General features: G+C 35.2%; 1 protein-coding gene, 4 long non-coding RNA genes and 1 other non-coding gene across 8 annotated transcripts; 3 read left to right on the forward strand and 3 right to left on the reverse strand.

Annotated features, from left to right (window-relative positions):
• Window positions 1-25,000: 25,000 nt before the first annotated feature.
• Window positions 25,001-30,273, reverse strand: LOC146946051 (uncharacterized). Its single transcript, XR_015026590.1, has 2 exons — window positions 28,008-30,273; window positions 25,001-25,244 (listed from the first exon to the last, which is right to left on the reverse strand). It is a non-coding gene; the product is annotated as an uncharacterized LOC146946051 (long non-coding RNA).
• A 5,131-nt stretch (window positions 30,274-35,404) lies between these two features.
• LOC146946052 (uncharacterized) lies at window positions 35,405-53,413 on the reverse strand. Of its 2 annotated transcripts, XR_015026591.1 has the most exons (7): window positions 53,096-53,413; window positions 52,779-52,945; window positions 52,270-52,437; window positions 38,001-38,128; window positions 37,684-37,850; window positions 37,175-37,342; window positions 35,405-35,566 (listed from the first exon to the last, which is right to left on the reverse strand). It is a non-coding gene; the product is annotated as an uncharacterized LOC146946052 (long non-coding RNA). The 2 variants fall into 2 exon arrangements; XR_015026592.1 differs by lacking the exons at window positions 35,405-35,566; window positions 37,175-37,342; window positions 37,684-37,850; window positions 38,001-38,128 and adding an exon at window positions 50,413-50,682.
• On the forward strand, window positions 45,660-45,765 carry LOC146946053 (small nucleolar RNA R71). The gene has a single exon (XR_015029550.1). It is a non-coding gene; the product is annotated as a small nucleolar RNA R71 (small nucleolar RNA).
• A 4,440-nt stretch (window positions 53,414-57,853) lies between the features above and the next one.
• LOC146946054 (V-type proton ATPase catalytic subunit A-like) lies at window positions 57,854-62,172 on the forward strand. The gene is made up of 6 exons (XM_085744284.1): window positions 57,854-58,408; window positions 58,659-59,188; window positions 59,407-59,601; window positions 60,784-60,888; window positions 60,979-61,068; window positions 61,870-62,172. The coding sequence occupies exons 2-5, from the start codon at window positions 59,105-59,107 to the stop codon at window positions 61,003-61,005; spliced, it is 411 nt and encodes a 136-aa protein (XP_085600410.1). The 5' UTR covers window positions 57,854-58,408; window positions 58,659-59,104; the 3' UTR covers window positions 61,006-61,068; window positions 61,870-62,172.
• A 417-nt stretch (window positions 62,173-62,589) lies between these two features.
• On the reverse strand, window positions 62,590-69,827 carry LOC146946055 (uncharacterized). 2 transcript variants are annotated; one of them, XR_015026594.1, is made up of 7 exons: window positions 69,507-69,827; window positions 69,058-69,255; window positions 68,657-68,836; window positions 63,529-63,623; window positions 63,321-63,413; window positions 63,117-63,225; window positions 62,590-63,039 (listed from the first exon to the last, which is right to left on the reverse strand). It is a non-coding gene; the product is annotated as an uncharacterized LOC146946055 (long non-coding RNA). The 2 variants fall into 2 exon arrangements; XR_015026593.1 differs by having other exon boundaries at window positions 68,657-68,978.
• On the forward strand, window positions 66,497-68,440 carry LOC146946056 (uncharacterized). The gene is made up of 2 exons (XR_015026595.1): window positions 66,497-66,605; window positions 68,264-68,440. It is a non-coding gene; the product is annotated as an uncharacterized LOC146946056 (long non-coding RNA).
• Window positions 69,828-72,089: the final 2,262 nt, after the last annotated feature.

Here is a 72,089-nt window from a genome sequence, read left to right on the forward strand (position 1 = left end):
AATAGCTGACATATCATAAAATATTTCCAATAACTTACTTTCCATGAATTTAATTCCCCTGACACGATCAACTGGTAATATACCGATACTGCCAGGCGGGATATTACATTCTACCCCCCTTAAAAAAAATTTCGTCCTCGAAATTTAGACATCGATTATCTATCATCATGACAAAATTTACCATCTTTGGTCTGAACCATACATATTCAAAACACAGATTCTGAAGAAGTTCGTCATTACTTGTGTTTCGATCTGTTTCTCAATCCATATACTTAAACATAAAGCTTTCTTGACCTTAATATCTCTTAACTTGAAGGCATTTAATACATCATGATTTAGAACTTTCCTTGCTACACATAGACTCATTGTCCTGAACTCGTATCTTACCCGCTTAACATAAACCTTTCATAAATGTATCTTATCATAAACATGAACAATCAGGATTTGCCTTTTAACTGGAGTCCTACCGGAAACCAGGTTTGCCCTGCAGTGCTTACTTGTAACTTTGAATCATTTTTCCATGCATACATAATCTTATCGGGTAATATTTCCTACATCAGTTTACTTACTATACTTCTAGACACATGCTTCTTACTTGTATTACTCATGTAAACGATTTCATGAATCTTTTATCTCTTTTCAGAACCTTAGAAAATCTTTCGACTCCATTGTAATCTCATTGCATTCTCATCGCATCCAAACTAATGGGTAACTCATATTGCCTGACCTGAAAAAGTGAAATCAACTAGCCACTTCATTTGACAATCTAATAACCAACGTTGCGGTTCACATGCTTTTGAAACTTTCTAACATATCCACTTGCACATACATCGTATACTCTTAATACACTTCCGTGTATCCTACATGATATTGACTTCATACGAATATTGTCGTTCCAATAGCATGGGCATTCTTTCAAGTGACGTCTCTTGTTAAATGATAACGATACGTGTTCTAAAATCTTTCTTAAAGAAACTTTTCTTAAACTTTGGTATTCGGGTTCTTGGAACGAATGTACACATGACTAAAAAGGTTTTATCATTTCCAAAACTGATTGTGTAATGGTACCACAGAACCACCAGACGAGTTTCTATATTTTGAAAAAAATTTAACAACTCGCCCCAAACTTGTCCACGACAAGTTGGTTCTGAAGCTTGTACGTCTTAAGTGATATTACTTACGACGTATCTTATCAGTTTTGAAAATGTAAAATTTCATGAGTTAAAAACAAGTATCGTTCCCAAGTTCCTAAATACCAATCTTAGCTTTAAAAGTTATAAAATCATGGCTTCAAATGTCTTAACAAGTATCATTTTCACTCAACAAGTATTTCATACAAGAGTATGAATCTCATTGCACATCACTTAAAAGTTGCTTCTCTCTCATGATAACTTGCTTACATATCCGTAGAAAATCCTTGAATCTCTTGACATTAACATTGTTCCTCTTCTTCGGAACACTAAACTTGATTCTTTACTTGAGTCGCAAGTTAAACTTTCTGAATCTTACAAGTTTTCCATATTTCATGATTACCGATTAACTTTCATGGCGCTACTCTGATTCCCTCCGGTTGGCTTAAACAAATACTATAATCCATTAAAGCAATTGAGACTTCAATTCATGCTTATCACTTGATTACTTACTTTTTGAGAACTTCCATGTTGCAACCAACATCACCACCTTACACTTGCCTTGTAAATTCAAAACTCGTGATAACTTATCTCATACTCATAATACATGACTTGGGGGTAATCCTTACGTTCTAGCTGGTTGCATTTATCATACATATCATACCTGAACTTATTTCCGAGTGAACTCGAATTCTTTGACAAACTCATCTTGCACTTGAACATATCTTTCTTGAACATCTAATCCTTGTACCTTCGCATTCTCGCATACTATATTTTGCTGAACCATATCATTGCTTGCTCGTTAATTTTTCCTTAAAGAAAACTTCATAAAATAGCGCAAGGGTCATTGCCGTTGGTGATTTTCTACTTTATAAATATATATCGAGTTTAGGCCCCAGCCATTGCTTCGGGAATCATAGAACGAGTTGATAACACATACGTGTCACAAAACCTAGACTCTAATGAGTCTAGCCCGCTCTACAAGTGTCGTAGCAACCCGATTCCTAGAAAATTTCCTATGAATTTTTCAAATGTCAACTTCAATTACCCATAGGCACAAATCTTTCTAAAATTATTTAAACTTTATATTTCAACATCATATCGAGCCTTAGCAAGTCAATTAAGCAAAACATAGATTCGAGAGATACGTCATAATTCTGAGAACCTTGTGTTTTCCATAACTTGCACCGCTTTAACTTCTTTCTTCATACCTTCACATCTATGACTTCCGTATCAATACCGGAACTTCCAATCTCTTGATCTGAGCTCTTTCTTGACTCTTGACACATTAACTTCCAAAGCTACCCTAAACCATATCGATTTCGTTGATCGTTGCCTATGCCTTTTTCCTTGAAAATCTTAGGAGATGATATGCATTCGTTACTTGATGTCATAAAAGATTATTGTGAGGACATCTCACCATTAGTCATTGCAAACCTTTGGAACGAACGGGTAATTTTCATAAAAACGGAAAATTTCGTTCCAAGTTCGCTATGGATGAGTTTCTCCCACTATATTATTTTTTTTTCCCAAGTAACCAATGCACATCATTCATTCCTAGCATCGTAAAACATTCTATAACATTTGCATGGCAACATCAACCTTTTCGATACAATTCTTGGCACGTCGGAAATCAATGCCTTAATCCTAATTACATAAAACTTTCTCTTGAATCCTTAATTTCCTCCACTACGAATAGCTTACTTCTTTACGTTGCCACTTACGCAACTTGACAAACCTTCATGTCCTTAACTTCATTTACATAGTGCTATTCTTGAGATCCTGCTGTCTCCGTCAACATATGTCGACCTCTTACTACCTTGTAGCCTTCTACTGACATTTCAAAATATCATAAACCCGTTCCAACAACAACTCTTACCGAAACTTCCGGTCATGGTTAGGTACATATATCCAACTTCTTCTCTTTCGGGTACATGGAGTATTACTATCATCTTACCCGACGTTGTCGGAACATCCCTTCTTAACATGCTTTAGATTCCCGGAGGATTCACCCTTCCACTTGATTAGTTCACCGGCCACCTTTTGGCACGATCAACTACTTCATCCCATACTTCGTTCCTCCTGGGTCCTATTCAGCTCTCAGGCATCCATTCTAATCGTTGAATGCTAATTTGAGTTGATCAAGCTCAACTAACAACAACAACTAGAACGTTTACCCGGAACCCAATGGTCCCACTACCTTAGTTGTAATTTAATGACCCAAGGCACGGTCTGAATCGACCTGCTCTGATACCAAATGTAACACCCATACTAGACGTATCTAGAAAGTCTAGCACGCGCGTTTAATTTAGTATTGGATACATTAAAATATACAACATAAAAACTTCGAATGAATTTATTTACAACAAAACACGTTCGTACAATAACAATACATCACATAATATCTTATCTAAAATAAATACATCCTTGAGATCCATATTCTTCACGCTTCAGGTACGAACGAACTCTTGCTGAAAATCCATTCGGCTACTAGCTTGCCATCCAACCTGATAATCTGAAACAAAAAAGGATTGGGATGAGACATAATGTCTCAGTGAGTTCCCCTAAATCCTAGGCTATAGGCAACCTCAAGGGGAAACCTACGGTCACCACGTGTCTACATTACAACCTGACGGTTGATTATACGTGTGTGGGGACTTGCATACTTAGACGGTAGTGCATACTAGAGTCGTCTTAGTTTTATCTTATCTTGTTATAGGCTTCACTTCCTATACGTGTCATGGCGGTCGAGGGGGAGTCTAAAACCGCATTGCCAAGAATACACTCTATGTATCAAGGCCTAAACATAACATAATCATGGCACGATTCTAGACTGGACGATTAGGGGAATCCTAAGATCGTCATCGGTATAACATTCTTATATTGCTCTATTCAATGCCTTAAACTTGTCATATAGCATCTAATGCTCTTGTCCTTAACATGGTCTTGCATGAATCACATTACATGCCATAACATAATCATATTCATATCATGCATAAACGTATTTAAGTTCATTCATTAGGTTAGCGTTGAACAACCAACCATTATCTTGATTCATTTTACGGATAGTCCCGGGTGGAGTAACCCCGAGTACAATCCCATACATGACCGATGTACGTACATCGGACTCCCTCAGTGACATGCGGGTCCCTTACGGCTTAAATCGTTCTCATAATGAGAACCCCTTGAATCCATACCTTCATGGATTGCAAGAGACATGCCACCTACATCTTAATTACTCAGTACCATGTGATCCCCTTACGGAGCCTTCCCCGTTCCCATCATGAGAACCCCTTGAATCCATACCTTCATGGATTGCAAGAGACATGGCACCTACATTACATAAATCATGGTCTTGTCGTGCATAAGTTAAATATAATCATACTTGCTTGCTTATTACCTCGGACCCTTGAGGCGATCCGATTTGCGGAAAATACATACTTGTTCATGTTCATACTTAAACGTGGTGGAGTGATTAACTAATCAAACCACATCTTATCATGCTTGCTATCCAATTCTTATCATATTTCTCTCGTATACCATGCCATACTAACATGTATAATACTTGCCTCTTTAACATAAGAATCTTGCTTTCCTTGATCATCATTTAGGACCTTGGTTTGAGGGGTTTACGTTCGTAAAAAGACGCCACGGAGAAAACCGCATCGCCAAGCCCCATGCCTGCCTAAAGCGAGCAAAACAATGGGATTTCTCCCTGTCTTACTCGCCTAGGCGAGTAGATTTGCTGGGGAGGCGAGTGGTAGCTCGCCATGGCGAGTTGGGGGCGAGCAGAACCCCCCATTCGCAGTTCTAGCTCGCCGTGGCGAGTTATAGCTCGCCGTGGCGAGTTAGGACAGTCCAGAACACTTAAAAATGGTATTTTTGACCCAAAAACCTCAAACCAAGTGTCTCTAAACATATTGGTACATATTTGATCATAGGAAACTTGTAAAACATTCATTTGGCAAGTATAAACATGTTTTGCATGCATGACATAAAAAGGGCAACTATGACAATACATAATCCTAGACTTTTCATAGTTTTCATAATAAACTAATCATGGCATAAACATGATCCCAAAGGGTAGGAGAACTAGCTATGGAACTCACCTAAACCAAGTTCTTGAAGCATCTCCAAGTTTCTAGCTCAAGTAAGCCAAAACTCTAGTTTTGATCCTTTTGCACAAACCAATCCACCTTGATATTCCTTCTTGAAAACTAAGGCATCATGATCCTTGTTGATCATCAATCCTTAAGCTATACCTCACTTCAAAGCTTCCCACCAAAACCCTATTCTCAAATAATCTCTAAGTGAAGAAGAATAAGGATATCATTTCATTCCAAGCTTCATGCCTCTTCCTTGATCAAGGTAAAACCATAAACCACTCAAACTCAAGCTTCCACTTACTAACAACAAACCCTAGTTTCATAAAGGAGAGGACAAATAGAGAAATCAAACTAAATCCACATTTCCTAAAGCTTAAGGAGTCATTGCAAGATCTTAGAGGGAAATCTTACCATGAGAGAATGAAGATTCAAGAAAGGTTGGTGAAGAGGAGAAGATGTAGTACAATCTCCCAAGTTCCTAGATGTTCTTGAAGGATGAGGAGAATGAAACCATGAAGTATGATCCATCACCAACTTAAGAATCCATGGGGAAGAAGATTTGCAAAGGATTGAAGGAGGGGAAGAGAGAAAGAGGGCGATGGGTTAGAGAGAAGGGAGAGCAAAATCTTTCTCTCAACCCTAGAGAGAGAAAGTAAAGGAAAAATGGATAGTTTTGGGGCCAATTCCAAATAAATATCTCTTTAACGTGCAATTACCAAAATACCCTTGTCTTGAACGTGTTAAAAACGTCTCTGATATTTTTCCCGTAAATAGCTGACATATCATAAAATATTTCCAATAACTTACTTTCCATGAATTTAATTCCTCTGACACGATCAACTGGTAATATACCGATACTGCCAGGCGGGATATTACAGGTAAATTGGTAATTTCTCATGGAGGGACTATTTAAGGATTTTTGGCCCAATATTTTCATAATTCTCACCACTTTCTCTCTCTAGGGTAAACAATCAAATTCTTCTCTCCCTTCTCTCTAGGAAATCGGTTCCCTCTTTCTCTCACTCTACACAATCTTGATTTCATCTTCCTTCTTGTGTTAATCAAACCAAGGATGGCTAGGGTTTATGGTTTTGGTTAGTGGCATGTTCAAACAATCTTCTCTTTTCTTCTCTACTCATCTTTCTACTCAAGATCTTCTTTCAATCTTCACTCAAACCTTCAAGAAGTTAGTTTCGAAGCAAGGCTAGGGTTTGGTACTTGTTGGTGACAAGTTGGAAGGAAGCTTCACCCACATCCCTCTTTCAAACTAGGGTTGAGCTTAGGGTTTGTTGTCAAGAGCTTGGAGTGGTGTACATATTCTCAGGTTATTTGAGGTGAGTTCTTAGGTAGTTCCATTCCATGGGATGAGTGTTAAGATTGTAAGAAAAACTATGAATATTTCTAGGGTTTTCTTATATAAATGTTACCCCTTTTTGGGTCATGCATAAATATACTAGTGAATACTTGTGTTAACGCTATTTTTACTTGTTCTATATGATCTTGAGCAACCTGCCATGCTTTTGGGTATTTGTATTGAGGTTTTTGGGTCAAAATCTCCATTTTGCAGGTGCTGGACTGTCAATACTCGCAACTGCGAGCAGGTAGCTCGCAACTGCGAGCAGAAGGGCCGAACTGGAGGTTTACTCGCCTCCTAGCTCGCCACTGCGAGTGGAAGCTCGCCACTGCGAGTTGTAACTCGCCATTGCGAGTGGAACAGTGCCTAGTGCATTGTTTTGCTCGTCTCGCCTCAGTCGACGTGTTTCGGTCCAGTTTGCTTGCATGCAATCTTTTTCAATGATAACCCCTCAATACATGACTCCAAGGCATGGACTTTAGAAAATGTTTCTTGAAATTTAAACAAGTATTCGTAATGTATATTTAAGCATGGCATTCAAGAGTTTGTTACATGAATTAAGTGGGTAGCAAGCATTAATTAAGGAAGGGAATGAAACTAGAGCCTCAACGTAGGTGTTGAGAATTAGGAAGTGGATCATGATTAATTATGTTAAGGGTAATGAATGTTTTCTATGTCTATGATATTGTATGTATTACCCTAAAGGATCGATTAAGGATCCGAGTTAAAGGAATTTAACTCAAATGGTTAAAGGTTAATCATTCATGTATGTATAAGACTGTGATTTAAATGAATGTGTAGGTGCCATGTCTCTTGTAATCCATGAAGGTATGGATTCAAGGGGTTCTCGTGATGGGAACGGGGAAGGCTCCGTAAGGGGATCGCATGGTACTGAGCAATTAAGATGTAGGTGTTCGTCCGTACGACACTGAGGGAGTCCGATGTACGTACATCGGTTATGATGGGAGTGTACTCGGGGTTACTCCACCCGGGACTCTCCGTAAAAATGAACCAAGATTATGTTTGATTGTTCAACCCTAACATAATGATATAATGAATGTATTTATGCATGAATATGAAATGATGTTGGATTTGAGCAAGATATAAAAGATTGCCAAGGACGATCGTAGGACACCCTATTCGTCCGGTATAGGTTGTGCCATGATTTATTCAAGTGTAGGCTTCGATACAAATAGTGTATCTTAGTAAAGCGGTTCTAGGAACCCTTAACCGCCATGGCACGTATGATGTTAGCAAGCCTATAACAAATAGAGAAGACCTAAGACGGGTTATAGTATGCACGCCCGTCAAAGGTACAAGTCCACACACGTATAATCAACCGCCAGGTTGTAAAGTAGACACGTGATAACCATAGGTTTTCCCCAAGGTTATCACTAGCCTAGGGCTAGAAAGAACTCACTGAGACATTATGTCTCACCCAACTCCTTATTTGTTCAGGTTCACAGGTGGTGCAAGGAAAAGGTAAAGAAAAAGTCTTGGATTGATCGTGACTTATGGAATCGCTTTGTTGTGAATTAGAGAAGCATATGTTATATTATAAGATGTATAATTATGGGTTTTGTAATTACCCTATGGAAGACAAACTTTGGTGTAATAATGTAATATAGAAGCTTTGGAATGATGTTGTAACCAAATTTCCGACCTAGAGTCATTTCATGTTTTTGTATAATTAATGTATCCAATATCAGTTTAACGCTTATTTGAATATTCTAGACACTTTCAAATTTAGGCGTTACAATATGGTTCTAATGTATGAATCAATATCTTAATCATGAAAAAGATATGTTTCTTATTGATATCATAGCTATTTATTTTGATGGGGTCGTTTTAGTTATATTCATTGTATTTGTTTTTGTTTTGATATATATTATTTTATATTCAAACTTAAAACATGAATAGTAATTTGATCAACTCTTCTCACATCCTTCTCTTTTACTTTTATTATTGCAGAATACGCATATAAGTCCACGATTCTGATTTCATTTTCATAAACCATTATAACTAATAATTGTTAAAGAAATAAATACATGAATAACATATCATGATGTTCTATTTCCGTTGTTTTTAAAAATGAATCAACCTATGTGTTTGACTTCTCTTGCTTGAAAGAGAAATATTATATTGTCAAATAAAACATATAATTAAATTAAAGAAACGATTAAATGACAATGAAAATTCATGAATGAATCTAAATTAAAAAAAAAAAAGCTGACTTATAAAGTACAATATAAAATTTCTTTTAATTAGTATTCAATTTAATATCAACAAGAGTGAATCTATGTTTTCATGTAAATAGTCTCCCATGTTAATTTCCTATAGGATAAAAAATTGTTATAGTTAAAAAAACCAAAAAATGGTCCATAAAAAAAAAAAATTAACTTAATACCTATCAAGGACTTATTTCGTAAAAAAGACCCGTTTGTTACAACATTTTTTGTAAGGACAAAATGTTTACAAGTTAGTTTTTGTTTGTTAGGTTTGAAAAAAGAAAATCTAAGAATAAATGACTTAAAATGTAAATGTGTGTATACAAAGGATAGGTGTAACATCCCGCTCATCAGCTTAAGGAACTTTATCAGACAAATGTATCAGAGGAATTAAATTTATGGAAAAGTAAGATAATGGAAATATTTTATGACATGTCAGCATATTACGGATAAAGTATCAGTGTCAGATTAAACACGCTTGAGGCAGGGGCATAATGGAAATTTCACACGAAAGGGGTATTTAAGTGGCTTTGGCCCAAAATATTCATTCTTCACTTGTCTTTCTCTCTCTAGGGTTGAGAGAAAGAGTTCTCTTCTCCCTCTCTCTCTAGGATCGCCCTCTCCCTCCATAATAATCATCCAAACTTTCTTAACATCATGATCAAGCATGGATTATGGTAGCTTTGCAATCAAGAATCAAGTGGGAGAATGGATTTAAGCATAGTTTGGTTGGGAAGCTTTGGATCATGGATGAAGCATGAGCTAGGGTTTGGGCTTGAAGCTCGAGGAATTGCAAGGAACACGTTAAGGTGAGTTCCATAGATAGATTACCCACCTTTGGGATTGATTAATCTTGTAGAAAAATCATGTTTTATGCTAAGTATAGTTTTTATGTAACTTTAGTACCCCAAGCCAATCCTAGGTGATTATAGGTTAAAATTGCCATGATATATGTTTAAATAAGTCTATATATGTTGTTGGATGTATTTGGTGCATTACAGGGTCGAATTGGACGAGTTTTGGGTCGAAAATGGCGAAAACCCGCGGCCGGAACACGCGAAAACGCAGAATTCGCAGCGCTGCGCCTGAACAAGGGCGCTAGGCGCCCACAAGTCAGGGAGCCAGCGCTAGGCGCCCTCCCTCTGGCGCCAGGCGCCCCAGACAGGACAACGTTCGCGTTGTTCTGCGCTCGGGTGCTTGGGGGCAGTCGCGTGGGGGTCCGTAGCGATCGTTTCGGTGTGTTCTTGTACTGTTTTCACTTGTTTTTCTACTGGAACAAATATGGTTTTATCAAATCTTAAGAACTTATAAACGGCTTGGAATTCGGGTTTTCGGCACGTCCGGTCTTTAGTAACTATTGGGAATTTGCACAACTCGTCAATTGATCCTTGCATCATTAATCATGGCAATGTTAGCATAAATTACAAGGATGGCTCAAGAGAGTTTAAGCTTGATGGGGTAGTAATGAACTAGGAAAGGGAATGTATGTAGAGCCTCGACTTAGCTAGTCGAGAACTAGAAAGATAGCAAGAATCCCTAGAAAGCTAAGACGCAAAGTTATTCTCTTCGCACATGATTAAGAATAAGATAGCAAGCAAGATAAGTTGTGGTTTGATTAGTTAATCTCTCCACTAAGTTTAAGCATGGACAAGTATAAGTTTACCGTCAATCGGATCGACTCAAGGGTCCGAGGTAATAAGCAAGTATGTATGTATGTATGTATAAGTTTATTTTATATGAACGACAAGACCATGACTAATATAAGTAGGTGGCATGTCTCTTGTTATCCACATCAGGGGGATACAAGAGGTTCTCGATCTAAGGGGAACGATTCAAGCCGTAAGGGACCCGCATGTCACCGAAATAAGCAAGACGTAGGTGCTCGTGTCTCTTGTTATCCACGCTAGGGGGATACGGGAGGTTCTCGACCTAAGGGGAACGGTTTAAGCCGCAAGGGACCCGAACGACACCGAGGGAGTCCGATGTACGTACATCGGTCATGTATGGGATTGATTTCGGGGTTACTCCACCCGGGACTATCCGTAAAATGAATCAAGATAATAACTGTTTGTTCAACGCTAACCCATGAATGAACTTAGACACGATTATGTTTATGATGAATATGATTATGTTATGTTTATGCTCATGATCGAGCCCATGTATGATATGTTTAAGAACAAGACTAAGAGCATGAAATGCTATTAGACGAGAGCAAGATATGTATAGGACAAGTAAAGAAAGCTATGGCCGTGACGACCCTAGGTTTCCCTAATCGTCCGGATTAGAATCATGTCATGAATATGCTATGTTATTTATGTTTAGGCCTTGTGACGTAGAGCGTACACTTGGTAATGCGGTTTAGGTTCCCTCAACCGCCATGACATGTATAGGTGAGAAGCCTATAACAAGTGAGATATGACTATGACGGCCCTAGTATGCACTACCGTCTAAGTATGCATGTCCCCACACACGTATAATCAACCGTCAGGTTGTAATGTAGACACGTGGTGACCGTAGGTTTTCCCTTGAGGTTGCCTATAGCCTAGGATTTAGGGGAACTCACTGAGACATTATGTCTCATCCCAATCCTTATTTGTTTCAGATAAGCAGGATGTTTATGCATGTTCGGAGCCGGATGGATATTACTTCAAGGGTTCGTTCGTGAAGCTGCAGGATGTTATGGACTTCAAGGATGTATTTTTACGTATGGATGAGTTATATTGTATTATTATTTACACGAACGGAACTTGATGTAAATATTATTTATTTGAAGTTTTTAATTGTTGTATATTTTAATGTATCCAGTACTAATATTAACGCACGTGCCAGACTTTCTAGATACGTCTGGTATGGGTGTTACAATTGGTATCAGAGCTGGTCGATTCAGACCGTGCCTTGGGTCATTAAATTACAACAAAGGAAGTGGGACCATTGGGTTCCAGGTAAATGTTCTAGTTGTTGATGTTAGTTGAGCCTGATCAACTCAATTTAACATTCGATGATTAGAATGGATGCCTGAGAGCTGAATAGGACCTAGGAGGAACGAAGTATGTGATGAAGAAGTTTTATCGTGCCAAAAGGTGGCCGGTGAACTAATCAGGTACAAGTGTGAATCCTCTGGGAATGTAAGGCATGTTAAGAAGGGACGTTTCGACAATGTCGGGTAAGATGTTGATGATACTTCATGAACCTGTAAGTGAAGAGATGTTGGAACGGATTTATGATATACTGGAATGATAGTACAAGGTTACAAGATAGGGAGAAGTCGACTTATGTTGACGGAGTCAGCGGGCTCTCAGGAACAGTAATATGTAAATGAAGTTAAGGATATGTAGGTTTGTCAAGTTCCGTAAGTGGCAACGTAAAGAGGCAAGTTAATCATAGTGGTGGAAGTTAAGGATTCAAGAGAAAGTTTTATGTTATCAGGAGTAAGACATTGATTTCCAACGTGCCAAGAATTGTATCGAAAAAGGTTGATGTTGCCATGCATATGTTATAGAATATTTTATGACGATAGGAATGAATGATGTGCATTTTATACTTGAGAATAAGAGTTTTACGCAACAAATGTTTTCTGAAAAAAATATTGTTGGAGAAGCTCACCAATAGTAAGCCTGGGACGAAAATTTTTCCGTTTTTTTTTTTGTGAAACCTACTAGTTCGATCCTATGGTTTGCAATGACTATTGGGGAGATGTCTTCACAATAAATTTCACGTGACGAAAATCTTTTAAGACATCAAGTAATGAATGCATATCACCTCCTACAATTTCTAAGGAAAAGGACGTGGACAACCATCAACGAAAACGATACGGTTTAAGGTATTTTTGGAAGTTAATGTGTTGATGTGTCAAGAACAAGCCAAGATCAAGAGTATAGAAGTTCCTGCATTTAGAAGGAAAGTCACCAATGTTTATGCATGAGGTATGATGTACGAATTAAAGCGGTGCAGAGTTATGAGAAAATCACAAGATTCATCGATTATGTGGAATTATGACGTATCGCTCGAACCTATGTTTTGCTTAATATACTTGCTAGGCTCGATATGATGTTGAAACATAAAGTAAATAATTTAGAAATATTTACGCGTATGGGTCGTTGAAGTTGATATTTTGAAAATTCACGAGATTTTCTAGGAACCGGTTTGCTATGATACTCGTAGAGCGAGCTAGACTTATTATAATCTAGAATTGATGACACGTATGTGCTATCAACTCGTTCTATGAATTTAGAGCAACGGTCGGGGCCAAAACTCAATATATTTATAAAGTAGAAAATTATCAACGTCAATGACTTGTGCGTTAGTTTACGAAGTTTTTTTTAAAAAAAAAATTTAATGAGCAAGCATTGGTTTGATTAAGCAAAATATAGTCCGCGAGAATGCGAAGGTACAAAGATTAAATGTTCAAGAAAGTTATGTTCAAGTGCTAGATGGGTTGTTAATGGAAATTGAGTTTACTCAAAAATAAGTTCAGATATGATATGTATGGTAAGTGCAACCAGCAAGAAAGTAAGGTTTACTCCCGAGTCAAGTATTATGAGCATAAGATAAACCATCATGAGTTTTGAATTCACAAGACAAGTGTAAGGTTGTGATGTTGGTTACAACATGGAAGATCTTGAGAATAATTCAAGAAGTAAATAATCAAGGGATAAGCATGAATTGAAGTCTCAATTGCTCTAACGGCTTAGAGTATTAGTTTGAGCCAACCAGTGGGAATTCAGAGTAGCGCTACGGAAGTTAATGGTAATCATGAAACGAGGAATTTTAGTATGTATGAATCTTCGTGAAGAATGTTCGGTTGGAAACACAAGTTTAACAAGAATGCATCATAAGACATGCAAGGAGTTCTCGATGTGATAGATAAGGATGAATTCTTATTCAAGCATTGTTGGCTAAGGTATAAGTTTAAGTATGTGTCGTTATCTAGGTAAGATAAAAAGGACAAGAATTGTCGTATGATAATTGGTCAAGATGCATGAATGATGATAATAGAAAACATGTAAGGACCAGAAGGATTCGTTCCGTGACTTAGGTAAAGAATCAAGTTTAATGTTTCGAAGAAGAGAAATAAGTTTATGTTAAGAGGTCCAAGGATTTCCTATGGATATGAAAGCGGTATGGCAAGTATGTATATCGGTTGATTAAGAAAAGAATTTATCTTCGAAGTTAAGTATGTTATCATGAAAGGAGGTGCAACTCTCGAGTTGTGCAATGAGAATCATACTCTCGTATGCAATACTTGTTGAGTGAAAACGATACTTGTTAAGACATGTTAAGTCATGATTTTAGAACTTTTAAAAGTTAAGACTGGTATTATGGAACTTGGGAACGATGCTTATTTTAAACTCATGGAATTATACATTTTCGAAACTGATGAGATACGTCGTAAGTGAACTCACTTAAGACGTACCAACTTCAGGACCAACTTGCCGTGGACAAGTTTAGGGCGAGTTGTTAAATCTTTTTCAAATATAGAAACTCGTCCGATGGTTCTGTGGTGCTATTACAAATTTAGTTTTGGGAATGATAAAATATTTAAGTCATGTATATATATATTCGTTCCAAGAACCTGAATACCAGAGCTTAAGGAAATTTCTTCAAGAAAGATTCTAGAACACGTATCGTTATCATTTAGCAAGAGATGGCACTTGAAAGTATGTACATGTTATGAAAACGACAATGTTCGTATGAAGCCAATATCATGTGGGATACACGGAATTGTGTTAAGAGTATACGATGTAAGTGCAAGTGGAATTACTAGTAAGTTTCACGAGTATGTGAACCATAATATTGGTTAATGGATTGTCAGATGAAGTGGTGAGTTGATTTCACTTTTTCATGTCAAGCTATATGAGTTACCCATTAATTCGGGTGTGATAAGATGCAATGGAATTGCGATGAAATCAGAAGATTTCCTAAGGCTCTGAAAAGAGATAAGAGATTCATGGAATCATTTACATGAGTAATACAAGTAAGAAGCATGTGCCTCAAGGTACAGTAAGATTATGTATTCATGATAAGATGTATGTATGAAATATGTTTTAAAGTTACAAGTAAGCACTGCAGGGCAAACCTGGTTTCCGTAGGATCCCAGTTAAAAGGCAAATCCTGAGTGTTCATGTTTATAAAAAGATACCTATATGAATGGTTTATGTTAAGTGGGTAAAATACGAGTCCGAGACAATAAGTCTGTGTGTAGCAAGGTAAGTTCTGAATCATGATATGATAAGAAAATTCTAAGTTTGGGTAATATTAAAATCAAGAAGGTTATGTTCAGTTGCATATGGGTTAAGAAACAAGATGAGGACATGATACAACGAACTCTATGAGTAAGTATGAATAGAGTATGTATGGCTCAGACCAAAGATGGTAAGTTTCTGTCATGATGATTGGTAGTCGATCTCTAAAATTTCGAGGACGAAATTTCTTTAAGGGGGGTAGAATGTAACATCCCGCTCATCAGCTTAAGGAACTTTATCAGACAAATGTATCAGAGGAATTAAATTTATGGAAAAGTAAGATAATGGAAATATTTTATGACATGTCAGCATATTACGGATAAAGTATCAGTGTCAGATTAAACACGCTTGAGGCAGGGGCATAATGGAAATTTCACACGAAAGGGGTATTTAAGTGGCTTTGGCCCAAAATATTCATTCTTCACTTGTCTTTCTCTCTCTAGGGTTGAGAGAAAGAGTTCTCTTCTCCCTCTCTCTCTAGGATCGCCCTCTCCCTCCATAATAATCATCCAAACTTTCTTAACATCATGATCAAGCATGGATTATGGTAGCTTTGCAATCAAGAATCAAGTGGGAGAATGGATTTAAGCATAGTTTGGTTGGGAAGCTTTGGATCATGGATGAAGCATGAGCTAGGGTTTGGGCTTGAAGCTCGAGGAATTGCAAGGAACACGTTAAGGTGAGTTCCATAGATAGATTACCCACCTTTGGGATTGATTAATCTTGTAGAAAAATCATGTTTTATGCTAAGTATAGTTTTTATGTAACTTTAGTACCCCAAGCCAATCCTAGGTGATTATAGGTTAAAATTGCCATGATATATGTTTAAATAAGTCTATATATGTTGTTGGATGTATTTGGTGCATTACAGGGTCGAATTGGACGAGTTTTGGGTCGAAAATGGCGAAAACCCGCGGCCGGAACACGCGAAAACGCAGAATTCGCAGCGCTGCGCCTGAACAAGGGCGCTAGGCGCCCACAAGTCAGGGAGCCAGCGCTAGGCGCCCTCCCTCTGGCGCCAGGCGCCCCAGACAGGACAACGTTCGCGTTGTTCTGCGCTCGGGTGCTTGGGGGCAGTCGCGTGGGGGTCCGTAGCGATCGTTTCGGTGTGTTCTTGTACTGTTTTCACTTGTTTTTCTACTGGAACAAATATGGTTTTATCAAATCTTAAGAACTTATAAACGGCTTGGAATTCGGGTTTTCGGCACGTCCGGTCTTTAGTAACTATTGGGAATTTGCACAACTCGTCAATTGATCCTTGCATCATTAATCATGGCAATGTTAGCATAAATTACAAGGATGGCTCAAGAGAGTTTAAGCTTGATGGGGTAGTAATGAACTAGGAAAGGGAATGTATGTAGAGCCTCGACTTAGCTAGTCGAGAACTAGAAAGATAGCAAGAATCCCTAGAAAGCTAAGACGCGAAGTTATTCTCTTCGCACACGATTAAGAATAAGATAGCAAGCAAGATAAGTTGTGGTTTGATTAGTTAATCTCTCCACTAAGTTTAAGCATGGACAAGTATAAGTTTACCGTCAATCGGATCGACTCAAGGGTCCGAGGTAATAAGCAAGTATGTATGTATGTATGTATAAGTTTATTTTATATGAACGACAAGACCATGACTAATATAAGTAGGTGGCATGTCTCTTGTTATCCACATCAGGGGGATACAAGAGGTTCTCGATCTAAGGGGAACGATTCAAGCCGTAAGGGACCCGCATGTCACCGAAATAAGCAAGACGTAGGTGCTCGTGTCTCTTGTTATCCACGCTAGGGGGATACGGGAGGTTCTCGACCTAAGGGGAACGGTTTAAGCCGCAAGGGACCCGAACGACACCGAGGGAGTCCGATGTACGTACATCGGTCATGTATGGGATTGATTTCGGGGTTACTCCACCCGGGACTATCCGTAAAATGAATCAAGATAATAACTGTTTGTTCAACGCTAACCCATGAATGAACTTAGACACGATTATGTTTATGATGAATATGATTATGTTATGTTTATGCTCATGATCGAGCCCATGTATGATATGTTTAAGAACAAGACTAAGAGCATGAAATGCTATTAGACGAGAGCAAGATATGTATAGGACAAGTAAAGAAAGCTATGGCCGTGACGACCCTAGGTTTCCCTAATCGTCCGGATTAGAATCATGTCATGAATATGCTATGTTATTTATGTTTAGGCCTTGTGACGTAGAGCGTACACTTGGTAATGCGGTTTAGGTTCCCTCAACCGCCATGACATGTATAGGTGAGAAGCCTATAACAAGTGAGATATGACTATGACGGCCCTAGTATGCACTACCGTCTAAGTATGCATGTCCCCACACACGTATAATCAACCGTCAGGTTGTAATGTAGACACGTGGTGACCGTAGGTTTTCCCTTGAGGTTGCCTATAGCCTAGGATTTAGGGGAACTCACTGAGACATTATGTCTCATCCCAATCCTTATTTGTTTCAGATAAGCAGGATGTTTATGCATGTTCGGAGCCGGATGGATATTACTTCAAGGGTTCGTTCGTGAAGCTGCAGGATGTTATGGACTTCAAGGATGTATTTTTACGTATGGATGAGTTATATTGTATTATTATTTACACGAACGGAACTTGATGTAAATATTATTTATTTGAAGTTTTTAATTGTTGTATATTTTAATGTATCCAGTACTAATATTAACGCACGTGCCCGACTTTCTAGATACGTCTGGTATGGGTGTTACAATAGGGGTGTCTAATATGGAACAAGTGTATAGGTGAGTCTTATTATTTTTAGCAAACTTTAATAAAATATTGCATTTTTCTTGAAAAATAAAATATTGCATTAGGGTTTCTTATTATTAAGGTTTCTTTTAGATCATTTTCTAGATGTTCATATTAGATTAATCCAAACAATTAACTCAAATAACAAATATTTTGTTAACCAAGTAAAAAAAAGGGGGCTTTTGATCATGAAAACATGACGTATAAGCTAAGAGTAAAAATTGAGTCCTATAAATTCTATTGGATTTGATTAAGTATATTCTCATTAATAATCACAACTTTTAGATCAATTCAAACATTTGATTTTGTCTTAACCACGTTCAAAGCCACAAACATGATTGATTTGATGAGATGATATTATAAAACTTTCTACACTAAAATTCAAAAGGGTTAATGGTGCTTTACCCCCTGTAATATCGGCCATTTCCAGGTTTACCCCCTGTAAAATATTTTTTTTGATTTACCCCCTGTAAAAGTTTTTTTTCCAGAATACCCACTAATAGACCATACAAAAACCATTTTTTTTGTAAAAAAATTAAAATTCGTTTTTGTATGGCCTATTAGGGGGGTATTCTGAAGAAAAAAAATATTTTACAGGGGGTAAATAAAAAAAAAATATTTTACAGGGGGTAAACCCGAAAATGACCTATATTACAGGGGGGTATAACACTATTAATCCAATTCAAAATAAACATGTTTACATTATATGCCCCCAAAATATGAAGTTGTTTTAAGTAGTTTATCTTAAAACTCTTTTTAGTATTATGCTGAATTCACTATAGTAAACAAATAAAGAATAACTAAAACAAAAACAAGTATCTTTAGTTTTTTCAATAATATCTCTAAATTAAATTATGAGTGTTTAATTTTTTTTTTTTAAACTTGGTATTCAGTTCAAGGACCGATTAATTGTACTGGATCAATTTCACTGTTCGCTAGATGAGAATTTCTATCTATGCATGGACTAACCCACAAAAATTTGCATCGAGATAATTTCAACCTGAAACATTAAGAGAAACACACTTCAAACTCGCAAGCATATATACTACCAGACCAACAAAAGTGTCTAAAAGGATATTTAGAAAGGAATATATATTCATTCAAAAAAAAAAGGAATATATTGAAACATGTCATTATTAGAAAAGTTAAAAATAAATAGAAAAATAAGAAGGTAAACAGCCCGCAGCTAACAATTACATAATGAATGTCATTAAATTTATACTTGATGAACATTAATAATCATTTCCGAGTCAAATAAATTTTCACATAGAAAAAACCTTCACATGTATGTGATGAACTTTCAAAACTATAATAATTAATAAATATTTCAACTGTATTGCAATTTTAATTATTAATTATATATCACAAATTATAAGTTTTTTTTTTGAAGAAAATCACAAATTATAAGTTATATACCATTCCTTAAAAAAAAAGTTATATACCATAAAATTTTCACACACAATCATTGTTCACGTGGTAGCACATTAAAAAAAAGTTATAAAATGACATTTGTTTGTGAAAGAAATTTAAATTTATTGATTAAAGAAAAACTTCAAGAGCGTTAAGCACTCAAATATATACAAAAAGTTAAGGGTGTCTAATATGGAACAAGTGTAAAGGTGACTCTTATTATTTTTAGCAAACTTTAATAAATATTGCATTTTCCGTAAAAGAAAAATATTGCATCAGGTTTTCTATTATTATGGTTTCTTTTAGATCATTTTCTAGATGTCCATATTAGATTGATCCAAACATATAACTCAAATAACAAATATTTTTCAATCAAGTAAAAAAGGGGGAGTTTTTCGACAATCAAGTAAAACATGACGTATAAGCTGAGAGTAAAAATGGAGTCATATAAATTCTATTGGATTTGATTAATTATATTCTCATTAATAATCACACCTTTTAGATCAATTCATGATCAAACATTTGATTTTATCTTAACCACATTCAAAGTCAGTAAGTCACAAACATGATTGATTGTGATGAGCTGAAACTATAAAACTTTCTACACTAACATTCAAAATAAACATGTTTACATTAAAATGATCTACACCTATCATTCACATTGATATAAGTTATTTCACGTCATTATGAATAAAGCACATCATAGCAAATTAGCCTAAAAACTGACGAGGATTAAACTTTGGAAAAAAAAGTACAACGAGGGGATAAATAAATGATTTTAAAAATAGATGGACTAAAAAATCATTTTCTTTTAAAAAAATGAGAGATTAAAAGTGGATTTAAGCCTAATTTTATTTTATTTTTAGTTGCATATCAAATAAATTCACGTAGTTTTAGTCCCTATTAAAATGAAATTTGTTTAATCATCCTTAAACTCTTTCACGTAGTTTTAGTCCCTATTAAAATGAAATTTGTTTAATCATCCTTAAACTCTTAAAATTTGATTTTTTTTTTTTGCATCAGAGCGAATGACATCAAAAAACTAAAAAAACAGTTCATCATAATGTTGGGCTTCTAGGAGGCCTAAACTGGGTTGGATAATCACATTAAACTAAAAGCAACTACTCAAGTGAGATTGACAATGTATGTTCATCCAAATACATAAGGAATTAGGTATGTGGGTCATACCACTTATATGTTTTTCAGCATCTACTCTTGCATCTAATGTAAAACTTTAACTCACATTGGACATATTAACATATCTCCCTGATATGTGAGACTTTATGCATTTGTGATCTGATAACATAGCCAAATAAGATCATAGAAGACATATCATGGTAAAAAGAAAAGGTGTTGGTCGTGGTTTTATTCCTTTATTTCATGAGAAGAGAAAAATAATTTGAAAAAGAAAGAATATAACAAAAATAAATTTCAGCATGAGAGAAATGATTAGGACAAAAAGGTGTGTATGCTTTGTCTGTGACTGTTTAGAGAATAAAGTGAGTTATTGGTAACTTTACGGGTTTATTGAAGGAGTTGAAATTTTTTGGGTAAATATTTTACCAAAAAATTAGAGTAAATTAAAAAATGCCACAATATTTTTGAAAATCTAATAATCATATATGTTTTCAACTCAACAGAACACATATGTAGTTTTCCATAAATCCCACCAAAGACAAAAAAAATGAAGGAATTTGAAATAATATAGGTTGTATAAAAAATATAGAATGAAATAAAATGACATCAAATAACTAAATTTTAAGATAAAAAAGTAAACAAATGACATTAAAAAACTATTAAAAAAACACTCTATCATAATGTTGGGACTTGCGAGCGAGCCTACACTGAGTTAGATCATCATATTAAGGCCAATATCGACCATATAAGTGAGATTGACACCACATCTTTACACAAAATCTAAAGACACTAGGTATATGAGTCATCACACTTATTCAATTCAATGTGGAATGTAAACTCACACTTGACACATTAACATCTCTTAATCAAGTGTGCGACTATCCACGTTCGTAATCATGTGATGTCGTCAAATAAGATCAAACAAAGGCACAAAGTGTTCATGAATGTGGGTTGGAAGTGGTTTGATTGAGGAAGATTTATGTTCCTTTCTTTCATGGACATAGAGAAAGGAAACTATAAAGAAAAAATGAATACAAAAAAGGGATTTGAGTAATTATACGAATTTGTTGAAGAAGTTGGAGATATTTGGGTAATTATTTTATCATAAAAATAAACTTAAAAAGAATGGCACATCATTTTAAAATGATTAAGAAACATGTATTTTGTCAATTAACACTTCTACATTTTTCATTGTCACATCTGACCAAAGACCAAATGTGATGGAATTTGAAATAATAGAGGTTGAATATTAAATAGCATGAAAGTGAATGACATCCAAAAATTAAATTTAAAATAAAAAAATTAAATAAATGACTTCTAAACACTAACAAAATAGTTCATCATAATGTTGGGACTGCAAATGGAGCCTACATTAGGTTGGATCATCATATTAAGTTAAGATAAATCACATAAGTGAGATTGACGCCGCATCTTCACTTAAAATGTCTAATAAGTATGCATTTTGTTGATTTAACGTTGCACATCTACAATTTTCTATTGTGAGATTCTACCAAAGACCAAAAGAGAAGTAATTTAAAAAAATAGATGTTGAGTAAAAAATAGAAACAAAGCGAATGACATCCAAAAACTAAAATTGATGAGTAAGAAAATTAAACAAATGATGTCTAAAACTAACAAAATAGATCATCATAATGTTGTGACTTCTACGGGAACCTAGATTAGGTTGAGTAATCACATTAGGTTAAGATCAACCACAAAAGTGAGATTGTCAACACATTTTCATTCAAAATCTTAAGGCATTAGGTATATGGATAAACTCACTTTTATTTTTCTCACCATCTACTCATGCATCTAATGTGTAACTTTGACTCATATATGACTCATTAACATCTCTCTCTCTCTCTCTCTCTCTCTCTCTCTCTCTCTCTCTCTCTCTCTCTCTTAAGTGTGAGACTCTAGGCACCTGTAATTAAATGACATAACCAAATAATGCAAGACCAAGTCACAACATGGTAAAAAAATTGGGTTGGTGGTGATTTCATAGAAAGAGATTTTTGTCCCTTTCTTTCACGAGAATAAGGAAAATAGAGTAGAAAAATAAAGAAATTGAAAAAAAGAATTAACATGAGAGAAATGGTAAAGGGAACTTAGTGAGTTGTTGTTTATTTTGTGAGTTTGTTGAAGGGTTTAGATATTTTGGGGTAATTATTTTACCAAAATTTTTGACTCAATTAAAAAAAGTGTCATATTATTCTAAAGTTTCTAACAAGAACATATTTTGTCAACTTAGTAGAACACGTATGCACTTTTCCATTATCTGATTCCACCGAAAATGAAAGTCAAGGAATTTGAAACAATGAAGGTTGAATAAAAAAGATAGCAAGACATATAATGAATTCCAGATAGCAAATGACATCCTAACACTTGCAAAAATGAATCATCGTAATTTTGGGACTTCCTTGGGATCATACTCTGAGTTTAATCACCACATTAAACCAAGAGAAACCACACAGATGAGATTGATAACAAATGTTCACCCAAAACCTGAAGGTATTAGGTATATGGGTCATCTCACTTATATGTTGTTTAAAATCTACTCTACCATCCAATATAGAACTCTAACTCACACTTTATACATTAACATCTCTTAATCAAGTGTGAATTCTCCACGTCTGCAATTATGTGACATAATAAAGCAAGGTCATATGGAGGCACAACATGTTCAAAAAGGTTAGATGGTGGTAGTTTCATGGAGGGAGGTTTATGTTCCTTTCTTTTATATGAAGAAAGAAAATATATTAGCAGAGAAACATATAAGAAAATGAATTTGTCGGTGTGAGTGTAGGAAAAGCATATAAGGGAAAAAAGTATTGTGTGTTTTGTCCGTGAGAGTGGAGGAAATAGTGTGATTTGCCGGTAATTCTATGGGTTTGTTGAACGACTTAAAGACTTTTGAGTCAAAATTTTACCAAAAAAATAGACTCAATTCAAAAAACGTCACAAAATTTTAATGTCTAATAAGCATGTATTTTGTCAACTCAGCATAACACATGTAGTTTTCCATTGTCACTTGCCACCAAAAGACCAAAAGTGAACGACTTTGAAATAATAAAGGTTGAATGAAAAAATTCACATGAAAGATAATGGCATCACAAAACTAAATTTAAAGATAAAAAATCAAACAAATGACGTCCAAAAGCTAAAAAAAATTGTGACTTTTGGGAGATCCTACGTTGAATTTTATCATCACTTTAGAGTACGAGAATCCGCACAAGTTGACGCTACATTTTCACCCTAATCCTTAAAACATTCAGTCTAGGAGTCTTATCACTTAATTGTTGCTCAACATTCACAATTGCATATAATGTAAAACTTTAACTCACAATTGACACATTAATATATTTCCTTCAATTGTGAGACTCTCTGCATCCGGGATCTGCCAGCGGGAACCACTTCTACTTCCCCAGAAAGTTGAACCAGACTATGATACCGTCGTTGAACCATATAGGGGAGCCAGCAGTGGATAGAGAACGACCACACCAAGGAAAATAATATCACATCTTCATCCAATATTAAACCTATTAGAAAATTCTAGCCCGTGCTTGGCACGGGTATCCATACTAGTTAGTATTATAATATTATTAAAGTATCTCTAATGGGCGATGATCTCTCTAATAACATGAAGATATTTTTTTTATTCCTTTAATAGAGAAAAACTAAGAGGAATTGTTGTGAAAATCAAAGGCTTCTACTCTCTCTCTCTCTCTCTCTCTCTCTCTCTCTATATATATATATATATATATATATATATATATATATATATATATATATATATATATATATCAAAAATGATGGTCCCATTGGATACTTTATGAATTAACAAATTAAGAATCGTTGAAATGGAATAATGTAAAGTTATTGATATAGTGCAGTTAATAATTTCTAAAGAGTTTTTTTTTCTGAAAGGAATAATTTCTAATGAGTTGTTGGATTGAAGTGAATGAGTACTTAATATTTATTAGCATTAAAAAATTATAAATTAAAAATGTATACGCGTAAGACTTACGTAGGGGCCACTCTAGCTATCTCTCGATAAATGCGTCATTGGATATTTCTTAGACTTATATAATTAGTGGAGAGACCAGCAACATTTTGTTTAATTATAAAAAAAAAAAGTGGTAGAGGCAAGATTTGATAATTGTAACAGATCTTATCTCAGTTCAATGTTTGATGATGAGACAACGTTATATGATAAGTTAATTTTGAAATTTATTTTATGTTGTTTCTCTAGTTAAAATTATTATCATGAATATTAGTTTAGTTGGAAACAAACATGATAGAATAAGAAAATCATTTAATGATTTACCAAAACAACATAATTTAAAATAGAAATTTAAATGTAATAAAGTGAAAATAAAAAATAATTTGATATTAAAGTATCAATGAGTATTATGAGTATGTAGAAGAAAAAAATTAAGCTCACGTGCTTAATGAGCTCCACCAAATGATGAATCATTCGGTAGAACCTGTAACACCCTAATTTCGTCGATAAATATTAAATAATAATAATATATTTGATAATAAGGATGTTACACAACTCGACTTTATATCACAAAGATAATATAATTTTCTTGCTAATTAATAATTTGAGCAGCGGAAACATATCACTATTCTCATTAATAAATCTTATCATTGTCATTCAAGATCATAAATTGAAATAACATTAGTTTCAAGATTCAAACTCAAAATCAAATTAATTTAAACGTCAACCCCAACCCATGGTGTTACATATCATAGCTCGTATTCAACTACATATCTAATCATTGCTAAAAATAGAATTGACGAAAGACAATTCCCGTCGTATCCTGCTAGGCGTCCCGCAACTAGATCTCTTCGTCCTAAGTATCTATACCCCACGGGTACAGACACCATAAATACAACAATAAGAAAGGGGTGAGAAATCCAGCCATAACATATTATTAGGAAAAGCATGCACATTAAATAAATATAAAAAGAATATAGTCTCCACTATCTCATCACTTTTGGCAGTTACTATGTATAATCTCTCCATATCATATATCACAGCAGCACATCATCTTCACACTCAAACACCCAATACAAAATCATCATATATATGCATATGGACTCTCCTAACGACCTATATGATTGTGGTGCCACTCCTACTCATCATTTTGCCGGAGTTATGTTACTGGACTTTTCTCATCATAGTTTTGCCAGAGATATGTTACTGGACTTCTCCATCAGTCATGCACTCCATCAGTCTTAAACTCTATATGAATGCATAAAAATAAATTCGACAAGTAACACAAGTATACACATATTCAAATAATTCACATATTAATGCAAGACTCTCACTAAAATGCACGACTCTAATGCAAGCACACAAATCATCAACATACTCATCATCATCATCATATATTACTCTCGTCATCATGATATATATATCACTCTCATCATCATTATATACATCACTCTCATCATCATCATCAAAGATAAGCATCATCACTCTCATCATCATAATGATATAGTTATTGTCATCCTCATCATCACTAAAATATAAACATTATCATCCTCATCTTCATCATAAATTAATCATTATCACTCTCATCGTATTTATTATATATATATATATATATATTTAATATTAATCATTGGACACTCTTTGTAATAGTTATAAGATTCCTCATCATTACTCTCTATCAACCATTTATATCACCACTTATTCTCTTCATTAATCCAACCTTTACACATGACTCATTTCTACATCAACATCCCTCTATTTTATTTTATTTTATTTTATTTTATTATTCCTCTTACAGACATACTCTATCCCATCATCTATTCTAGGCTCTCTATATACTTTACTTTTGATAGCATAACCTATTACTCATTCTTAGTCTCAAGATGTATTCTAATTCATTATCATTACATATAATGTTTCCCCTCTATACACCTAGGTTCTTCCCCACCATCGTCATTAACTCTTTCGTAATTATTCTTCTCATTTAAAACGACTTTATATCTTATTGCCTTGTTCTCACATTCGTCATCATCTATACATCGACTATTCTCCTAATCTTAACTTAATCCTAATTTAAATTTATTATCTCACTTTATCAATACTTTTGACTTCAGAAACTTTCCTCACTAAGGCTTCTTTATAATTCAAGATTTTATTCTCTCGATACCGGTTGTTATTATTATCGTCGAACATTATAACTATTACCGCTTATCCGCTTTCCTACTCATCTTGCTCTCTTCTAATTGTTTCCCGTCCTTTACATCACTATTATCATTCCTAGTGTCTTTCATTACCTAATTCACAACTCCCTACCTTTCTTTACATCTCGCCTACGATCATCTAACTCGACTACACTATAATTTTTAGTTGTTTTTACACTTTAAACGTTCCTATATAACATTCGCCATAAGTTATTTAATTACCTTGGCTCTCTCACTCTCCAATTATCAATACTCTTAAGATCATTATTTTTCACGTCCTATTGTCAAGTCATCTTTTAACATCATTAAATTCAATTGGATCACTATCACCAGTTTATGTCTTAGACTTGCTATTATCCTGAGGTAATCGCTTCTATTTATGCCTGATCACACTCCCTCATTTAGATGTAAAGCTTAAGGACCCTCACCTTTAATTTACACGCTAACAAATTTATTTAAATATCTAATACTATCGTGGATGGTTTAGAGTTCACTACAACGGAGGTGCTGAAACTTTATGAAAAACGCAGCATGATCCACGTGCGACATTTTAATCGTAACTCAGCTTAGGAATGTCTGAATGAGGTCAAACTAAAGCTAAGATATATATAACACACATATCTACAACTTTCATGAAGGAACCTAAATCCAATTCAATACAGAGAGGGGTGCAAAGGTTGGTTTTCCTAAACCTAGGCGGGGTGCACGATCATGCTGACCTTTGTGTAGTAGTTTGATCATAAATCAAGTTTTTGACGTCCTATTGGAGTTACTCTAAAGACAAATGGAAGGTAACATCTATATCTACAACTTTCATGTTTACATCGAAACCTAGTTCAGAAACATAAAAGAGTCGAAAGTTGGATTTCCTAAGCCTCAGAAGAGAGCACGACCCTGCTGACCTATGTGTAGTATTTTGATCATATCTTGAGTTATATATGTTGGAATGAGGTCAAACCAACGCCTAATTAAAGCTAACATTCATAGCTACAACTTTCATGAAGACACCGAAATCTAATTCTCAACATAAAAATGCCAGTTTTTATTTTATTTTTCGGTTACCGAAATCACAGATTTTTCTGCAATTTCGCATGTGCGATTTAGCCTTAAGGGACCTTTCCTAACTCCGTTTTCGACCCTAAACTCACCAAACTCAACCCTAATCTTCTCTCCATGAATACCCTATCATTCAAATACTAATCCTTCGTTAACCTACCTGATTATCCACTCTTTTTAAGACTAAAACTCAATTCAGAAACCTAAACTAGTTTTCCTCAATTGTCATCTTTCAATTTCATCTTTCAATTCGTTCATCATCATTCACTCATCAAAATTCACATTATAACAGCAACAATGTATTAAAATTTAAGACAACCCTCCCATCATAAATTAAGATACCCTAAAGTGCAAAGATTCTCCCCCTTACCTCGAATTCTCTGGAAACGCAGCTTTTGGTTCAATTCTCGCCTCCTTTCCTCTCTACTTCTCTCTGGTTCTCACGTTCAGCAATAATGTTTTTATGAATTTCTATTCCTCTATTTATACTAGGAAACTAGGTTAAATTCTTATTATTATTACTTTTCTCCCCTCCACCTATCATAATTTACTCCCTCCTCCCCCACTTATTTTATTACTTCTATTTCTCACCTCTTATCTTTATTATTTATTATATCATTCCTCTCTTTATAATTTAAATTCACATAAAATATTAATAACCACCAAAACTCTATTTTTCAACAATGGCACACTATTTTCTCCCTAAAAATTGTTTTTCTCGAATTATTCACTTGACTAGTTAACTCCTCCTTACTTCCTCATTATTCGTAACACCTATAACCACAAATAATTTACTCTAATAATATCAAGTCTCAATGATAATAATAACAATAATACTAATTTTACCCGATAATAATATTAATATTATCTATTAATAATACTGAAAATTAATATTAAAATTCGGGGTGTCACAACTCTCCCCCACTTAAAGAATTTTCGCCCTCGAAAATTAACTGAAGGTGACCGCTCTGGACAAAACCTCCTGCACTTTAACTTCCTATGTTTGTTTATCTAACACACATTCCTCCAATGAACATCATCCCGTCTCATAACTCACCTAGATCATGTCTATAATTAGAAACAATTCACCCACTCATAACTTAACTTAAAAGATCAAACTGAGAGTTCTTAACCCATATTATCATCCTGCCATGCTAAGTACCAAATACCAAGCTTTTACCTTTTAATTCCTCAGCTTATAACTAGCACCTATCTACTCCCGAGATTGTCACCATAACATTTAACTTCTTACACCGAGGACTAAGACTCCCTCACTCGTTCCTTTCCCACCCACAACCTCCTGTTGAAAGCTTGACTATATCTTATCAGTCGGAACCTCACAAGGTCCATTACGCTTTTGATTCTTACCCTCCTTATCCCTAGAAATCTTGTAGCGACTAGATCCTCGCTTACCTACTCTCTGTTAACCATCCTTTCATGCACCATCAGCAATCATATATCTATTACAGGAATCAGGTCTTGACAGTGTCTGCACACGTGCCACCTGTGGGGACTTAACAAAATTATAAAACCTAGGCCGGATGGACCGACCTGCTCTGATACCAACTATGTAACACCCTAATTTCGTCGATAAATATTAAATAATAATAATATATTTGATAATAAGGATGTTACACAACTCGACTTTATATCACAAAGATAATATAATTTTCTTGCTAATTAATAATTTGAGCAGCGGAAACATATCACTATTCTCATTAATAAATCTTATCATTGTCATTCAAGATCATAAATTGAAATAACATTAGTTTCAAGATTCAAACTCAAAATCAAATTAATTTAAACGTCAACCCCAACCCATGGTGTTACATATCATAGCTCGTATTCAACTACATATCTAATCATTGCTAAAAATAGAATTGACGAAAGACAATTCCCGTCGTATCCTGCTAGGCGTCCCGCAACTAGATCTCTTCGTCCTAAGTATCTATACCCCACGGGTACAGACACCATAAATACAACAATAAGAAAGGGGTGAGAAATCCAGCCATAACATATTATTAGGAAAAGCATGCACATTAAATAAATATAAAAAGAATATAGTCTCCACTATCTCATCACTTTTGGCAGTTACTATGTATAATCTCTCCATATCATATATCACAGCAGCACATCATCTTCACACTCAAACACCCAATACAAAATCATCATATATATGCATATGGACTCTCCTAACGACCTATATGATTGTGGTACCACTCCTACTCATCATTTTGCCGGAGTTATGTTACTGGACTTTTCTCATCATAGTTTTGCCAGAGATATGTTACTGGACTTCTCCATCAGTCATGCACTCCATCAGTCTTAAACTCTATATGAATGCATAAAAATAAATTCGACAAGTAACACAAGTATACACATATTCAAATAATTCACATATTAATGCAAGACTCTCACTAAAATGCACGACTCTAATGCAAGCACACAAATCATCAACATACTCATCATCATCATCATATATTACTCTCGTCATCATGATATATATATATCACTCTCATCATCATTATATACATCACTCTCATCATCATCATCAAAGATAAGCATCATCACTCTCATCATCATAATGATATAGTTATTGTCATCCTCATCATCACTAAAATATAAACATTATCATCCTCATCTTCATCATAAATTAATCATTATCACTCTCATCGTATTTATTATATATATATATATATTTAATATTAATCATTGGACACTCTTTGTAATAGTTATAAGATTCCTCATCATTACTCTCTATCAACCATTTATATCACCACTTATTCTCTTCATTAATCCAACCTTTACACATGACTCATTTCTACATCAACATCCCTCTATTTTATTTTATTTTATTTTATTTTATTATTCCTCTTACAGACATACTCTATCCCATCATCTATTCTAGGCTCTCTATATACTTTACTTCTGATAGCATAACCTATTACTCATTCTTAGTCTCAAGATGTATTCTAATTCATTATCATTACATATAATGTTTCCCCTCTATACACCTAGGTTCTTCCCCACCATCGTCATTAACTCTTTCGTAATTATTCTTCTCATTTAAAACGACTTTATATCTTATTGCCTTGTTCTCACATTCGTCATCATCTATACATCGACTATTCTCCTAATCTTAACTTAATCCTAATTTAAATTTATTATCTCACTTTATCAATACTTTTGACTTCAGAAACTTTCCTCACTAAGGCTTCTTTATAATTCAAGATTTTATTCTCTCGATACCGGTTGTTATTATTATCGTCGAACATTATAACTATTACCGCTTATCCGCTTTCCTACTCATCTTGCTCTCTTCTAATTGTTTCCCGTCCTTTACATCACTATTATCATTCCTAGTGTCTTTCATTACCTAATTCACAACTCCCTACCTTTCTTTACATCTCGCCTACGATCATCTAACTCGACTACACTATAATTTTTAGTTGTTTTTACACTTTAAACGTTCCTATATAACATTCGCCATAAGTTATTTAATTACCTTGGCTCTCTCACTCTCCAATTATCAATACTCTTAAGATCATTATTTTTCACGTCCTATTGTCAAGTCATCTTTTAACATCATTAAATTCAATTGGATCACTATCACCAGTTTATGTCTTAGACTTGCTATTATCCTGAGGTAATCGCTTCTATTTATGCCTGATCACACTCCCTCATTTAGATGTAAAGCTTAAGGACCCTCACCTTTAATTTACACGCTAACAAATTTATTTAAATATCTAATACTATCGTGGATGGTTTAGAGTTCACTACAACGGAGGTGCTGAAACTTTATGAAAAACGCAGCATGATCCACGTGCGACATTTTAATCGTAACTCAGCTTAGGAATGTCTGAATGAGGTCAAACTAAAGCTAAAATATATATAACACACATATCTACAACTTTCATGAAGGAACCTAAATCCAATTCAATACAGAGAGGGGTGCAAAGGTTGGTTTTCCTAAACCTAGGCGGGGTGCACGATCATGCTGACCTTTGTGTAGTAGTTTGATCATAAATCAAGTTTTTGACGTCCTATTGGAGTTACTCTAAAGACAAATGAAAGGTAACATCTATATCTACAACTTTCATGTTTACATCGAAACCTAGTTCAGAAACATAAAAGAGTCGAAAGTTGGATTTCCTAAGCCTCAGAAGAGAGCACGACCCTGCTGACCTATGTGTAGTATTTTGATCATATCTTGAGTTATATATGTTGGAATGAGGTCAAACCAACGCCTAATTAAAGCTAACATTCATAGCTACAACTTTCATGAAGACACCGAAATCTAATTCTCAACGGAAAAATGCCAGTTTTTATTTTATTTTTCGGTTACCGAAATCACAGATTTTTCTGCAATTTCGCATGTGCGATTTAGCCTTAAGGGACCTTTCCTAACTCCGTTTTCGACCCTAAACTCACCAAACTCAACCCTAATCTTCTCTCCATGAATACCCTATCATTCAAATACTAATCCTTCGTTAACCTACCTGATTATCCACTCTTTTTAAGACTAAAACTCAATTCAGAAACCTAAACTAGTTTTCCTCAATTGTCATCTTTCAATTTCATCTTTCAATTCGTTCATCATCATTCACTCATCAAAATTCACATTATAACAGCAACAATGTATTAAAATTTAAGACAACCCTCCCATCATAAATTAAGATACCCTAAAGTGCAAAGATTCTCCCCCTTACCTCGAATTCTCTGGAAAACGCAGCTTTTGGTTCAATTCTCGCCTCCTTTCCTCTCTACTTCTCTCTGGTTCTCACGTTCAGCAATAATGTTTTTATGAATTTCTATTCCTCTATTTATACTAGGAAACTAGGTTAAATTCTTATTATTATTACTTTTCTCCCCTCCACCTATCATAATTTACTCCCTCCTCCCCCACTTATTTTATTACTTCTATTTCTCACCTCTTATCTTTATTATTTATTATATCATTCCTCTCTTTATAATTTAAATTCACATAAAATATTAATAACCACCAAAACTCTATTTTTCAACAATGGCACACTATTTTCTCCCTAAAAATTGTTTTTCTCGAATTATTCACTTGACTAGTTAACTCCTCCTTACTTCCTCATTATTCGTAACACCTATAACCACAAATAATTTACTCTAATAATATCAAGTCTCAATGATAATAATAACAATAATACTAATTTTACCCGATAATAATATTAATATTATCTATTAATAATACTGACAATTAATATTAAAATTCGGGGTGTCACAGAACCCGAGTTCAATTATTGGGAGAAAAAAAATTCTTGTTCAAACTATACCTCCCTCACAATTGAACTTCGAATTACTAGGGTCTCATATTGATATTAATAAAGACAATTCAATTTTCCATTTATTGCAAAGCTGACAAAGGAAAGAAAAAAAAAGGGAAATACATGTTACAAAACTCCTCAATAACAACAAAAGTATATTTTGTAAAGAGAAAAAAAAAATAACAACAATAGATATCACAGAGATAAAAAGAGAAAAATAAGTCTATTCTCCGTTAAAAAAAATGAGTGTATTATATTATTAACTTGTAATTACTTTTCTGTCAAATGATGTGTCATACTTATATGAGAATACAAGGTACAAGTCAAAGGTATGGAAAAATAACTTATGGACATCCACACATATTATTCAAGCAACTCCTCATATTGTATGGGTTTCCTTCCCCTTGGTCCTTTAATATGTAATTGAACTCCCTTCAACATATTCTTCTTTTTTACATTAGAGGCTTCTTCTCTAGATGTTTTATCATTTAAAAAACAAAATTAAAATGTAATATAGAGTGAAAAAACACAATTCAAAAAACTCAACTTGATTGCTGAAAAAAATTCAAAATTACATATAATATGTTAGAAAATAAAACCGAGACAACTCAATTAGTCCATACTTGAACCACCATCACAAAAGAGACAATTAGTCCCTTAAAATAAGTCCCTACTGGACAAATTCAGAGTGATCGATACCATATTAAATCAGGCAAAAAAAAGTAATAAAAATCAACTTCCTTGTTATTGGTACAATAGTTAAGTAGGCAACCAAAAAAATGGTAATGAAAATAAATTTTTGAGTGATTGATTCCATATTTTCCTTGCCTTCCATGTTTACATGCATCTTGAATATTCTACAAATACCAAACATTTCTTTCACTAAATATATCCCTCTCTCCTTCAATCCTTCTCTCACTTTCAATTCATTTTCCGATCTAAAGGTATACAATTATGCTTGTGACGCTTTTCATTTTATTTATCCATGTGTGTTAATGTTGGCAAATTGTTTCTCAAAAGTAGCATATCACACAACCTTATCATGCAACACTCTAAAATGTTTTATTTTGAAATGATTTTCATTAATGCAAACAAATACGTGCTTTTGTTTTTCTAAAAAAATTCTAAAGTAATGTCATTTTATATAACTTGTAATAGACAACCATAAAATTCATTTTAGGGTAATATGTTGTTATTACTCTATAGGTATCAATTAACTAGCCATGTATGTAGTTTTGCATATATTTTTTTTACACGATATGTGGATTTTTAAGGTGTGAACTTCCTAGTTATTGGTACAATAGTTAAGTAGGCAACCAAAAAAATGGTAATGAAAATAAATTTTTGAGTGATTGATTCCATATTTTCCTTGCCTTCCATGTTTACATGCATCTTGAATATTCTATAAATACCAAACATTTCTTTCACTAAATATATCCCTCTCTCCTTCAATCCTTCTCTCACTTTCAATTCATTTTCCGATCTAAAGGTATACAGTTATGCTTGTGACGCTTTTCATTTTATTTATCCATGTGTGTTAATGTTGGCAAATTGTTTCCCAAAAGTAGCATATCACACAACCTTATCATGCAACACTCTAAAATGTTTTATTTTGAAATGATTTTCATTAATGCAAACAAACACATGCTTTTGTTTTTCTTAAAAAATTCTAAAGTAATGTCATTTTATATAACTTGTAATAGACAACCATAAAATTCATTTTAGGGTAATATGTTGTTATTACTCAATAGGTATCAATTAACTAGCCATGTATGTAGTTTTGCATATATTTTTTTTACACGATATGTGGATTTTTAAGGTGTGAAAATATACTTTAATGTCCATTTATTTCTATCTTCATCAATTGATAAGTTTTTTATTCAACTTTTACTGCGAAATAAAATTGAATAATGGCAGAAAAAACAAGATCTACAAAGAGAAGAGTTATGGCAAACTATGAGATGAAAAAGATAGCTTCAATATTGGTGATGATAATGTTCGTTGTTGCTCAAGCCGATGATTCTCGCCCTATGTCATCAACACCTGAACTTTCTTCAGTATCGGAGACAATCGGTTGTCTTGGCAGGTGTGCTTCTCGATGTAGAATAGCGAGAATATTTATGGGTGCTTATGCAGCTTGTACAGCAGGATGTGGAGTAGTAAAATGTAGTGGAGGGTCAACAACAGCTGATAATAAGGTGTCATTAATAGCTGCTTATGATTGTGCAACTAGTTGTGTTGTTTCTAAATCCAATAACATCGAAGGTATGCACGCTAAATTTTATCCCTTACATTATATGATAAATCTGTTAAATTATATTTTATAGATGCTCAAATGGTGTTTCTTACCATAATTTAAATTTTGACAGACGCTCTGTAACACCCATACTAGACGTATCTAGAAAGCCTAGCATGTGCGTTAAATTGATACTGGAAACATTAAAAAATATACAACAGAAAATTTTATCGAATGAATAATATTTACATCAAGTCACGTTCGTATAAATCATAATACAATACAACTCATCCATACATAAAAATACATTCTTGAAATCCATAATGTCCTGCAACGGTACGAACGAACCCTTGAAGTAATATCCATCCAGCTACGAACATGCATACTCATCCTGCTTATCTGAAAGAAATAAGGATTGGGATGAGACATAATGTCTCAGTGAGTTCCCCTAAATCCTAGGCTATAGGCAACCTCAAGGGAAACCTACGGTCACCACGTGTCTACATTACAACCTGACGGTTGATTATACGTGTGTGGGGACTTGCATACTTAGATGGTAGTGCATACTAGAGCCGTCATAATCATATCTTAACTTGTTATAGGCTTCACTTCCTATACGTGTCATGGCGGTTGAGGGGAACCTAGAACCGCGTTGCCAAGAATACACTCTATGTATCGAGGCCTAAACATAACATAATCATGACACGACTCTAAACCGGACGATTAGGGGAAACCTAAGATCGTCATCGGTATCATGTTCTTTACTTACTCTATTCCATGCCTTATACTTGTCATATAGCATCTAATGCTCTTGTTCTTAAACATAAACGTGCATGGATTCATTCTTGCTTGATCGTGAACATATCATAATCATATTCATGAGAAACATAATCATATTCATATTGTACATAAACGTATCTAAGTTCATTCATTAGGTTCGCGTTGAACAAACAATTATTATCTTGATTCATTTTACGGAAAGTCCCGGGTGGAGTAACCCCGAGTACAATCCCATACATGACCGATGTACGTACATCGGACTCCCTCGGTGTCGTGCGGGTCCCTTGCGGCTTGAACCGTTCCCCTTAGGTCGAGAACCTCCCGTATCCCCCTGGCGTGGATAACAAGAGACACGAGCACCTACGTCTTGTTTACTCAGTGACATGCGGGTCCCTTACGGCTTGAATCGTTCTCATCATGAGAACCCCTTGTATCCCTTTGATGTGGATAACAAGAGACATGTCACCTACACTTGTAATAGTCATGGTTTTGTCGTTCACGTAAGTTAAACATATACATACTTGATCATATGCGAAGAGAATACACTTTGCGTCTTATCATTCTAGGGATTCAAGTCCTATACTTGCCATACTTATCATTCATGCTATCTTTCTAGTTCTCAGCACTATGTCGAGGCTCTACATTCATTCCCTTACTTGAAGTATAATTTGCTACCCGATCATGAAACTAATATTTCTCTCATATGTCATGCTTTCCAATATAAATAAATACTTGTTTTGCTTTCGATAAAACATTTAAAAACCTAAGCCTTGGAGTCTTGTTTTGAGGGGTTTATATTTATAAAAGCTTACATGAGTGCAAGCCGAACCGGAGCACGACAAAAAGGCGAGACGAGCGAACAGGGCAGCAGCCATTGCTCACTCGCCTAGCACTCGCAGTGGCGAGCTAGTGGCGAGCAAGCACCACCTCCTGCTGCTCTTGCTCGCAGTGGCGAGCTCCTTGCTCGCCGTGGCGAGTTGATGCAGTTCAGCCCTGCATAATTGATGTTCTAATCCAAAAACCTCAAAACAAAGTATCCTAAGGCATGCCATGACTCTATGTGTCATTTAGAACCTGCAAAACATTCTTAGAACAAGTATTTACATGTATTGAGAGCACGACAAGAAAAGGGATAACAATTTATATGTATATCTCTAAATAATTATATATTTTCTTGCAAGCTTAAATCACATAATCCCAATGGTGGGAACTATCTAAGAAACTCACCATAAGAATTCTGGATTCTCTCAATATCTTTTGCCACAACTCAAAGCTCCTACCATTGCTTTCCCTTCAACCCTCTTCTCTTACTCTTAGAAGTCTTATATTCAGACCTCCGCTTCAGTCCTTGTCCATTCAATATGGCTCACTTATGCTAAACTCGTAGGGTCCACCCTGCAATATTCAGTATCAATGCCTTAACTTTAACAATTTAATTAAAATACCAAACGATATTGGTTTTGAGCAAACGACCACTCGTTGGAAAGCTTAGGGTGTCGTGATTCCAAATATAATTTTTGTTTTGAGGGTTAACCATCCAATTTGTACAGTTTATTAAAAGAGTGGGCATTGGTACAGAAACAAGACTGAAACTTTCCTCAAACTTGCAGGTAGCTTTTCTCCTACTATACTTAATAGAATTTAATAATTCTTGTGTCTAAACTGTAGGGAATTTCGTTAGCTATCCATAGCAATAACAACCACTCAATTCAGAGCTACAGGGAGAGAGTTCTTACCACTTTAGTGAAGCCCTGTTCCAAAATCCGTAGCCAGAATCCAGCAAAAAAATATCAATCTTTAAACATGTTTTTCGAACTCGTTTCAAATCCGAATCATACAAAGTTTGTGTCCGAATTGAAGGAAATTTAGTGTTGAATCTGAAAATCCAGTAGTTGCTTAGTTCCTGGTGACACAGCCAGAACCATGACAAATATACCAAAAATAGTCCATACGAATTTTTCATCCAAATTCCATAAAATTCAGTCATAAATAGCTTATCACTCACAATTAATTCCATAATCAGCATCAATTTCAAAATTAATGAAACACTCACCTTTAAATTCTAGAATCCCTTTAAGCCTTCAATCCAACTTTAGCCTTAGCTTATCAATCCAACTTTAAAAAGCTTCCTTAATCTTGTTGAGACCATAACTTGTACAAGCTCAAGCTTCCAAACATGACCTTCATTCAACACCCATCAAACCCTAACTTTGAATCCATTCTAGAAAGGAGAAGAATTGAAAAAAACAAGCTTAAACCAAGTTCCCAAACTCTTGAGCATAATCTTTGAGGAAGAAGAAATTTGATGAATTGGTGAGGAGGAAGGTGAGGGAGAGATCGATAGAGAGAAGAGGGAAGGAGGAGAAAGTCTTCCAACATAAGAGAGAGAAAGGATAAGGGAAAATAAGATATTTTGGTGCCTAAACCACATAAATATCCTTTTCCGTGAAATTACCAAATTGCCCTTGCTTCAAGCGCGTTAAATCCGACTCTGATACTTAACTCATAATAAGTTGACATTACTTAATAAATATTCTCCATACTTACTTTCCTTGAATTTATTCCTCTGGCACGATCGACTGATAATAATCCGATACTGACAGGCGGGATATTACATCCTACCCCCCTTAAAGAAATTTCGTCCTCGAAATTTAGAGATCACCTACCAATCCTCATAACAAATTCTGATTCGAAACCACTCTAAAGAGTTCGAAGTATACTTTCTTCATCAAAACACGTAACTTAACCTCTTTCTTTATCCGCATAAACGTATATAGTCCCAATCATATGAGTAACCTTCATTAACTAAAACACTCCAGATTTGCCTTTCAACTGGAGTCATACTGGAATCCAGGTTTGCCCTGGAGTGCTCGTTTGCATCATAAACATCTTATCGTGCACACATAATCTTTCTTACTGTACTTCGTGACACATGCCCATACTTATGTTACTTAAATTGATGATTATACAAACCCCTTGTCTCTTTTCAGAGTCTTAAAGAAAGCTTCCGATCTCATTGCACCCGAACTCATGGGTGATAGGCGTTTGGCAAGTGCACCAAATACTATCGAAGTAGTAAGAATATCGTTCCCATGAGGACTGTTTTTAACTTCAATAATTCAATTGCGTTATATAATTAGGATGTATAAAAGCGTATTTTGTTTTGCCACTAGGCAGTAGATTTGGTTTGATTTTAAGAAATCAAGTAAAGAAGTAAAGATTTGATTAAGAAAATAGGAGAGAAAGATGAGATCAGATCCGTCGAATCCTCTAAGTTCCCCTAATTGGTCTACTGCACCTATTTGTTATGAATCCTTTTCTAATTTACGATGATTAACAAAATAGCCCTAATCAATCCCTTGAGTTAGGACCCTCTTCTTAAACTACAGCCCCTAATTCCTTAGGTGGTCTAATAATTCTTGAAGGTTTTACCGAACGTTAACCTATTATCACTAGCAAACGATTATCTATTCCTAGACTAACCCTGTTTATTAGAACAATTCAATTAGGTCTAAGTTGAAAGCCATGGTCAGTGGTCATTCATTCTCACGAAATCAAGTTATATGTGATCAAGATATAAAAAGCATTAAGAACAATTGAATTGAATAAACTAGAATTGAATTCATAAACAAAATAGAGTTTCACAGCAACATGTGTCAATTAGGGTTACAAAGATTCATCTTGGATCTAATCTCTAAGAGATTTAGCTACTCATAATTGAGTTTACAAATAGCATAATCGATGAAAGAATTAAAACATACATAAACTGGGTTAGAGATGATGAAATCCTCTCCGCTGCAGCCTTCTGGGTGTTAAAATCGCACTTTCGTTCTCCAAAATCGTAACTCCTTTTCTTCTGGCTGAGTGCAGTATTTATAGAGTTTTTGGGCCTGACCTAGTCAAAATCGCGCCGCGCAGTTGTAATTGGCGCGCCACGATTTCCCTCAAACAGGGACATATGCAAATGTGTCTCAAAAATCGCGGCAAGGCTAGGTTTTGGCGTGGCGCGATTTGCTTCGAACAGGCTTCAATATTTCAGCTTTTTGCACTCCAGAACAGTATAAATTGCACGTGAACTCTATCAAAATGTCACAATAAGTCCTAAAAATTACGTAATGACAGCATGTCATCACAACCCCAAACTTAAATCATTCCTTGTCCTCAAGGAATTTGCTTGCAACAGTGACAAACGACAGTAAAATAACAGTTACCTGACAAAACGATAGTACCCAAAAGTTCATTCTCCTTCTAGCTAAAGATGAGCTAGTTTGACTTGTTCGCATCCACCAATTCACAACTCCTCGCATCAAATTGAAACAGGGTTCTACCAGTCGACATGCAGGTCTACATATTACCATACGCTTGAAAAGTTTCTAAATATCAATCAAAGTCAATATCATTACACACTTTTGAGGTCTTTAGGGTTATAACGGGGCTTAGGTGAAAGGTGGGATATATTTGGATAAGTAGGCTACACAAAATTTGAGTTAGGCATTCCTACGGAAATTAAAGCACAAAATTCAATCCTTCGATCATTCACCTTGTGGAAATACAATCAATGCAAAGGTACTAGAGAACATTTTTAACATTTAGGGACACTCGAGTTTGAAGTTACTCGGATTTTCAATGTTTTGTCCCTTTTTCATCATTCAATTTCTTTTTTTTTTTTGATACACCATTTTTGTGTATATTTTGCATGACAATTTCATAATTCTTTCATTTTTGTTCTCTAATTCTCTAGTACCCCCACCCCAAACTTAGTTGGTTGCAAATTCCAATAGCAACCCCAAACTTAATCTTTAGCAACATTTTACAATGCCTTAACTCAGAAATTCATTAAGGGACAAGTCCTAAAAGTCTCTAGGCTTGTAATGTAGTTTGTAACCGAACAAAAAGTTCTAATCCTACCGGCTCATAATTGGTTAAGAAAGGATAAATTCAACAAATTAAAACAGGGTAGGCTTCAAAAAGGCTCACAGGACCAAGCACTTTTGCCTCAGTGTGTAATTGACAAAGACCAATCAATAATAGAGAAACAATGCAAGTTCTAGAAATGTAGTTGCATGGAAAACTAATCTAAATATAAGTAAATTGAAAAACAAATTTGGCAATGAACCTTATGGCTGAGATTTCTGGGAGTATGTGACTACCTAGCAACGCCGTACACTTCGCCTTTGAATCAAGTCACCCCTCCTTTAGAACTTTTGGAATACCGTTTCATCAAACAACTGTTACTAAACTGGAATAGGTCACATGAAACAAAACAAATTCATTAATAAAACAAGTGCAGGAGCAATTACAATAGGGAAATAAGTTCAATGGACTTTGACATTAAAAGGAAAATAAAGAAAATACATCAAAAAGAAAATAACTGAAAAATAAAATACAAAGCAGAAAATGTTAATCCATCAGTAGATCAGCCCATGTCCTGATCATCATCCGAGTGTCCAACCCCAGGTGTCCTCAATCCTTCGAAGATGCCATCCCCTTGATCTTGCTCGGTGGTATTGAAATCATCAGTGATTTCCCTCCTCATGCGCAGCCCATACTCTTCTTGATGTGTAAAATATTGCTCCATGTGCTCACGGGAGCCTCCAAACCTCTCATAAGACCCACGAATCGGACCCATATGCAATTGAGCCTCCGCAGCAAACGCAGCTGAGAACCTAGGACGGTTCACCCACAGCTGGTCCGAAGTCTCATTCATCCAATTAGCTTGCACATGCATGAATTCCTCAAGCTTTGGATGAAGAGGAGCATAACCCCCTTGGCTACTACTCCCTCCTTGCTCCATTTGTTGTTGCCTTGCTGCCTCCCTCTCTCTCTCCTTCATATAGCCTTCATATTTCTTCACAAACCCATCCATGACCGAGTCGGTGATCGGCTTCATATTGCTTGTGTTGAGATCACTATCATAAGCCGGCACCAACTGTTGCTCACACAACCAATTAATTAAGCTTCCATGTCCCAATTGTGTGGTGTTCCCGGTTGCTAGATCATGAAGACTATTGGCCAAGAGGAGGCCAATATCTATAGGGTGCCCCTTGATGATGGCATAGGCAGCAAGCACCCTCTTGAGAGGAATTTCAGAAGTGCAAGATGCACTCTCAAGAGTCTGGACCACATATGATACCCACGCCTTGGGTACCGGCAGCATCTCCGCATAAGTAAGCATCCGGGACTTTTTCCAAGTCGACCCAGGCCTACACATGGTTGTGATGATCTCATCAAAGGTATCCTCCGTAATGGCAAATCTCTCCCTCCTCAATTTTTCTACCCAACACTCCTCCGGTGCTTGAACATTCAGCCATGCGTTGAGAGCATCCGGGCTGAAATCAATGTACTTTCCTCGAACAAAAGATTGAAAGGGTGTATCGGACACCCTTGCATTTGCAAAGAATTCGACGATCACCGTTTTGTTGTTTGCCTCGTCGATCATCTCATTCAATCTCGTCCACCCCCTCCTTCGTAATTCAGACTCAAAGAAAGGATATTTCACAAGCTTTGTGAAATCAAACTTCCTCTCCCCTATGACTTCAAAACTCTTCATAGATTGATGGAACTCTTGGGCTAGGTCATTGATGAAATGGATGGCGTTTTCTGGTGGTTCGGATGCGGCACGAGGGCGTTTGGATTTGCTTGTGGATGGTTTGGGGTTGGTGGCTTTCTTTGAGCGGGTGTTCCTTTGGTTGGAGGCCATTTGTGAGTGAAAGGAAGATGGTGAATGGGAAATTTGTGGAGTTTTGGAAAAATGGTGAATTGTGGAGGTTTAGGTTGATGAATGGATGATGAATTTACGGTTTGATGATGTTTAGGAAGTGATTAAGATGATGATAGTTAAGGAATTTCGTGGTTAGGTTTGTAGGGAAATTTTGACAGAGTAATGGTATGAAAATGGGAATGGGAAGGATGGTGAAAAAGGCTGGTTTTATAGGCCTGTTTGGTGAAAATCGCGGCACGCCCAAATGCAAGGCGCGGCGCGATTTTGTGTTGTAACGGCTAGTAACGGCTAGTTTTGCAACGGTTGGGAAGTGGTGGGTTGAGTAACAGTCAAATTTTTTAAAAAGTCTGGGCAGACACCATTCAAAATCGCGCTGCGGCCAAAGGATAGGCGCGGCGCGATTTTATTCAATCAGGGAGGCTGCCTTTCTGTTCCTCAAAATCGCAGCACGCCTAAATACACAGAGCGGCGCGATTTTGAGCAAACAGGGAGTGTGTTTTGCTTTCTCAGGCCAAAATTTTTTTTTTGTTTTCTTGAAAAATGCCTGAGTTCCTTTAAGTTCTGAAAATTTTTGAGGAGAGAATCATGCAAGACATCAGTACCTTGCATGATTTTCTTGGCAAGAGGTATATTTTGAACAAATTTTTAAACTTTCCTACCTTGTATTAAAAGAAACGAAAAATATTTTTGTGTTTTTATTTTTGAAAGCAATAAAATCATACTGGAAAAATAAATAGTGGGTTGCCTCCCACTCAGCGCTTCTTTACCGTCACTAGCTTGACTGATGACTATCCCTAAGGATCAGTGGATGTCTCTCCCTCTTCATTGTTTGGGAGTCCTCCTTTACTGTACCGTTTCAGCTTTTGTTCCTTACCCTTGAAAGTTCCTTGTGCACCAGACTTCCTTAGATCCACAGCTTCATCAACAGGCTTGTCACAGTACCTCCTAACTCTTTCTATTGTATCAGAGAAGGTAGAAAGCATACACCCTTGAAAAGTAACCGGTCCATTACGTATTCCAAAGGGGATCTTCTTATAAGCAAATACACCAAAAGGTTTAGTAAGAGTAGTCTTAGGCATATTGTTCCAAGTTCCCACTCCCCCATACTTGTTGTCAAGGATGTCTCTTGATGATTGTTGTTGCATAAGTTCTGTGCTTACTTCAAGTTGCTTGACACACTCTGTCACCCCAACATCTTCAACCACTTCCTTACTTTCAATAGACTTAACAATTTTTCCTTCCATAGGTTGAATAGTTTGAGATTCGAGGGAGTTTTCTTCGACTGTTTCTTCACTAACGTCAATCCGGTAACACTTGTGGTTATCATCTTGGTTCTTTATTACCTCAAAGATATTGAAAACTACCTGCTCCTTATGGAACCTCAACATTAACTCTCCACGTTCAACATCAATTAAAGCACGACCAGTTGCAAGGAAAGGTCTTCCTAGAATGAGTGGCATATCCTCATCTTCAGCCATATCTAGGACCACAAAATCTGCTGGGAACACCAAGTCATTAACCTTGACTAGTACATCTTCAATTATACCGAAAGGATAAGAGATTGACCGATCAGCTAAAGTAATGGTCATCCTTGTTGGTTTTGGTTCCCCACACTTAAGCTTCTTCATCATTGAAAGTGGCATCAGATTTATACTTGCTCCCAAGTCACATAAAGCTCTTCCAATGTCTACAGGTCCAATTGAACAAGGGATAGTAAAAGCACCAGGATCCTTCAGCTTAGGTGGCAGCTTCTTTTGAAGAATAGCACTACAATTTTCAGAAAGTGCAATATTCTCATCATCCTTAGGCTTCCTTCGTTTAGTTAACAAGTCTTTCATGAACTTAGCATACAACGGCATTTGATCAAGAGCTTCACCGAAAGGAATATTCACCTGAAGTTGTGAGAAAAGTTGCATGAACTTCTTGAATTGGCCTTCATCCTTTTCTTTCTTCTTCGAAAGGTGAGGGTATGGAAGCTTCACATATGATGGAATAACCTGTGGTTTGTCTCCATCTTTCAATATTTGACTCTTCGTCTTCCTCAAGATTGAATCTTCATCAATTAACTTCTCACTTTTTTCTCCCTCTATTTTTTCCTTCCTTTCTTTTTCAACTACTCCATGATCATTTTCTTTTTCAACTACACCCTCATCATTTTTTTCAACTACATCATTCTCCTCCACCTCAACTACTTCATCAACCTTCTTTGGAGCTTTTGGAACTAAAGGTGCCAAAACCTTTTTGCTCCTCAATTCAATAGCATTACAAGACTCATTCTTAGGGTTATCTTTAGTGTTACCTGAGAATCCGCCTTTGTTTTGTTCAGCCAACTGCTTAGCTAATTGCCCCAGTTGAGTTTCAAGCATCTTCCTAGAAGCTTCATTGTTCTTTCTTTCAGCTTCTTGACTTTTCTTCATCTCTTCAAAGTTGCCTTGAGTCATCTTCATGAAGTTCATCATAGTTTCCTCAAGAGCTGATGGCTTCCTTTGTTGTTGTTGAGGAGGAGTGAGCATCTGAGAGTTCAAAGCATTGTTATTTGAGTAGCTTAGATTTGGATGCTTATTAATGCCTGAATTGTAGTATTGATTCTGCCTTTGATAACCTCCCATGAAGTTAGCTTCTTCACTTGATCCTTCTGGAACACATTCACCATTGGGATGTTCTTCACCACATAAGTCACACTTGATTGCAGCCACTTGTTGTTGCTTATGAGCCAAAGTGAAGCCTTGAAACTCCTTAGTTAGAGCTTCGATTTGTTTGTTCATAGCTGCTTGGTTAGCAAGGATAGCAGTTTGTTCACTCACCCCAAACACTCCTCTTTCTTTCTTTTTAGCTTGATCACGATGCTCATTGCCAGCCATGTTTTCAATTAGAGCTTGAACTTCATGATCAGTTTTGCTCTTGAGACTACCTCCCGCGGAAGCATCTAAGAACATTCTAGTGTTTGGTGTTACCCCCTCAGTGAAGATTTGGAGGTATTGTTTCTCGGTGAACTCATGATTAGGGCATCTCTTAAGAAGCAAATTGAATCGCTCCCAAGCATCATACAATGATTCACCTTCTCCTTGCTTGAAGTTAGAGATCTCCATCTTCTTTTCCCAATATTTAGACATAGGGAAATATTTCTCCAAGAACTTCAGCTCCAACTCTTCCCATGTTTGGACAGTCCCGTTCGGTATTGTTAGCAACCAATCTTTTGCTCTTCCCGTCAAGGTGAAAGGAAATAGCCTTAGCTTCTTTTGTGCTTCAGTCACGGTGGCTGGTTGCACACAAAACTCGCAGGTTTCAGCAAAACGGCTCAAGTGTTCATGAGGACTCATAGCTTCAGTCCCATCGAATTGCTTGTCCCTCAAACCGTTGAGGACAGTTGTCTTGATGTCGAAAGCTACGGGGTTAGCTGGTTGAAAAGTGTGGGTCAGTTGACCGCGATGAGTGGCTAACCCGTAGTCTCCTAGCTTAGGTCTTGGTGGTACAACTCCTTCTCCTTCCATAGTTGCAGATTTAGGAGAAGAGACTGTTTCAGATTCGGTTGAGAGTGGCTCCGGTATTTGTTCTCGAATACCCGGTGGAACGGACTGAGCTAACCTTTGCGATCGGACAGCTTTCCGAAGTGCTCTAGCAGTCCTTTCAATTTCCGGATCGTACTCTAAGTCGTCTGAGCTCTGTTTACCTCGCATAAATAGCAAAATACCTTAGTAGCACTGCACAACGCAAAGTAATCAAGTGAATATGAAAACAGAAAAATAAAAATTAAAAACAGAAAATTAAATTGCAAAAACCCTAAATTATAACGTAATTGCCTTGTTGAAATAATTCAACAGTCCCCGGCAACGGCGCCAAAAACTTGATAGGCGTTTGGCAAGTGCACCAAATACTATCGAAGTAGTAAGAATATCGTTCCCATGAGGACTGTTTTTAACTTCAATAATTCAATTGCGTTATATAATTAGGATGTATAAAAGCGTATTTTGTTTTGCCACTAGGCAGTATATTTGGTTTGATTTTAAGAAATCAAGTAAAGAAGTAAAGATTTGATTAAGAAAATAGGAGAGAAAGATGAGATCAGATCCGTCGAATCCTCTAAGTTCCCCTAATTGGTCTACTGCACCTATTTGTTATGAATCCTTTTCTAATTTACGATGATTAACAAAATAGCCCTAATCAATCCCTTGAGTTAGGACCCTCTTCTTAAACTACAGCCCCTAATTCCTTAGGTGGTCTAATAATTCTTGAAGGTTTTACCGAACGTTAACCTATTATCACTAGCAAACGATTATCTATTCCAAGACTAACCCTGTTTATTAGAACAATTCAATTAGGTCTAAGTTGAAAGCCATGGTCAGTGGTCATTCATTCTCACGAAATCAAGTTATATGTGATCAAGATATAAAAAGCATTAAGAACAATTGAATTGAATAAACTAGAATTGAATTCATAAACAAAATAGAGTTTCACAGCAACATGTGTCAATTAGGGTTACAAAGATTCATCTTGGATCTAATCTCTAAGAGATTTAGCTACTCATAATTGAGTTTACAAATAGCATAATCAATGAAAGAATTAAAACATACATAAACTGGGTTAGAGATGATGAAATCCTCTCCGCTGCAGCCTTCTGGGTGTTAAAATCGCACTTTCGTTCTCCAAAATCGTAACTCCTTTTCTTCTGGCTGAGTGCAGTATTTATAGAGTTTTTGGGCCTGACCTAGTCAAAATCGCGCCGCGCAGTTGTAATTGGCGCGCCGCGATTTCCCTCAAACAGGGACATATGCAAATGTGTCTCAAAAATCGCGACAAGGCTAGGTTTTGGCGTGGCGCGATTTGCTTCGAACAGGCTTCAATATTTCAGCTTTTTGCACTCCAGAACAGTATAAATTGCACGTGAACTCTATCAAAATGTCACAATAAGTCCTAAAAATTACGTAATGACAGCATGTCATCAATGGGTAACTCAATAACTTGTCATGGAGAAGCGAAATTAATTACGCCGATTCGTCTGACAATCCAATAACCAGTCTGGTGGTTCACTTGCTCTCAAACTTCCTACTACGTCCATTTGCACAGACACTTGGACACTCTTAGAAAATTTCCGTACATTCCGCATACTATTGGCATTACACGAAAATTGTCGTTTCTTCATGGAACCTCATCTCCATAGCGTCTGCATGCTTTCTAATACCGCTCCTTGTTAGTTAATAACGGTACTTGCTCTAGTATTTTGCTTCTAGAAATTCTAAACATTGGTACATAGTTTCTTGGAACGAACAATTACTTGATTAAAAGAAAATCTCATTTTGAATCCGAGTATGTACTAGTACCGCAGAACCACAGGACGAGTCTTTATATTTTTTGAAAAAGTTTTACATCTCGCCCCAAACTTGACTATAGCAAGTTGGTCCTGAAGTCTGTACGTTTTAAATGAGCTTGTTCGCTTACGATGTATTTCATCGATTTCAACAAGTACGGTATAAGAGGGTATATACTTCATCATGCTTAGCTCATGAACCGTATTCCTTTACGGAATAAAACTCCTGAACTTTAGAAGCGAATGCTTCCCCAATTCTTTCTTATCATATCGAGGACTCCTTGCCCGTTTCTAAATGCTTCTCACTAGAGCTACATTACTATCTCGAATATTCTTCACGAAGATTCTTATTACCAAATCCATATTCCATAACTACCGATTGATTTCCGTTGCGCTACTCTGATTCCCACCGGTTGGCTTTAATCAAAACTCTATTCCATTGAGACGAGTGAAGCTTCACATTCCTGATTCCACATAATTTCTATCTTCTTAAACTATTCTCAGGATCTTCCATATTGCAACCAACGTTACAACCTTTCTCTAATTATTTCCACTGGTTTGGTAAGACCAAACTCACGATACACTTATCGTATACTCTTAACACTTTACTTAGGGATAGACCTTATGTTCTTACTGGTCGGGTTTACCTCCCGGTATATACACGTCATTCTAAAACTTGTTTCCGAGCAGTCTTGACTCAAAGAGCCCATCTTGATCCATGGTGCACATCCTTGTTACTACATACTTGCTATTCCCATGGGTTGTCCTCACGACTTCTCATGGTAAACTCCTCTTGCTCTCGGGCATATCTTCCTTAAACATCTAACCTTGTATCTTCGTATTCTCGCACCATTATGCTTTGCTTAATCTTACCTATGCTTGCTGGTTACTTTCTCTTCTTGAATAAAACTTCATGAATTAGCACACGGATCATTGGTGTTGATGTTCCTTTATTATATATATTTATATATATATATATATATAAAATATCGAATCTAAGTCCCAGTCGTTACCATAAAAATTCATGGAACGAGTCGATAACACAACAGTGTCATCATATCTTGCTCCAAGTGTTCAAATTATTTTTCATGTGTTGTAACCGACCGGTACCTACAGAAGTCCATTTAAAATTTATGAACACCAATTCCAATCACCATATGCGTATATCTTTTCTAAAATCTTGTAAACTTTGCAAAAATTTAAATTCGTCATGATAACGAGCCTTAGTAAGTTAATTAAGCAAATCATAGATTCGAGGGGTAATTAATACTCTACATAATCTGAGAATCCTGTGCTCTAACATAACTCTTCACCACCTTAACTTCTTACTTTTTGTCTTCACGTCCATATCGTCCGTTTCATATACCAGAACCTTTAATCTCTTTGCTTAGACTACTTTCTAAATACTTTAATCTCCGAAGTTACCTTAAACTGAGTCGATTCCATTAATGGTTGTCCATGCCTTTTTCCTTTGAAAACTTTAGGATGTAAGGTGCATTCATTACTTGATGTTATAAAAAGTGTTTATTGCAAAAAGGTTGTGAAGACAACTCTCCAATAGTCACCGCGGACCCTAGAGACGAACTGACAGTTTTTCGGAAAAACTAAAAATTTCGCCCCATATTCGCTATCAGCGAAATCATCTAAACTAATTTCGCTATTAGCAAAAATTTCGCTATTGGCGAGTTTCTTCATCTCAGTTCTTCAAAATATATATATATATATATATATATATATATATATATATATATATATATATTTTGTACAAAATCTTATTTCTCAAGCAATCCAATGCACATTATCCATTCTTAACATCATTAAAACATTCATATCATATGCACGGCAAACATCAACATCACTCGATTCAATTATCGGCACATCAGAAATTATTGCCTTAATCCTGATATCATAAAAAAAAACCCCATAAAATCTTAACTTAATTTGCTGTGAACGGTTTGAGTTGTTTCTCTGTCGACTCGCTCGACATTCCAACATTAGAGCCTTATCCTATCTGGCATTCAAATCTTTGGCTTCATTCACATACCTTTAACCCTGAGAACTTCCAAATTTCTTCACTCTCGGGTATACAAAATATCTTAAACAACTTCCCCAACGTTGTTGGATCAATCCATCTTAACTTTACCTTGCATTCCCGGAGAAATTAAACTTAAACGGATTAGCGCACCAGCCACCATTTGGCATGATTAGACTCTTACTATTCTTACTCCGAGTTTCTACCTTCTCAAATCATCTTCATCACATACTTCATTTCTCCTGGTCCTATTCAGCTCTCAGGCATCCGTTCTAACTATCGAATGCTAAATTGAGTTGATCAGGCTCAACTAACAACAACAATTAGAACATTTACCTGGAACCCAATGGTCTCACTACCTTAGTTGTAATTTAATGACCCAAGGCACGGTCTGAATCGACCTGCTCTGATACCAATTGTAACACCCATACTAGACGTATCTAGAAAGCCTAGCATGTGCGTTAAATTGATACTGGAAACATTAAAAAATATACAACAGAAAATTTTATCGAATGAATAATATTTACATCAAGTCACGTTCGTATAAATCATAATACAATACAACTCATCCATACATAAAAATACATTCTTGAAATCCATAATGTCCTGCAGCGGTACGAACGAACCCTTGAAGTAATATCCATCCAGCTACGAACATGCATACTCATCCTGCTTATCTGAAACAAATAAGGATTGGGATGAGACATAATGTCTCAGTGAGTTCCCCTAAATCCTAGGCTATAGGCAACCTCAAGGGAAACCTACGGTCACCACGTGTCTACATTACAACCTGACGGTTGATTATACGTGTGTGGGGACTTGCATACTTAGACGGTAGTGCATACTAGAGCCGTCATAATCATATCTTAACTTGTTATAGGCTTCACTTCCTATACGTGTCATGGCGGTTGAGGGGAACCTAGAACCGCGTTGCCAAGAATACACTCTATGTATCGAGGCCTAAACATAACATAATCATGACACGACTCTAAACCGGACGATTAGGGGAAACCTAAGATCGTCATCGGTATCATGTTCTTTACTTACTCTATTCCATGCCTTATACTTGTCATATAGCATCTAATGCTCTTGTTCTTAAACATAAACGTGCATGGATTCATTCTTGCTTGATCGTGAACATATCATAATCATATTCATGAGAAACATAATCATATTCATATTGTACATAAACGTATCTAAGTTCATTCATTAGGTTAGCGTTGAACAAACAATTATTATCTTGATTCATTTTACGGAAAGTCCCGGGTGGAGTAACCCCGAGTACAATCCCATACATGACCGATGTACGTACATCGGACTCCCTCGGTGTCGTGCGGGTCCCTTGCGGCTTGAACCGTTCCCCTTAGGTCGAGAACCTCCCGTATCCCCCTGGCGTGGATAACAAGAGACACGAGCACCTACGTCTTGTTTACTCAGTGACATGCGGGTCCCTTACGGCTTGAATCGTTCTCATCATGAGAACCCCTTGTATCTCTTTGATGTGGATAACAAGAGACATGTCACCTACACTTGTAATAGTCATGGTTTTGTCGTTCACGTAAGTTAAACATATACATACTTGATCATATGCGAAGAGAATACACTTCGCGTCTTATCATTCTAGGGATTCATGTCCTATACTTGCCATACTTATCATTCATGCTATCTTTCTAGTTCTCAACACTATGTCGAGGCTCTACATTCATTCCCTTACTTGAAGTATAATTTGCTACCCGATCATGAAACTAATATTTCTCTCATATGTCATGCTTTCCAATATAAATAAATACTTGTTTTGCTTTCGATAAAACATTTAAAAACCTAAGCCTTGGAGTCTTGTTTTGAGGGGTTTATATTTATAAAAGCTTACATGAGTGCAAGCCGAACCGGAGCACGACAAAAAGGCGAGACGAGCGAACAGGGCAGCAGCCATTGCTCACTCGCCTAGCACTCGCAGTGGCGAGCTAGTGGCGAGCAAGCACCACCTCCTGCTGCTCTTGCTCGCAGTGGCGAGTTGATGCAGTTCAGCCCTGCATAATTGATGTTCTAATCCAAAAACCTCAAAACAAAGTATCCTAAGGCATGCCATGACTCTATGTGTCATTTAGAACCTGCAAAACATTCTTAGAACAAGTATTTACATGTATTGAGAGCACGACAAGAAAAGGGATAACAATTTATATGTATATCTCTAAATAATTATATATTTTCTTGCAAGCTTAAATCACATAATCCCAATGGTGGGAACTATCTAAGAAACTCACCATAAGAATTCTGGATTCTCTCAATATCTTTTGCCACAACTCAAAGCTCCTACCATTGCTTTCCCTTCAACCCTCTTCTCTTACTCTTAGAAGTCTTATATTCAGACCTCCGCTTCAGTCCTTGTCCATTCAATATGGCTCACTTATGCTAAACTCGTAGGGTCCACCCTGCAATATCCAGCATCAATGCCTTAACTTTAACAATTTAATTAAAATACCAAACGATATTGGTTTTGAGCAAACGACCACTCGTTGGAAAGCTTAGGGTGTCGTGATCCCAAATATAATTTTTGTTTTGAGGGTTAACCATCCAATTTGTACAGTTTAACAAAAGAGTGGGCATTGGTACAGAAACAAGACTGAAACTTTCCTCAAACTTGCAGGTAGCTTTTCTCCTACTATACTTAATAGAATTTAATAATTCTTGTGTCTAAACTGTAGGGAATTTCGTTAGCTATCCATAGCAATAACAACCACTCAATTCAGAGCTACAGGGAGAGAGTTCTTACCACTTTAGTGAAGCCCTGTTCCAAAATCCGTAGCCAGAATCCAGCAAAAAAATATCAATCTTTAAACATGTTTTTCGAACTCGTTTCAAATCCGAATCATACAAAGTTTGTGTCCGAATTGAAGGAAATTTAGTGTTGAATCTGAAAATCCAGTAGTTGCTTAGTTCCTGGTGACACAGCCAGAACCATGACAAATATACCAAAAATAGTCCATACGAATTTTTCATCCAAATTCCATAAAATTCAGTCATAAATAGCTTATCACTCACAATTAATTCCATAATCAGCATCAATTTCAAAATTAATGAAACACTCACCTTTAAATTCTAGAATCCCTTTAAGCCTTCAATCCAACTTTAGCCTTAGCTTATCAATCCAACTTCAAAAAGCTTCCTTAATCTTGTTGAGACCATAACTTGTACAAGCTCAAGCTTCCAAACATGACCTTCATTCAACACCCATCAAACCCTAACTTTGAATCCATTCTAGAAAGGAGAAGAATTGAAAAAAACAAGCTTAAACCAAGTTCCCAAACTCTTGAGCATAATCTTTGAGGAAGAAGAAATTTGATGAATTGGTGAGGAGGAAGGTGAGGGAGAGATCGATAGAGAGAAGAGGGAAGGAGGAGAAAGTCTTCCAACATAAGAGAGAGAGGATAAGGGAAAATAAGATATTTTGGTGCCTAAACCACATAAATATCCTTTTCCGTGAAATTACCAAATTGCCCTTGCTTCAAGCGCGTTAAATCCGACTCTGATACTTAACTCATAATAAGTTGACATTACTTAATAAATATTCTCCATACTTACTTTCCTTGAATTTATTCCTCTGGCACGATCGACTGATAAAAATCCGATACTGACAGGCGGGATATTACACGCTCAAGGTTCAGTAGAGCACATCGTGAGTTCATGTTTGGGAGCTTGCAAGAACAAATAGCTTGTAACATATGACGATAAATTTCCTGAGAGATAAATTTAATAAGGGAAAATTTATTTAAATATAATAATCATGTAATGAAAATGTTATAAGGGATTGGGACTCTCCAATCACCATTTATATTTATCTTTTGTGGAATGTTGCAAAAGGAGACAATATGAAAACTAATGAAAAAGGAATATTTGATTTGCCTGATCACCATGGACTTTTTATCTTCAGGTTATACGTAGTTTCTGCTAATAGGAATTAGCCAAGTCCTTTTCTTTTGATTTATTTTGATTTGTTATTTCTCTCAAATATTTTTCTTTTAAGCAAAGTGAAATATTTTAAATAAAAAAGAGGTAGAAAAATTTGGGGGACATGACTGTGACCCATCAACGACATAATCAACCTTTAAAAGGGAATTATAACTTGGTTAACATTGATAAATATAAATATAACTAGATGAATTTAAATCCGTTAAGTGAATCCAAATGCGCAACAGGAAAATACATTTCATGCTTTAAAAATGATGTGTAGAAGAAAGCGAGGAGCATTATATCAAACCAGATACAAGCGTATTTAAACCATATTTTATTTTTAATGAATCGTAAATAAACCGTCAACCAGAAAAGATAGGTTCACGGCGACCAACAGTCCCTGCAACATAATACATTATAGTTTTCTCTCAAATCAATACAACCTACGTTTACTTGGGTTCTAATTGTGCCAACAGAAGAAGGTTTGAAGATGAGAGCATGTGTGATCAAGCAACTGAAAAGAATGTCATAATCGACGAAGTTGTAAGCGAAAAATAAGTGAAAAAGAAACTAATTTGTTTCATTAAATTAGAGATAAGAGCTTAAAAATGTTTGTTTATATGTTTCATGTTATTTTCTACATGCACTTAATTATTTTTTGTGTTTTTTTTAATATCCTTGAGAGGCATTGGTTGGAGTTCTAGTAATCAACAATTAACAATTACTCTCTCTTTCATTTTCTTTTTTTAATTTATGCTTTGAGCTTACCATGAATGTGATTTATGGAAAGTGTACTTTGCTCATTTTTATTTAAATAATACTTGAGTGATCCATTGAGTTCCTAATACATGTTTTTACAAGAAATCACATATTATATCATATCTTTTGAGATTGTGCTTCTCTAAATCAATCATGCATGTTGTTATGTTTTGTCTGATATTTTTCTTATTATATACCAACACATGTTGTGCTTCTCTCGTATCTCTTTCTCTCTTTATCGCTCAGGTGTTAACAACTGTTATATGGACTTGATTTTGTAGTTATTTGCTTCGTGTATTTCCCTTGTTAAAAATTAAGTTGATCTTCAGACGAAGACATGTTTGATTTTGTGAGAGAGCGGTCGTTAGTTAAACTGGGTGTTGTCTATTTCTATAAAAACTAGTTTTTGTTTCATTATTTTTGTCTGCTGTTGTCTCGGCCAAACTATTAAATAACAATCGTGGTCGCGTATATTTTTGTCTGTTGTTGTCTCGGCCAAACTATTAAATAACAATCGCAGCCGCGTATAGAATTTTGTGATTTCACTTGGTATGAATTATGTGTTACGGATTGTGGTCGTCGTGGTGTGAATTTCTGACAACATAACACAAAAAACTTCAATAAGAGAATTAGTCATTATACACTTTGTTCATGTTTTTGGCATCCAAGGCCCTCTTTAAAACAATTCTATTTGGGATTTACAGGGAAAAAAGTTAATAGGAATAAACTTAATAAAGAAATAAGGGTTACACAAACAAGGGCAATTATATTTTGGACAAGAGCTACACAAACCAGCGTTAATTGGAGAAATGAAATATGGGTGAAGTATGTGCAAGATAATAATAGGAGATACATAATCCTTCAACAAAACAAAAAAATAACAGATATAAAATCAGGGTATTTTTGGGTAAGTAATTAACCAAAACAAGAATGAATATATAAATTATTTCTAAACTTAAAAGGTGGGTCATTTGATATTTCATGTGAGCAGTTAATTAATTGATGTGATTTGTTAGACTAAAGTTATATTAATGATTAGGATTTGGTTTCAAATTTAATTTGACACATTAGTATCATTTGATCTTACCTCATATATATATATATGTGTGTGTGTGTGTGTGTGTGTGTGTGTGTGTGTGTGTGTGTGTGTGTGTGTGTGTGTGTGTGTAAACTACTGTAATGATGTTTGGAAAAAATTGTTACTAATCACTATTTTTTTAGGTTTACAGACACTATTTCTTTGTTTATGGGAAACAATTAAATTAATGTCACAATTCAATGTTGCTAAAGGTCCTAAAACTAGTAGTGTGGTATATGTTCATGCATTGTAAACTTAAATACGAATGAGTCATTGAGAATCAACTTCAATGTTTTCAATGAATGATAAAAAAAAATGAGGAAATTAATGAATGTGTAGTGGGTTTGCTAATAAAGATCAAAATTCGGATAAGAGTGGGGGTGAAAAATTGGCACGAGATGACAAAAAAATTGAGATAAAAGTGGGAGAAAAAAAAATAGAATAAGTTTGCAAAATAGGTATAATATGAAAAAAAAAAAAATGGGAATTCAGGTTTCATGACTATTCTCATTTATGTATAATAGAAAATAAAATCAATTTTATTTTATGTATTGTGCATGTAGAACAACGTGTACTAATTTTCAGGTTGTGGATGTAGTACTACATATTCTCTTTTTCTTTATCGTCATTCAATAAAAGGTTTGCCAATAATAAAGAAATCAAATCAAATCAATGTAACAAATAAATATTTAATACTTGTACGAGGAAATCTCCTTCAAAAAAAATTGGAAGAGGAAATTGTGAGTTGTGAAAATTAATATATTTATAGTGAACCACAATGACGGTGTGTTTTTCATTTTTCACAAGTATTTGTAATTATATCTTTGCGCATCTTGTGTTTGGAGTTGCGCTACTAATAAATTTTGCCGATTAAAAAACCTATGTTTATTTCATAATTTTTGCATTAACATCATTAAATGTCAATAAAAGTAACATGATTTTTGGTTGGGAATAGAAATTAAACAACAACAACTTTAAACTTCAATAGTATGTCATTTAATGTGTTAATGTCTTAAAAAAAATCATTAATCATTAAACAATTAATAAACTTATTTATTTAAACGATAATTCTAATTAACTTCTTAAAATGTTAATAATTCACTTCTTGAAATCACCACCCATGAATTAATAGAACACATACAAATGTACTGATCATAAATAACAAATTTTGAGAATTTTTTTTCGTGTTAATCCCCCGGTTTTTAGAAGAAGACCTCCTGATAATACATAGTTCGGTTAACAAATAAGTTAAACCTAACCAAAAATAACCTCTCGTACGAATCTAACTTAGATTCTCCAGAACAATTTATTCTTTTGGTGGAGCTCCATAACCATTTGAGTTTAGTTAGTTGGTTAAGTTCGGGGATATTTTAACCCCAAAAACATATAAGAATTATATAACTATTAAGCTATTAGTTTTATAATATTATTAAAGTATCTCTAATGGGCGATGACACTAGTGCAAATCAGGGATACGAAACCTGTTTTTTAGAGATTTAAGACCTGTTTTTTGCCGGGGTTATATCAGCGGGTGTTGTAAGTTTGAGATACAACACTTGTTTTTTATTGGGTATAAAAACAACATATTGTACCTATTTTTTCTAATAAACTGGTGTGATATGTGTATTTGTAACCCCACTTTTACACTAAAATAGGTGTAAAATCGCGCATATAACACCAGTTTGAATACAAAATCAGGTGTGATAACAAACATATAACACCCATTTTATCAAAAAAACAGGTGTGAGAAAGTTAGTAGGAAATTAAAAAAAAATTAACCTGCAGGCACCGCCACCTACAGGTTATTCAATTCCACAATGCTTTTTTTTTTTTGGCAGTGAATATCATCTAATGTTTCTTCATCACTAGTACAAAAAACACTTATTAAGTCAGGGATTTTAAGTGGGCACTTATCCACCAGACTTAAAAACATGGGTAGAGGGGAGGATTTTAACTTCATTAGATATTAAATGGTTTAACCCCATTTAAAATCTAATTTATATATATTTATATTAAAATATAAGAAACATATATAAAACTTGTTCATCAATAACCCTTTCGTCTTTCCCCTCGTGAAACCCTTTTCCCCAAATTCTCACCCTTAAAACCCTTTCCCCCAAACTTGTTCATCAGCCAGCTCATAAACCCAAATTTTCCCCAAGCTCATGAATCGCAAATCTGAAGTTTGTATCTCGGCTCTCTCGTCTCGCAAATCTAAAATCACATACGCATTTTCGATCTCGGAATCTCAAATATGAAATTCCCATCTCGGATCTTTGGTCTAGTAGATCTGGCATCACAAACGCATGTCGAATCTCTGAAATCAATTCTGAGGCTGATCTCAAATTAGTTGATTTTGGTGGTTTGACGATGACGAGAAAATGACTAGAGTTGTCGGAACGCCGTATTACGTGGTTCCAAAAAGAGGACAAAACCCTCGTACTTGTTTTCATCATCATCTCTCTCTAATCTCACTCATTCACAATGCCGTACGGTGAATCCTCCACCGCTGCTTCCGTTCAGTTTCCGCCGGAGACCTTCGATCATGGAAAAACTCCTTCCCTTGACGTTGAGTCTTCTCTAGTCAAAAAAGATCCCACCAAAATTGCTAGAAAGTAAGTCACTTTTTCATACCCTTTTTGTTTTTCTTCACTCTACTACGTTTATTTTCAATTGGGCATGTGGAGGTTTGAGTATTAGTTACTATTTCAGATGATTTATTTAAGAAGATAATTATTCAATTCATGGAAGTATGTTAAATGCCTGAAATTTGATGTGATGTTGTTGGCTGTGCTTATGATTTTTATTCTTTGCTTGTATTGTGAAACTATAGAGAATCTTATGAATGTTTTGATCTTTTGGAAGGTATCAATTGGATTTATGCAAAAAGGCTATGGAGGAAAATACTATTGTTTATTTGGGAACAGGATGTGGGAAGACACACATTGCTGTGTTGCTCATGCACGAGATGAGGCATTTGATCAAGAAGCCGAACAAGGATGTATGAGTCTTTCTTGCACCCACCGTTGCTCTAGTTCATCAGGTGAGCTGTTGCACATTTTGAGGGTGGGGGGGTTTTGCAATATGACTTATGTTATGTGAGGTTGTTTAAGAGAACTTATGAAAACAATTTATGACAGTTTTCAAAACCTTTTTTCATAAATTCTCTAATATAGCTTATAAAAACAACTTATACACGTCCCATTTGTTATGATATTCTGTTCTATTTTATTACTGCTGACATGTGACGGAGATCTTTTAACTGGTGGAGACTTATATGTTGTATGTTTTCTAGCCAATTAGATTAGCCTATGCATTGTTATATATATGTCAGTATGATGGCAGATTCAACATCTAGGTGGGCAGAAGCATTGCGTGAAATTTCAGGGCGACTGGTGAGAATTTCAATTATGCAATGACAGATATTCACCAGTTCCTTTTAGAAAGAATTTGTTTCTTCTGAATGATTTATTATTTTTCGAGCTTTAGTTTCTGATGTTGGAGTTTCTTCCTCCACTAATGTAGAATAGATAATCATATAAATAATGACTAATGAGATACATGGACATTGATCATTGTAAATTGATGGGATTTTTTTTCTTCTTTCCCACAGGCGGAAATGCCTGCTGATAGTGGATATCCTGCTTACCTTGCTGCACGTTTAGCCTCATTCTACGAATGTGCTGGGAAAGTAAAATGTCTTGGAGGTCCTGAACGGACAGGTAGTGTAACAATTGTCGGTGCTGTTTCTCCACCTGGAGGAGATTTCTCTGATCCCGTGACATCTGCAACCCTCAGCATAGTTCAGGTAATACTCTACTATCAAATATATATTTGTCAAAATATAGGGCAACTTCCTGCAAATAAATTTTGCATTTCGTCGTCTTTCTGATGCCCATAAATTACTTAAACCCTTGTTGTCCCTCATCACTATGATCTTTGGTTATATTTCTTCTACCTATTCTTACCTATTCTTTCAGAACTTTCATTCGTCATGTAAGTTGATCTTTTGCTACTTGGCAGGTGTAAGACCCCAATATTTTTTTAAACATTATATATGCCATTTTCAGTCATTTTCTTAATTTATTATTTATTCAACAACTTATTTCATGGTTAGAGAATTTAAGAACAAGGTAGCTAGCACTCTCTTAATTAAATTTTCATGATTCAAAGTTTTTTTTTTACTTTATATTTAATTAATCATTTAGAATGCTATTTTAATCTATTTTAGTGGGAGCGTGACACACATACATGTGTGTATATTTGATTTAATTAGTTTGCAATAATGAAATTTTTTCATACCACTAATAAGAATGGATTGGCAATTGGCAATGCATTAGTATCACGTTAATCCTCTAGCAATTGTTACACATTAAAATTTGGTTGACCATCTCATTGCTCATCAATTTCATTTACCATGATTTCCATTGACCATGATTTCATTTACCATAATTGTCATAATTTCTCATTGGTATTCAGCCCTTGGTTTTAGACTTATGATATTGACTCATTGATACCTCAATAATACTCATAATGACATTTTAACTCCCTTGTATTTCCATTTGTTTTCCTTAAAGCATGTCATGCGTTTTTTCTGCTCCTGTCTTACACCCTTCTCATTAATTATATAAACTCCTATTGTGCATGACAATGCATATCACACATAACAAGCATCGAGTCCTATAACCTTCATTATATTTAACACTCCCTCATCCTTTATCAAATCAAGTTCTAAAGCTTTGTCCCATGCAAAAATCGTCTTTGAACTTAGTGCTTTAAAGGATGAGGAAAACGGCTTAAGGTAAGGGCTTTTTCCCCATACGTTCTGTGAACTGGCTTATATCTTATTCAAAGTATTCAACGGTATGTCCTAGAGTTGGTGTCTCTGTAACTCGTGTTTTCTCTTAAGCTATCATTTGTAATGGATATAGCTTGTGCTTGAGCTCTTAAAAATTATCATTATTTATAATATTTTCTATGGTATCATCAGGCACTTGAATCCTTTTATGAGCAATTTGATCCAGATTTTATAAACATTAGGACAAAGGCTCGTGAAGTTCTGCAAAGAGAAGCCGATCTGAATGAAATTGTCCAGGTGTGTCCCTTTGTGCATTAATCATCTTGGTTGTGTTGTTTAAAGAAATCTTCCTATGATCTTTCCTGGTATGGGTTGAAAATTATTCAGCTTCTTTTTGATGGGAGCTGGTACTGATGGTCAGAAGATAACTTACACCCTCATCAAGCATCGTTTGGGAGATCTCTTCTATCGTTTAGTGTGAGTAATTTTACTGCGACTCTTGATGACTTATTTTGACATGTAAATAGATGCAATTGAGGAATTATTATATTGACTCTAGTTCTTCTAGCTGAGTTACATTAAATCTTGGAGTTGATTAGTTATATGAATCACCTTTCCAAATTGTGTTGTCAATTAGGATCCTAGGTAGTGGCACTTTCCAGTTTGGTTGTTTGGAGTCAAAATATTTTATATGAATAGTATCGACACTGATTTTTTATGTTGTAAGGTCCTAAGTATGATGGACTTCTAGAAGTGACTCACTTATTTGTTAGTTATTTATTTTTCAAATCTCAATCATGTATGATTTTCATTTGATATGTTGATGCTATGGACAATTTAGACATCAGTTGCAATTTTATTACGTTGGATTCTGTTATATTTTTGTTTGAGAACACTCTATTTTTGCACTTACTTTTTTGTTTGAGAACACTTTGTTTTTGCACAGTTTTTTCAATTAATATTTTTACTTGTGATTTATATTGAGTGATCATCACTTCTTTGAATGAGAAATAATTTAATTTTTGGATTTATGAAAAGATGTGCCAAAATCATGTAATAGAATTGATTCTTAGGTTCATTTGAAGTAACTGGACTTGGTGTAAATTGTTGTACTAGGGTAGGAGTCGAACAATGTCGATGTTTATATTTTGTGAATGTTTTTGTATCAATGAATGATTTTGTATTAATGAGTTATTTTAAGGCAATGATTTTTCTCTTGCTTACTTGCATGTTTGTGTTGAATGTGATTTTACTAATTTAAAGCTTTTGTTGATGCAGAGAGCTTGATATAGTCCTCTTGCTTGTAGTTTTTTCTGGTGGCAAAGGAGTTATGGAAAATGTGTTTGTAGTTAATCTTGGTATATCATTCTAGAATTTCTTTCGGATGTGTTTAAGTTGCATGCTATTAAATTATTAAGTTGTATAATAGCATCAATTTTTGGATTTATTTGAAGTCATTGGACTAGGTGTAGATCAATTTCTATAGTAAGTGTGAATTCCTGACAATGTTTAGATTTTGTGCATGGTTTTATTTACAAGTTGGAATGAAATTAAAGTTCTATGTTGATATTTTGTATTAAATGATTGTGTATAATTTTCTGATTTATTATTATGTACAATATAGGAGAAACAGAGAAAAATATTTTTTTTTATTAAATATCTAGATTTTAAATCGGTTCAGCTGATATAAGTTGTATGATTTTAAATCGGGTCAATATGAACCTGAAATCAGAAAAATGTAATGAACTTTTCTAAATGTGGCCATCCGATTTAATTAATACATTTTTAAATCGGTTCAAGTAAAGAGACTTAAAAGCAAAAAACTTATTAAATCGGCCACCTATAAGTCGGGTCAAGAACCGATTTAAAAAGTCTTTTTTACCTGATTTAAAAAGTGTTTTCTGCACTAGTGCATAAACCAACATAGACATATAACTAATTATACTACAATGGTGCCTTGGGATAAATGCATACATTTTTTTTTTCAAAAGCAAAAAGTTAATGAATTAATAATTCCCCATTAAGCACAAGATGTACAAGGTAGAAAAAAGAAAATACAACTTAAGTCTAACCCACATATACAAACTTCATACAACAAAGAATACATCAAATGACTATAACAAATAAAAACAATAGAAAGATCACTAACTTGGCCCAATCAAATACACCAATTAACTCTTATTCATCACCCTTTGTGAGGCTATAGCAAACAACAACAACATAAATTTGTGGATCACTCCTAACAAAACTAAAACCACCGCACATCAGATAACAAATCTCTCAGCGCTGCTTTATTCATATAAAAAAGAGAACATGAGTGGAATGGGTCTGAAAGGCGGTGATCGTCTTAGGTCGACCTGCTTGTCCAACAACATATACTGCTTTGCCAACCCGAACATGCACCAATAGAGGCTTCAAGTTCTCATCCATAGTCAACAACATTCTCGGCTATTACAACAGAGTTTAACTAAGACTGGCTTCAAAATGAGGGATGGGAGAGAGAGGAATTTGATACTCAAACAAACCTGCATGGCCAACACGAGGAGCTAGAGAAGATGGTGATATTTTTCCAACACGATAGCTTTGATATCGAGGCGTTCATGCAACATAGCAACTGGTCCTGCAAGCCCTGTGCTATAAAAATTTGAAGCCACCAACTAAATTAGTTTGTTGTTTACAAAGGTTTAATTAAGAGACAGAAGCAGATGGCCAAATAAGGGTTAACTTACGGTGACAGTAAGACGCAATCAGAATCATAAGGAATAACTGTTAATAATCCTATTCTGAAATGTACAAGATACAAGACCTTAGGCAATCTGCACCTGTAATGTAGAAAATAAAATCATACCTTGTTGTAATAAGAGGTGGAGCATAAGTATAGAAAATAAAATTTATGAGAACAAAACGAAGAGAAGGAATCGAGTCACTTGTAGTAACCTTAGGTCGTGAACAGAGAAGGAATTCACCACACATAATGAGTGGTGAGCAAAGGCCGTAAACAGCGGAGGTCGTGAACAAGAAGTGAACTCTACCTGCACCATTCAAACAAGATTAATCAATCCTAATAAACACACCCAATGCTTTAATCAACTACAAACAAATACTAAAGTAACCCATAAAAGTATAACAATATAATGATAAAATTCAAGTGCAGAAGAAGACATTTATTTTATGGTTATTTTATTATTAATTAGTAATACTTATTTTATATTTAATAGTGATTATGAAAAAAATAGATTTATATTCATTCAAGCTGTGAAAGTGAAACTCAAAGCAAGGAAAAAACATGAGTGACAGTTTGAAGGAAAAAGTGAACGCCATAGGAGAGTGTCTCAAAATCAATAAAGCTGTCCTAATTCTTAACATATGATTCTACTAATAGTGAACAATGGAAATTCGTTTGAATTTGAGAAAATTTGTCCCTGTCATAATTCTAAACATGATTCTAGTAATAGAGAAATCTGATTTGTCTCTAGACTATGCAGCAAAACTAAAACAATTATTATTTAACATTTTTAAGCTCGTTTTGGGTGTGGGATAGAGGTTGTAAAGTGTGACTTGGTGGTTTTCGGATATGGATCTATGACAAGTCATGGCATCATGATTGCAGACTACGTTGAGCAAGTTGGCGCAAGTGCAACTATGAAGGTATTTCACTCATGCTATTCTACCTTTTTTTTTAATCAGGATACTTTATTAAAAACAAACCTGGCACAAGACGTACTAAACGGGAAGGCTAACGGAACAACACACCAACCAAAACAGAGGCTGCAACAACAGCACATAGCTGTTGTCACACAACCGCTGTCACGCCAAAAACAGCCTAAAAAGCTCTTAAACAGCCCCTAAACCCCACCCAGCCGAGCCACTATCAACCCAATAAAAGAAAACAGTACCGAAGACAAGGCACAACAGGTGAACGACCAACAATCTGCTCCCTTCAGTCACCAAAAAAGACCTTAAACCACTACCTCCTCATGCACTCTCTCAGATTCCAACACCACTCGTAGAAAAGACAAGATGCAATCTTCAATCTACTCAAAAACCAATGTCACGATACAAGTTTAATTTCCTCAACATCAATATCCTTTCCCCTGTTATTGAAAATTCGCCCATTCCCTTGTTATTTAGTAGATCCCACTACACTATCACAAGTCCATGTCTCATAAATGGAGCAAAAAATAAATGGACCAAAGCTAGACTTCATTCAATTACTAGTCTACTAGATACATCTATTACTCATTTTTAGAGCACATCCTTACAGTTTAATCGCTGAATCTTTGCATGAATAAGAAAATGGAGATGTGAAATCTCTATAATAGTTGACACACAAACTGAAAACGTGACATTTGTCTTTAATGAGTAACTTACTCACATGAGTGCATTATACAAAACATATTCATTTCACATAAATTGTTGAAATTCGATGACTCAATAGTCTAGCTACCAAAAATGTTATTTCAATTCAAAAACTTGTTGTGAGGTAAATCTTCAAAAGGTCAATTAACTATACTGTAATGGTAATTGTGTGAAATTGATATATAAATAATTTGTACTTAAAAACTAGGGAGCAATTCAACTCTTATCAATATTAAAAGGGTCTATGATCTCTAAGATATCTGCTAGTGTTATAATTTGAATAAGATAAATAATTAAAATTATTTGACATCTCTAGAAGAAATAATCATTTAAAATATAAAAGAAACACATGTGAATCTATTATCATACTCATAAAACACATATTTAATCTCTTGGTTAATGATAAAATATAACAGAAAATCATATTCGTGTGTCTTTCCTTATAAGCAACATTTTCAGTAAAAAAGCAAAGCCACAAAAATCGATGGAAGTATAGAATTAAGATGAACTTAAGCCAAAATGAATCATGAAAGACCAGTGGCATATCATTTCTTTTTCAGAGCAAATACATTTCCAAAACTGATTTATCTCTCTTCTCAGGATCTGTTTAGATCAGTTTATTTAAATTATATGTTGGCATATGAACTGTTGAAACCATTTGTTAGAGCTTATGAAAACAGTCTATGACATGGCCACAAACTATTTTCAACTTATTTTCATAAGCTATCCAATAGAGCTTATAAATACAAGTTATAACTTTTATGGAAACCATTCAACTTTATTTCATATTTTGTCATAAAAATAGCTTATACATTGTAATATCCCGCCTGACAGTATCGGTATATTACCCGTTGACCGTGTTAGATGAATTTAATTCATGGAAAGTAAGTTATTGGAAATATTTTAAATGACATGTCAGCTATTTACGGGGAAAGTATCAGAGTCGTTTTAAACACGCAATAACCAAGGGTAATATGGTAATTTCATGTGGGAAGGATATTTATTTGGTAAGACACCCAAAATATCTCATTTGTAATCTTCTTTCTCTCTCTAAGTTGAAGTAAGCAATTTTCTCTTCTTCCTCTTTTCTCCCACACACCCTCTTCCTCTCTTCTCTCTACCAAATCTTCCCAAATCTTCATCCTCTCATGGCAAGTTTTTGGATTATGTTTCCTCAAGATCTCTTAAGTTAAGGAAAGCTTGAATTTGGTTTAATTTCTCTACTTCTCCTCTCTTTCAAGAAGTTAGGGTTTTGGTAGTTTGGGAGTTTAAACATAAAGTTGTGCTTGAAGTGGTTCCTTTATGATTAAAGAAGGAGAATAGATGATGTTTAGAGGTTGGGTTGAAGGACTAAAGTGTGGATTGTGATTCTTGGAGTTTTGGAATCAAGAAGGCAAGTTAAGATTTGTTTGATGAAGTGTATGGAAAACTAGGGTTTGATGTATGGTGAAGAGGGATTCAAATTGGTACAAGGAATGGTTTCTACATGATCAAGGGTAATGTTGAGGTATGGTTTTGAGCTTGAAATGGTGTCTTGGTTTGCAAGAAAAGGATGATAGGTTTGAATGGTATGAGCAAGGAAGCAAAGGGAGCAAAACTAAGGTTTTGGGCATGTTGATGCTTGGAGCTTGGAGTTGCTTCAAGATAGTGATTAGGTGAGTTCCTTAGATAGCTCCCACCCTTGGGATTATGTGATATATGATTGTATGATAACCATGAACTTTTCTAGGGTTTTTATATGTATATGTTACCCCTTTTTGTGTCATGCATAAATGTACATGTGAATACTTGTTTTGAGACTATTTTACAGGTTCTATATGATCTTTAGCAACTTGCCATGCATTGGGATACTTGTATTGAGGTTTTTGGGTCAAAAACTCTATTTTTGAATGTCTGGACAGTCCTAGCTCGCAGTGGCGAGTAACTACTCGCAGTGGCGAGCTGGAAGTCGAAGGAGGGGTGTTACTCGCCCCCAGCTCGCATACAACTCGCAGTGGCGAGTAAGGATTACTCGCAGTGGCGAGTAAAGCACTCGCAGTGGCGAGTGACAGGGTGCCAGCTCCCTGTTTGCGTGCTTCAGGTCCTTTTAATGCACTTTGGTCCAGTTTCTTCGAGCATTCTTTTATAGTACTAAACCCCTCAATACATGACTCCCAGGCTTGGACTTTTAAAAATGTTTCTTGATAGTTAAGCAAGTATTCATAACGTATAAATAAGCATGGCATACAAGAGTTTAGTACGTGAATCGAATGGGTAGCAAGCATTAACTAAGGAAGGGAATGGAATTAGAACCTCGACGTAGAAGTTGAGATTTAGTATGTTGAACAGAAATTGATATGTATGATAAAGTGCGATGAATATTCTTCTACGCTCATGAACTTATATGTTATTACCCAAGGGATCGATTAAGGATCCGAGTTAAGGAAATTAACTCAAGAGGTTATAGATTAACCATTCATGTATGCATAAGATTATGATTAATGAATGTGTAGGTGCCATGTCTCTTGTAATCCATGAAGGTATGGATTCAAGGGGTTCTCATGATGAGAACGGGGAAGGCTCCGTAAGGGGATCACATGGTACTGAGTAATGAATATGTAGGTGTTCGTGTCTCTTGCAATCCATGAAGGTATGGATTCAAGGGGTTCTGATGATGGGAACGGGGAAGGCTCCGTAAGGGGATCGCACGACACTGAGGGAGTCCGATGTACGTACATCGGTCATGATGGGATTGTTCTCGGGGTTACTCCACCCGGGACTCTCCGTAAAATGAATCAAGATAATGATTGTTTGTTCAACGCTAACTTAATGAATGAACTTATGTACGACCATGCATGTTATGTTTATGATTATGTCTATCATTATGTAAGAATGATTCCATGTAAGTTTATGTTCAAGAAAAGAGCACTAGATGCTATGCGACAAGTATAAGACATGGAATGGAGCAAGTAAAGATTATGATACCGGTGACGATCTTAGGTTTCCCCTAATCGTCCGGTCTAGATTCGTGTCATGACATGTTATGCTTATGCCTTGATACATAGAGCGTATCCTTGGCAATGCGGTCCTAGACTCCCCCTCGGCCGCCATGACACGTATAGGAAGTGAAGCCTATAACAAGTATGATATGATTATGACGGCTCTAGTATGCACTACCGTCTAAGTATGCAAGTCCCCACACACGTATAATCAACCGTCAGGTTGTAATGTAGACACGTGGTGACCGTAGGTTTCCCTTGAGGTTGCCTATAGCCTAGGATTTAGGGGAACTCACTGAGACATTATGTCTCATCCCAATCCTTATTTGTTTCAGATAAGCAGGATGTTTATGCATGTTCGGAGCCGGATGGATATTACTTCAAGGGTTCGTTCGTAAAGTTGCAGGACGTTATAGACATCAAGGATGTAATTTTATGTATGGATGAGTTGTGATGTATTATTATTTATACGAACGTAACTTGTTGTAAATATTATTCATTCGAAGTTTTAATTGTTGTATATTTTAATGTATCCAGTACTAATATTAACGCACGTGTCAGACTTTCTAGATACGTCTGGTATAGGTGTTACATACATGAACACTTATAAGATAAACGCTTATGCGATAAACGCTTAATTAAGTTGCTTATCCAAACAAAGTCTTATATAAGAAAGGAGATACAAATATTACAAAGAGATTGCATAATTTGAAACAAAAAATACTAACCTAATTTGATTGGGGATTCATTAGAGGCACATAGCATTATCAAGAACTCTTGATTCAGTCACGTATCCATTCAGCTAGTATCCATTCCACACACAATTCTGACACAATCCCCTAATATGTATGATCATGTCTTCTCTCCAAATGTGTTTCAACAGTGAATTTAACGAGATCTAATTTTTTCTGTAGGGTTTGAAACTAATTTTCCCAATTCTTAAGAAAACAAACGTGAAGAATTAAAACTTAGAAGTATTGAATTGTTGTATTCTTGGTGAAACAATACCTTTTAATCTGAATCTTTCTAGGGATTTATAATGTTAGTGCACTGGATGGATAAACACACTGACATAAGTGACGGTGTTCTAATTATCCAAAAGCAGTAATCAGAAGGAAAGAGATAGTACCTTGGAGTAAATCCCAAAGACTCAGAGAGATAAAAAAGAAGAAAGGAAGATCGGTGCTAGACTTTTCAGAGCTGAATCCCTTTTCACTCAATAAGAAACACAATTCACTTCACTTCAAAATTGAGGACATGAGAGTTTGATTGAGGAAGGGGAGTTCTATAGTAAAATCCCAACCTGATTATCATCTCAATAAGTTCCCTGCATTGGACACAATTCACTTCAAAATCTCAACCTTCAACATGCCCACAAAAAAATTATAATACAATGCACTCAAAAATTGCAACTTTCAACAACCCCATAGAAAGATTACGAAAAAACCAACATAATTCACTTAAAAATTGCAACTTTAAACATGCCCACAATAAAATTATTAAATAAAGGTTAAAATAGCTTATGGGGTTTTGGAAAATTAATCAAAAATTGAAATTTGGGAACGAGAACGAACGAACCTGTCGCTTGGATCGATAAAGGAAATGTTGGGTGGCGAGTTTGAAAGTGTATTCGTCGGAAGTGGGAGTTCGATAAGTGAGCGGCAGAGTTTGATTGAGTAATGGTAGTGATGGATATTGAAGAAACAGAAAACGTATATTTGGAGTAAATCAGTCCCTTTTCAGAACCAATAATCGGTGAGGTTTGGGTGAGATTGGATGAGAGTTCCATTGGGTAGCCGGGAGTTCGATTGAGGGTATGGTGAGCAGAGACAATGGATTTAAGCTACTGATGGATATTGAAGAAACTTAAACGTATATACATGGAGAAAAGATTGGTTTGTTTCTTTTTTTTAGTTTTTTAGTTAAGAGTGAGAGTGAGATGGGGAAAGTCTTAGTGGGTCCAGGATTGTGAAGAAAAAATTATTTGGTTTGTTTAAAAAAACATGGAGAAAAGATATTATACCTTCTTTTTTTTTTCTTCTTAAAATCAGGTTTGCAATGGTATTTAGGAGCATAAATAGCTAAGTTTGTTTAATTTAAAGATTGAAAAGCTGAGGTCAAAGGTTCGAATCCTGGCAAAGAAATAAAAACATTAAATATACTTAAATTTCACACCTTTTTTTTTATAAAATCAGATATAAAATAATATTTACAAGTTTGCCACCTTATTTTTATTTCATATTTGACCCCCTTTATTCTTAAAATTAGGTTTTGAAACGTACTCGCTAAAGCAGAATTTGCAATATATTTACAAAACTGCCACCTTATTTATATTTCACACCCTTTTTCAATAAAATAGGTATAATACAAATAATTCTTTTGTCAATTTTGCACTAGTGTGATCTCTCTAATAACATGAAGATATTTTTTTATTCCTTTAATAGAGAAAAACTAAGAGGAATTGTTGTGAAAATCAAAGGCTTCTACTCTCTCTCTCTCTCTCTCTCTCTCTCTCTCTCTCTATATATATATATATATATATATATATATATCAAAAATGATGGTCTCATTGGATACTTTATGAATTAAAAAATTAAGAATCGTTGAAATGGAATAATGTAAAGTTATTGATATAGTGCATTTAATAATTTCTAAAGAGTTTTTTTTTCTGAAAGGAATAATTTCTAATGAGTTGTTGGATTGAAGTGAATGAGTACTTAATATTTATTAGCATTAAAAAATTATAAATTAAAAATGTATATGCGTAAGACTTACGTAGGGGCCACTCTAGCTATCTCTCGATAAATGCGTCATTGGATATTTCTTAGACTTATATAATTAGTGGAGAGACCAGCAACATTTTGTTTAATTATAAAAAAAAAAAGTGGTAGAGGCGAGATTTGATAATTGTAACAGATCTTATCTCAGTTCAATGTTTGATGATGAGACAACGTTATATGATAAGTTAATTTTGAAATTTATTTTATGTTGTTTCTCTAGTTAAAAATATTATCATGAATATTAGTTTAGTTGGAAACAAACATGATAGAATAAGAAAATCATTTAATGATTTACCAAAACAACATAATTTAAAATAGAAATTGAAATGTAATAAAGTGAAAATAAAAAATAATTTGATATTAAAGTATCAATGAGTATTATGAGTATGTAGAAGAAAAAAATTAAGCTCACGTGCTTAATGAGCTCCACCAAATGATGAATCATTCGGTAGAACCCGAGTTCAATTATTGGGAGAAAAAAATTCTTGTTCAAACTATACCTCCCTCACGATTGAACTTCGAATTACTAGGGTCTCATATTGATATTAATAAAGACAATTCAATTTTCCATTTATTGCAAAGCTGACAAAGGAAAGAAAAAAAAAGGGAAATACGTATTACAAAACTCCTCAATAACAACAAAAGTATATTTTGTAAAGAGAAAAAAAAAAAAAAACAACAGTAGATATCACAGAGATAAAAAGAGAAAAATAAGTCTATTCTCCGTTAAAAAAAATGAGTGTATTATATTATTAACTTGTAATTACTTTTCTGTCAAATGATGTGTCATACTTATATGAGAATACAAGGTACAAGTCAAAGGTATGGAAAAATAACTTATGGACATCCACACATATTATTCAAGCAACTCCTCATATTGTATGAGTTTCCTTCCCCTTGGTCCTTTAATATGTAATTGAACTCCCTTCAACATATTCTTCTTTTTTACATTAGAGGCTTCTTCTCTAGATGTTTTATCATTTAAAAAACACAAAATAAATGTAATATAGAGTGAAAAAACACAATTCAAAAAACTCAACTTGATTGCTGAAAAAAATTCAAAATTACATATAATATGTTAGAAAATAAAACCGAGACAACTCAATTAGTCCATACTTGAACTACCATCACAAAAGAGACAATTAGTCCCTTAGAATAAGTCCCTACTGGACAAATTCAGAGTGATCGATACCATATTTAATCAGGCAAAAAAAAGTAATAAAAATCAACTTCCTAGTTATTGGTACAATAGTTAAGTAGGCAACCAAAAAAATGGTAATGAAAATAAATTTTTGAGTGATTGATTCCATATTTTCCTTGCCTTCCATGTTTACATGCATCTTGAATATTCTATAAATACCAAACATTTCTTTCACTAAAT

The sequence above is a fragment of the Medicago sativa genome, chromosome 2 (genome assembly GCF_051527215.1).
Source record: "Medicago sativa cultivar Bolivia chromosome 2, Bolivia_mono, whole genome shotgun sequence".
In the NCBI taxonomy this organism is placed as follows: Eukaryota; Viridiplantae; Streptophyta; class Magnoliopsida; order Fabales; family Fabaceae; genus Medicago; species Medicago sativa.

Coding starts and splice junctions, on each gene's coding strand:
- LOC146946054 (XM_085744284.1), top strand. CDS start 59,105: ATGCATTGTTATATATATGTCAGTATGATGGCAGATTCAACATCTAGG. Junction 59,602..60,783: donor CAACCCTCAGCATAGTTCAG/GTAATACTCTAC, acceptor TGGTATCATCAG/GCACTTGAATCCTTTTATGA. Junction 60,889..60,978: donor ATCTGAATGAAATTGTCCAG/GTGTGTCCCTTT, acceptor AAAATTATTCAG/CTTCTTTTTGATGGGAGCTG.